Genomic DNA, 65,159 nt, shown 5'->3' with positions numbered 1-65,159 from the left:
CAGCGTAGCATGTCAGGTGGTCAACAGCGGTCACTATCCATCGTTTGCCAGCAGAAGTGACGGGGAGAGGCCCGTAAAGGTCAACACCTACAACCTCGAAAGGCATTGAAGGGCACGGAAGTGGCTGTAGAGGTCCAGCAGGTGCAGACATGGGGAGCTTACGACGCTGGCATGGGTAGCAGGAACCGACGTACCGAGCTACACTAGAAGAAAGGCCAGGCCAGTAATAACGACATCGAATGCGGTCAAGAGTTTTTTTAAAACCAAGATGTCCAGCAGTCAAGTCGTCGTGGAAGGCTTCGAGCACCTGAAGTCAAAGAGAGCGTGGCAGTAGAGGAACCCACCACTGACCGTCAGGGTGGTAGACGTGGCGGTAGAAAACCCCATTGTCCAGCTTAAAGTGCAGGAGTTGACGACGGAGTCGCGCGTTTGGTGGATGAGAAACTCCCGAAAGGTGGTCCATCATGCGTCTGCAGTATGAATCGGGCCGCTGGCAGGAGATAAATGTTGGCTCGTCGTCCGAAAAGGGTTGCGTTATTGATGCGAGCGTATGAACTTTGGTAGATGTGGCGGTTGAGTTCTCACCAACGCTCATATGTGTAGTTGGAAGCGGGCAACGAGATAAAGCATCGGCGTCTTGATGTTTTCTGGCTGACTTGTAAGTTATGTCAAAGTCGTACTCCAGCAAGCGTAGTATCCACCGACCCAAGCGTCCGGACAAGTTCTTCAGTGTAGAAAGCCAGCATAAGGCATGGTGGTCCGTAACAATTGTGAAGTGACAGCCGTGGAGATAGGGACGGAACTTCTGGACCGACCAAACCACAGCCAAACACTCTTGCTCAGTTATAGTGTAGTTCTTTTCAGCAGAGGTGAGTACGCGACTGGCATATCCAACAACTTTCTCTAGGGAACACTTGTCGCGTTGTAGAAGAACGGCTCCTATACCAAGGCCGCTAGCGTCGGTATGAAGGATAGTCGGTGCAGCTTCGTCAAAGCGGCAGAGCAGAGGTTCAGACGTGAGTGCCCGCTTCAACAGCTCTAATGCCGTTTGACATTCTTGAGACCACAGAAAGGGGACGTTCGAAGCGAGTAGTTGGTGTAATGGAGCAGCAATAGAAGCGAAGTTCTGGATAAACCGGCGAAAATAGGAGGCGAGGCCAAGGAAACTGCGAAGCTCCTTTGGTTTTTCGGGACGCGGAAAGTGAAGGACTGCAGAAATCTTGTCAGGGTCGGGCCGGATGCCATCTTTGCTAACGACATGTCCTAAGACCTTGATAGATTTGCTAGCAAAAGAGCACTTCTTAGTGTTTATTTGAAGCCCTGCGCCGGCAAGGCACGTCAGAACTTGATCCAGTCGTTCTAGGTGCTCAGGAAACGTTGACGAAAAGATAATGATGTCGTCCAGGTAGCAAAGGCAACTTTTCCATTTCGGGCCGCGCAGCACGGTATCTATCATGCGCTCAAAAGTCGCGGGTGCGTTGCAGAGCCCGAAAGGCATCACGTTGAATCCATATAGACCGTAGGGGGTTGCAAACGCCATTTTCTCCTTATCGTCTTCATGCATGGGGATCTACCAGTACCCATAACGCAAGTAGATGCTTGAAAAAAATTCCGCGCCTTGTAGGGAATTAAGGGCGTCGTCAATGCATGGCATAGGGTACACGCCCTTGCGTGTGATCTTATTGAGCGCCCGGTAGTCCACGCAAAAACGCACAGAGCCATCCTTTTTGCGGACCAAAACAAAAGGAGACGACCAAGGGCTAGATGAGGGACGGATGATTTCCCGTTTAAGTATGTCCGCAACGTTTTCTTCTATAATTTTTCTTTCAGCTAGAGACACGCGGTAGGGTCGGCGGTGTACTATAGATGTCCCAACAGTTTGAATTCGATGTGCTGTAGTATTAGTTCGGCCCAGCTTAGACGAGCAAAAATCGAAAGGATCTGCATGTTTCTGGAACAATGCGAGCAGCTGCTGCCTCTGTGAATATGTCAATTCGCTGTTGATAGCGGTGGTAAAGGCGGAGGAAGAAACATGCTCACCGAGGGAAGGTTCTTTGGATGCGATAGCCTGAAGTGGCGTGACAAATAAAGGCTCGAAGTCGGTCTGGGACATTCTGGCTGACAGTGGGCGCAATCGGCGGCCTGAACGAAGCTCCAGCGGATAGAGCGGGCTGCGGGAGGTAACAGGACCAAAAATCCACCTCCACCACGTATGAAGTCTTGGTAGTCTTGGCTGCGACAGCGTTTAATTGAGGAAAGACCTCGCAAAACGAACGGGCAGAGCCAGCACACAGACGATGACGATGATGATGACCCAGAGTGGCAATGAAGGCAAAGAGACAAGCAGATGGTGGTGATTGTGATTTTGCAGGGATGAGGACGATGTAAGTTACAAATGCCCACAATATATATATATATATATATATATATATATATATATATATATATATATATATATATATATATATATATATATATATATATATATATATATATATATATATATATATATCTCTTTTAATCCCTCCTTACCCCCATCCCTTGTGAGCTACTGTGGAGGTGTCGCACCAGATGCAGACAGTTACGGGACTCACTTTTCTCTTCTTTTCCCTTTTATAACCACATAAGCTTCTAAGCTTACCCCGCAGTTTGACCCACAGGACCAGGGAGAAGGTGAAAAACTGGTTTTTTGTACGATGAAGGCCTATTTAGGAGTCGCGCTAGTTAGTTCTCATTGAACTTAATTTGCCGCTTACAGCTCGAAATACAACTTTGACAGCAAATAAGCACACACGTGCAGCGCTGCTTAGTTCTCTCTCTCTCAACCAGGATGAGCTCACGGAGATGTACACGCGTACATACACTCTAAAAAGTTTTCGGGAGTAACTGCGCAGTTACCACGAAAATGGATTTTCGCTCTTCCAAAAGACGGAATATGCGCAAAAGATTTCACACGGCACCACAAGGAGGGGTCCTATTCTCCTTGTGGCGTAAAATATCCATTCTTTGGGGTAACTGCAGGAACGTTCGGGCCGTGTGCAAACGACTCATCGGTGCCTACACAAGCCTGTTTTATTAATCCCACCCGGCTACACAGCGTGGTGGGGTGTATAGTGGTTAGTGTACGCGCATGCTGACTGAATGGTCATGAGTTAATTGATTGATATGTGGGGTTTAACATCCCAAAATCACCACGTGATTATGAGAGACGCCGTAGTGGAAGGCTCCGAAAATTTTGACCACATGGGGTTCTTTAACGTGCACCCAAATATGAGCATACGGGCCTAAAGCATTTTCGCCCACAACAAAAATTCTGCCATCAAAAAGCTCCATCGAAAAGGTAAGTTGTTTGACCCCTCCCCCCCCCACCCAACTCGCGAAAGAGTTAGTACACGCCACTGTATGGTCACCATGGCCGCCATCTTAGAGCCCCAAGCCGGTTGACATGCTGAGTGAGCTCAAACAGTGACATCAGATTAGTGCAGGTGCCCCTCGCATCCCTTTATGTTTCTACTTGGCGCGGCTCACGAACAGAAGAAAATGGGGAGAGCCCAAAAGAACGTGAGGACCAAACGACTGTGTGTCCTCATCTGCACTGACACACTAAATAGATCGCCTGGTTAACCTCTTTGCCTCCCCTTTTCCCGTTTTCTATCTCTCGCTTATGAGATAATAAGCCTCGGTTTACACCATCTTAGATTGCGATAATAAGATAATATGTCATGGTTTACGCCATCTTTGGACACCCAGTGCTATGAACCTGTCTGTGACGTCGCGTGAAAACTGCGAGCGTAGTTGATTGACTTTATATAGAGTGAACTATAACCAATATGATAACTATAGTTCACTATAACCATAACTATAACTCCATCGCAACAGGAAAAACGGCTGCAGAGCGTCCGGCTACAGCCATGGCTGCAAGTCGTCCTCACCTGGGCAGGAATCTCTGTGGGCTGAAAGGGCCGTTCCTCGTGCGGGGCCTTCCTAGTTCTTGGTCTTCGGGCATTATTTGAGCTGATTGTAATAAAGTTCGCACGGCTACGATGTAGTAGTAGCGCTGGTAGTAGTACCGTAGATCTGTAGCACCAAACAAAAATGAAATTATAATACAACCTACCATAGATTTTTCTGCCATAACACCTCTGTGCAACCTACCATTGAATTTTAGTTTACTTTAGCAGCGGCAGGTAACGCGACAATCAGTATGTTAAAAAGTTTAGTTGAAATTTTTGTGAAATAAAGCGTATAATTTTATTCAAGGGTGTTTCAACACAAGCTAATAGCATCAAATATACTGAAGTTTATGAAATATTAGCCCTATTTACTACGACTAAACTTTTAAATGAAATTTTGCTGTTTAGCAGCGCCACACCTTGTCTAAGCATTTGGCTTTGGCTACAATTCGACTTCAGCGCTTAACGGTCTCTGGCTTAACGTAAGCCAAGCCAGGTGCTTAGCGTAGCTAGGGAAGCTGGTAGCGGTCCGTGTGGTGCCTGCTGTAATGTAAACATAAAACTCGTGCTTTCCCATGCCCTAGGCAATCGCAATGATTTGTCCACTTCGTGGATAGCGTATGTTACGAGGTGAAGGGCCGCACTCCTCCATGCTGAGTGGTTGTGAAAGTAGTTAGCCCTTCCCATGTTTTTCCAGCGCTCGGCTGAAAATTGTGGGCCAAGCTGAGGAAACGTGAGTGTTGGCACTTTTTAGTCAATTTTCACTTTTTTTTTGGCAAGATTTCAACGTGGTGTGAACTTCGTACATACAGACTTTCGTGACTAATCGGCCGCTTGCCTGTAACTGCAGCGCACTCCGCTGGCGATGTCCACCGCGGCTGCAGCTGGCGCGGCCGCGGCGCCTGGCCAGAATAACCAGCAAGGATCTTCCGGTGGCGAGCCCAACCGCCAGAACAACTTGCAGAGGATCGCGCAGAAAAAGGCGCAGGTCAAGAGTTGGCCGCTTAATAAAAAGCTTGAGAAGCTTGCTATCTATTCGTCGTGCAAGGTTCGTTGTTTCGGTTACCGTGTTGCTTGCTACAAGTGCACATCTGGAAATACTGTTTTGTTTATTGGCGCGCATCCCTGTCTTTTCGTCTTGCGCGCATGGTTTCCTGATAACAGTGAGAAGATTATGTGTTCACCTAGCTCATAGTTAGCTCTTGAACTGCCTGCATTCTAAGCCCCAGTTGGAGATATCCGCAAGAGTGCGTAGCTAGATGAAAAGACTACTCATAAGGTTGTACTAGCACACGTTGATAAGGTTGTGATATTCATAATTACAACGTTAAGTGTGGCTAGATATCCGTAAGAGTGCGTAGCTAGATGAAAAGACTACTCATAAGGTTGTACTAGCACACTTTGATAAGGTTGTGATATTCATAATTACAACGTTAAGTGTGGCTAGATTGCTAGGCAGAATAAGATCATGCAGGTGCATGACTTTGTAAATCATCAAGCTCCTCAGGTTGCAATTTATAGTATTATATAGCCGCTTAATGTGGTGTCATTTTATTTGATTAAAAGTGAAACAAATCGTATTGGGGCTTGCATGGTTAGTGTTGTTTCGATGTGATGCGGTGTAAGAACAGTCCTGTGTGTTTTAGCAAATGTGCTCTGCATCATGCTCTGTGCTACATGTTACTTGTCTGCAATTGAAAAAGCTTTTACCCCGAAGTACATTTATTATATCGCATACACATAACATGTATTCTCAACCGCGTCATCTACTTAGGCTTTACTGCATTTAATTACGGGCTGCCATGTATAGTGATTTTAATGTGAAATAACTTGCTGTATGGTGTATCAATCAGTGTTTGAGCTTTGAAGGTTTATGTTTGAATTTGATGTATTGAAACATATGGTTTGGTTGTGGTTGGAACTTATTAAAGTCAGACTTTTTTCTTCTTTTTATTCAACAGGCTGATGATTGCAAGTGCAATGGTTGGAAGAATCCCAACCCTCCACAGACACCACAGCGCCCAGAAGGACCACAGCCCCTGGCTAATCTAAATGACCCATGTCGTAGCTGCAGTCACATATTGGGTAAGTGGTCTGGTGTAGGGCCTGTGTAGTTGTGCTAAACTAAATTGGGAAGACTTTAGGGGCAATGCTTCTTTTGGCGTGCCTTGTGCGTATCTCGTTGAGTGCGTAACCATTGGCGGCACATACCCGAGAAAGCAATCCCTAGAGTGTCTGCTGGATGGTGCTACTTCTATATGATGAATACACGATGAAAAGATGTGAGACAGCAGTACTTGGAGTGTTCACTAGATAGACGGACGGACTGATGAGTGCACGGACGAATAGACAGACAAGGGGCGGACCTATGGACGGACAGACAGAGAGACGGCTGAACGAACAGATGCACGGACAGATGAACAGACAGGCAAACTGATGGACACACTGAAGGTCACATGGATAGACAGACGCATGGACGGAAGCAAGAACAAATGCATGGACGTACTGACAAATGCTTCGCCCCACCAATCATCATTCACTCAGTGGATATGTTGTGATGTTTTTTTTTCTGCTTTTACTACACATGAAATTGTTGCTGTAGAGTGATGACATAGAATGGCACTCAATATATGAGATGCGACACGGTTGAAGGGGCCACAAGCTTGCACTGTAGCACGGGCACACGTAACACTAATTTTGCAAATACACCTAGTTGAAGCAGTGCTTGCATCACTAATTGGCGTCACTTAGTTACCACTGCTTGGGCTGCGGGCAGCATGTTGCAATGCATATTGGGTGTGACGGTAGATTTGGCTCACCGCCCAGCTATAGCACACCCAGTTGCGAATTTGAGGCACTATTCAGAACTACAGCCTTTTTTATAATGTGCATTCTGCTGGATTCAGGTTTTCATTCTATTGGATTGAGATTTCGATGGTGACTTTCATGATGCAAGTTTTTCGTGTGCATTGCAGGCGATGCTGTATTACAATCAAGGTTTTGATCTAATGAACATCACCAGATTGTGCCAAGAACAGCAATGTTTTTAGCTTTGAAAGTCAGCATTTGAGATGCTACTTAAATGTGCCTTTTTCAATTCTTAGTCAAAGTAGAGACATTTGAACAGGAAGCATTATAAAAATGCGTGTTTAGAACATTATAATCTCGTGCTTTCGAGAGCTAGAAAACGAAACATGGAGGCGAAAGGTTTTGCAGAAACATTTGTTTGCACGTTGAGCATTCATGTGTTTCAGTTTGTAGTAATCCCGCACACATTAAGAAACTGAATTTGATCTCGTATATTGCTATGGTGCTTACTTGCTCACAGAGGCAGCTATGTAAAATACAACTGAAATGACTGAGAACACCATGCATTTTCAATCTAATAATGAACTTTGTTTGCAGGGGCGCATGTATCTCACCTTGAGAATGCTCCCGACGAAGAGCTCAACAGGCTTCTTGGGATAGTCGTTGATGTTGAAAACATGTTCATGTGTGTTCATAGAGAGGAGGATGCAGACACAAAACAAGTATACTACTATTTATTCAAGGTCAGTGCTTTCATTTGTTGAATAAGTTATAACTTCAGCTCCAAGTTTGATGTTCACTTACAAGCTTTAAGTTTACCTTGATACGATAATAGATAGCCAGTTATGGTATACGACACGTACATATATTGTCATGACCCCTGAATGCTTGTGTGTCCTACCAAGGGTCTATGGCACCTTGCAACATTGAATGACTTTTCAATCCAAAATAATGTTGTATTTCATGTAGGAGACTTGTATACTTGGGCTTTCAATGTTGTCGGGGGGGGGGGGGGGGTCATTCTGGGCTGCATGGCGTGGACTTGCATTGGGTCAAATTAATGAAGTACCATAAGTGAAGGTAGAGTAAACACACTGCAAGATAGCTTTCAGCACGCACCACAAACTGGAAGTTACGTGCCTTGCTTAATTTTGAACATATTTGGCATTATAATGATGTTACTTTGGTACAGCCTGCATGAACAACTATTTCTTGTGTTGCAGCTTTTGCGAAAAAGCATCCTTCTAATGACACGGCCCACTGTAGAAGGCCCCTTGGGAACCCCACCTTTTGAGAAACCGAGCATCGCTAAGGTGACTAAATTTCTTATGGTTGCAGATACATGTGCCGTACTTCTTTCGACTATTCTCATATCTAGCAAGCGTAAACCAACGGCTGTGACCTGACGTGCTGTAAAACATTTCTCAAACAGGCAGTGATTAACTTCGTGATGTACAAGTTTGGCCACCTGTCCCAGAAAGAGTGGCAGACGATGTACGACCTCGCCAAGATGTTTCTCCACTGCCTCAACCATTGGAAACTGGAGACGCCGTCAGCTAGGAAGCAGCAGCGGCAGCACTCGTCGAATGAAGATGCGGCTGCATACAAGATAAATTATACCAGGTTAGTTAATGCAGAGCTTTTTTTTCTTTTTGGTACTTTCATTAGCATCGTCAAACATTTTAATTCCTCGAGGACGAAATGTGCTGGCAACGGCCTACCATCACTGTCACGCTGGTAATCCTTGCAGTTTAACCATTTCGCTCATGCACTGTAAACATTGTGTCAAGTGTTGACTAAACTGGTGACACCTAAACTAGTCTAGAAGCTGAATCACTCGAGACTGCGCAATTTTAGGAAGTACTTCAGTAAACTTTCATCGCATTTGGTGCTTTGATATGCTTGATGCTAGGTGTTGATAATTTGCTTTGGTTTGGCGACACGCCAGGTTATCATGCGGTCCTCCTCACTTTGTGATGAGAAAATTATAAACAGGGGACGGGTGCTGGAGCCGACGTTCCAACAAGTGGATTTGCTTTTTTTTTTGAGGCTGCAACTGCTGCTTGAAAACAAAATACAGGTCCACTTGTTGAGACATCGGCTCCAGTACACAACCCAGCTTATGAATTTCTCCTTGCAAGCTTCCACCTTCCTCTTCTTGCCTTTCTTTTCGATTCTTGTACTCGGTGTTATTATAAACACTTTGCCGACTGCTATGTTGCTGTATTGAACCTGTTATCAGAAAGTCGCCAAAGACTGGTGCCAAGCTGATCCGTTAGTGTGGGATGACAGTGCTGCGTTATTCCTGTTCTAGGTGGTTGTGCTTCTGCCACGTGCCGGCATTCTGCGATAGCTTGCCCCATTCAGAGACAACCATCATCTTCGGTCGTACGCTACTGCGCTCTGTGTTCCAGACAATGCGGCGTCAATTGCTGGACAAGTTTCGAGCCGAAAAGGACAAAATGCCGCCAGAGAAGAGGACTCTTGTGCTCACTCATTTCCCACGGTAAGTGTGTTATTTGTGGTAAGTAGCTCTGGGAAACAGCTTACCTGATACGCTACCTGTAGCTTTCCCTAGTGTTATGTCGAGTTTTTGTTGAACCCAACGAGATGAACTGATAGATGGGCCGATGAGCAGCTTGTGGCCACTAGAGACATAATACACTCCTCTGTTGCTGTTTTCAGCCCTTATGATAAATGTGCTTCATGCTGAGAATCCATTCATAGCGGGAAATTCGTGACCCTAGCATAATTAAATTGTTATCATTTCATGCTTTCCCTATAGACCAACCTTGCAGTCATCCTTTACTTTCATTCATCTGTCCCCTCCTGTTCATAGAAGCAAAGACCTCAGGCAGGATAATTTTCTTCTCATTTACTTGTTGCATTTTTTACAATGTCTTTAGCCAACTCGATTTTAAGGTTGTAACACTAGACAAGCAAGTAAGTCTTTATATTACTCCTACCTCGTTCAAAAACTGTATTCTTAAACCTCGTGGTAAGTAGCCTAGAGTGGGAAGTAGCCTAATTTTCTTCCGATTTTTCATGCTGTCTAATGAAAGATGTACCAAACTCTTGTGTTTGTTGTTTGTACAATTGCTGATGAACCCATTTGTAAGAGACATGCACTTGGGGAAATTTTTGTTTTTTATATGAAGTGTATCTTATAAGCAGGGTATTATGTATGCATTTTCTTATCAACCCCAATTTTAATGTAGGCACACTGGTGTCTCAGATACTTAACTGTCTCATTGCTGCTTCAAAAAAAAAGAAGGGTTCAGCTGTGTACGATTTTCAGCACGTCACAGGTGTCTGTTCACCCAAATATACAAAGTAATTCAAAAGAAGCATTGTGTACATGAAGGCATTATTGCGGCACCTTATTAAAACTAAGGTTCCCTTTTTTCAACTGCTCTCAGGTTTCTGTCGGTGCTTGAAGAAGAAGTTTATGGAAACAATTCCCCCATATGGGATCCTGACTTCAAGCAAACCCCTCTGAACTCTTCTACTAACACGTCCGTTGACAGGGGTGAGTTTTCTGATGGTTGATGTTTACATAAGCATTAGCTCGACTGTAAAATGACAAAATGTGCTTGAGTGCAAAAGATCATTTAAATTTTGCATAATGATGAGCATAAGATTATGTGTGTGTACATAATTTGATCATTGCAAGCATACTGAATGACAGTTTTGTGAGAAAAAAAGAGCTCATGTGAATCATTACTTTTACTTTAACAAGAAGAGGGCATGAAATAAATTTTGACATCATTACTATCATATTTTTCGTAAGTCAGGCCTTTCTAAGGGTCATTAAACGATGTGGCATAAATGTCTGGAGGTGTATAGCATACAGTTTGCTAAAAGCACAGGCACTGATTACTTACCATATTTTTTAGCTACTCAGTGCCTGCATAGTTAGCGCACTCTCTTATGTTGATGTAAACATTATATGCTTGCTCAATTTGACCTCTGGTAATTTGAACTAGTAGTGTATATTCTGGTCGAAGTAATGGAAGCAAAGTACACCAACTGCTATTCTTCTGTGATGTGAACTGTGGACGTAGTTGCTGTGTGTACTTTCTTTAACGTGTTCTCACTGAATATCTGCAGCCATAACAAGCAATGGAACCACTCATGCCAGAACTGTCGAGAAGCTGTCAGCTGCAAATTCACCCAGCTCGGCTACCGAAAATGGCACCGCCTTCAGCATGAGCCCCGGTGCGCATGCTGCCAACCGTTCATCAAAGTCCATCAGCACTTCTGATTCTCAGGGTGAGATGTCTGTGTGACGTGTTTTGGTTTTTGTTATAATAGCTGGTATGGCTTCAGCTACCAGCACTGCCAGTATGCACACTTTTGCACCACACCTTTGGGGATAGTATTTCATTGGCTTCAACCAATGTGCTTCAGCTCAGATTGAGAGAGCTGATTGTAGTAATGTTGCAACTGTTCGCAGTGTGCATTAATTCAAATCAAGTTTGCCAGTTTCGTGTATAACAAACCGACGTGGGCTTTTTTTTTCACCGAGTTGCTTAAAGAATTTTCCCGTCGCTTGTCGCATTTCTTGGGCCTATTTTCATTTTTACATCAAAACCTTATGATAATCACGTTCACCAATATCATAGTCAAAGACCTTGAGTGTGAAATTAGCGAAGGGGCCACTGGATTTCGCCAGTTGATAGCCCATTTTTTCCAGCGTGTGTGTGTAATAATTGCACACACGCAATATAGTTATGAGCACCCGCACGATCACCACTGTCAAGAAGCGTCACCACAATAATTCTGAGCTCTCTATCAGCTTGTAAGAAGCAACATTTAACGACTGGTTTTTCTTCTTTTCTCTTTTTGTTGTTTCGCTGCGAAGCTCCCAATTTTTTAGGTTTGTCGAGGCCAATAGCTAAGAATAATATTGAAAAACAAGTTGTGTGGTTCACGTACGCAGAAACACATAATTGTTGAGGGCTGCAGTCAACGAGGCGGAGTTGGTGGTTATCAAAGGGTGTGTAGTGCATGATCATCATCATCATTTCTCAATGACCGCGCCGCGCCTCTCGTGCAGCTGATGCTAGCTCGAGCTGCGCGAGGATTAAAACAAGCTAGCGCACTTGGTGTGAGGGACGTGGAAGGCCACGCGGCTTCGCTTCAGGAGTAAAATAAAGTGGCGAGAGAACGACACGACCACGTTGGCCGCCGTCCCGTCTTCCTCTCACGCTACAAGTGCCAATGAGTGGGAAGACTGTGCAAAAACTAAAGATTAGCAAGCTCCTCAAATGTGCTCAAAATTAGTCTATGAGACGGACAAGGAGGCAGGGTACGAATCATACTGGACAGTCTAGCCAGCATGTATTCAAGTGAACCTTTTACATTTTCAGGTGAAAAGCGGCTGAATGAGGAAAACCGTGTTCCAGAGCCTAAAAGACGCAAGATTGAAGGTATGCGTGTGTATTGTCTGGTGACTCGGCTTTCGTTTGCAGTTATATCACTGTAGTGTATTTGGTACTGTCAGCCTTTCCTTGACCCTCCACCTTACCTCTTTTGTGAGCAGTGTCCATGTGAATAGTTTCTGTTTTTATTTAGGAGTTTAATTACCATAATCACCTTTCCTATATTGAGAAAGTAGTTTTAGATTGTTAGTGTGTGCCTAGTGCATATTACCTCCTGCACGAATTTATTTGTGTTATGTTCGTTGTTTGAAGAGCCTCTTTCTCTCTAATTTGTATGAATGCACTTATTTTTGTGGCTGATTTCTGGTTTATGCAAATAGCAGAGCATATTATAGTTAGTAATGCCAGTTTTTCGCTACGAGGTTTCATATTGTGAACGTTTTCACATGTAACCGCTCCACTATGCGCTTCGTTCATGTGCCCATATTTTTTGTCTTCATGTTTGTAGGAGACATTCCAGAAGAGGTGCTGACCCAGTTGATTGCTACTATCACTGATCCAAAAGAAATGGTTGGGCCAGAGGTAAGCCTCATTGTTAATACCTTGTTTCGATATCCACCCATGACGCATATTTTATGCTGTTTCTTATTGCCTATACACATTTCACAGGTAAAAGCACTCGTAATTTCTATACATTTGGGTTAAAGTCCTTGACGACTTCACATGTCGGTGGGAATCCACTTACGTTTGGGTTTCCTGGCCAGGTCAGAAAATGCTGCTGGTCAGTAGCCCGAGGATTCTGAGAAAATGCTAGCCAACATGACAATGAAGTACGAAGCCTGGAATTCACAGGAAATTTTCAAAGTCAGCTAGAGTCGCTCCTTTTTCTATACAATGAACGCCATAAGTTCAATTGACCTCACCATGAATTGAAAGTCCATGGCCATTGGCTGATTTGAACATTGTGAGCTGCTCATCATTGATCGTGTCTGCAGTGGGATGTCGCCACATGTTCGCGCTTCTGTTCTGCCTGGAAGGAAGCCTGCATTCGAAGAAAAAAAAATAAAAGGAAAGGAAGAAAGAAAGTGCTCAAAGTTATGATACATGCTGACAAATTGATGTAGTTATGTTCTTGCTCCCTTGTCATCCCCTTTCTCCACATGTAGCTTTCAGTGCTCTCTCTGGTACGAAAGGATTGAAACAGTCTGACAGATCTCTTTAACTCCACTTGTAATAGACGTATTCTGTAGTGAAGAGGAATGCCCACTACTGAAGCGACATCGACACGTTGGCGCGAGGCACAAGCCAAGACTGCCTGGTTGCTGCTGCGACGCTGCCCGTATACTCGGCCTGCTCTTGCTGCTTCTGTACTGACACCGCTACCGCTGATGACCTTGCATTTACATTATATTTTGGTGGAGAGTGCTGCGTAGCTGAAACTTGCCGTCCGTCATGCCTGACGACGCTGTATTCACACCCCCACCGGCTTCGCCACGCAGTGGCTGTCCCGGTGCCAAGCTCTTGCGAGAACCAGACATCTTCAGCGGCACCGATGAAAAAGACGTTGAGGATTGGCTGGAATCTTATGAACGAGCCAGTGCTACTAACAAATAGGACGATCCCACGAAGCTTGGTACCGTGATGTTTTATTTAACGGATGTTGCCAAGCTATGGTACAGAAACCATGAGGTGGATATCCCCACTTGGACGACCTTCAAGGCATGCGTTTTTGGACGCCCTGGTGTGCGGAAACTTCGCGCAGAACAACGTCTACGAAGCCGGTCCCAGCAAACTGGTAAAACATTCACTAGCTACATCGAGGACATCCTCGACCTCTGCCGGCGTGTCGACCCGACGATGGCGGAAACTGACAAGGTACGACACATCATGAAAGGCATTTCCGACGACGCCTTTCAAATGCTGCTCTCGAAGAACCCAGTCACTGTCTCTGAGCATAATGTAAATGCAAGGTCAACAGCGGTAGCGGCGTCGGTACAGAAGCAGCAAGAGCAGGTCGAGTATACGGGCAGCGTCGCAGCAGCAACCAGGCAGTCTTAGCTCGTGCCTCGCGCCAACGTGTCGTTGTCGCTGCAGTAGTGGGCATTCCTCTTCACTACAATTCTAAAGATTATTGTGTCAGTTTATTCGTGAAGCAACAAACTTCAATGAAGCCATTCTATGATTACCGTGAAACCTTGTTAATAGGTACCTGCTGGGAATGAGGCATAACTATGTGCTATATGGTAGTGTGCTTTAAGACCGAACCCCATGAACACGAAAATGCACGCGACAGCGACGAGCAATGCCATGAGCGACAAAACAGGGCGTTTGCGCGATGCGTGGTAGTTTTCACGCGATTGCTCGGTTTCCCAGATTTGGAAACCGTCGCCCATCACTTGGAGGTGCTGTGCTCAAGGTGCCGGAACAGGATATGACGTACTTGCCGGTTCTCTCCATGTACCACCTCCTTTCATGCTCCTCTCCGTATTAGTCACACGTGCACAACGAAGAAATAACGTACTGTTCATACACTTGCACATAAAAAAAAGGGCTGCAAGGCAATAATAAACACCTTCCGTTCCATTACGCAACAATATATTTTATTTTTACTTTGCATGCTGCTCACTATGCGGTTTTCTTGGTACGAGTAGGCGGCCTCATGCAAGTAACGGTGGAATTCGCTCGCCGAATCCGTCGCGTGAATGAGGTTTGCGTGCGCAAGCAACTGTTCACGCAAAGGCAATCTACGTCTCATCGCTGTCGCAAGCATTTTCACGGTTATGGGGTTTGGCTCTTAAGCAACATGTATAAATTTGCATCTGCTCACATGTGCCATCACCACCAAGAAAGAAGCAAATACAGTTCCACAAAAAATATTGCCTCAATATACACTTCAACACCTTTTCTTTCATGTTGTCAAGGTGCAGAAAAGATATTGGTTCTGTCATAACCATCTGATTGCATGCGATGGCATGCCAAGGAGCATTTCAAAGCTATTGTAGGGTCCGAGATGTGCAGCGACTGAAATAGCAACAGAAAGCACAGTATCGGCTTTCTGCATTGCATGTGTACATGTCTGTACTGTGATCTGCCACTAAGAAAAAAACTGACACAGTTTCACTGAAACACAGTACGGCCGCGTGGAGCTGATCGTTCCCAGCTAGTTTCGTGCAGAGCATCGCCTACTAAGCTCACACCGTCACTGCCGGGCTGCTTGCTGCACAGTACGTGCACGTTTGCTGTGTGAGTGTTCTCGTACTCACTCCTCTTAAGACTGTGCATAGCTGTGAGTTCTATTAGCTAGTTGGGTTATCGCAGCTGTGACGAGCTTCCTGCAAGCAATATGTATTTGGGATTTCTGTGATGCCGCAGCAGTCCTAGCAGCAGGTGGAGACGCGTCCTAGTGGCCGCCTATAAAAATGTGCAGCGTAGTTACAACAGTGGTACGTTTGCTGTACCTGTATGCACGCACTTGGAGTGACAGTGTTGATGCAGTGAGGTTTTTTGGCACCCATCACCCACGACTCTCAACTCGGCAAGTACGTCAAGGTGCCTTCGTTTTTGCAAACCAGCACACACTTGAACTTGGTCCTGCATGTTGAGGCTACAGTGAGGCTACAGGCGCAGCTCGCAGGCATGTTGAAGCTACAGGTGCAGCTCGGGGTGCTTAGGTTCTTGCAGCATATCAAAAGCGTGCAGTAGGCTTAAAGTATCGATGAGACACATGCATGAGATATCTGAAGGTTGATAAGCCATACCGGCACGTTCGTCAGCCACCACCATTTCGTCTCTGTTCTTTCCCAATGCTTATCTGCAAATGCGTCGCCAGAAGCACTTGGAATTCGAAGGAATCATTGATCACACAATCTCTGATATCCTAGAAAAGATAAAAGACCTTTTGCACACATTTTGGCGTCGGCAAGTTCAGCGGCGCATTTAGTTTAATGCACAAAAACTTACTGCAGTATGCAGGGTACACACTAACCAGTAGGCATAGGACGAACCACTCTAGCTTAGAGGGGTAGTGCCACCATATCTGTGGCCTTTGCATTCTTTGCTGCAAAGGTTTCTTACAGCTCCAGAAAGCACGATACATGCTCCAAGGTTAATTTATTCTCGCTGAATAAGTTAATATCGTCTTTTCTATGTGAACGATTTTCGGTTTTGGTTTCTAAGTGCCGAATCGGGCTGTGATATATCAGTGTAGGAGGCTTTGTCCCGTGACGATATAAATATGCGACGCACGTCGTGCTGATTATGGTCTGCTCTCGCACAGGCAAACACAGCCCCACTCTTTGACATAAGAGGCAGGAAGCGTTGCGACTAAGGGGGGGAAGCACAAAGTCAGCCCCGTACATCATTGACATAATAGGGAGGGGCGGTACCCTGCGATGTACTTTTGTCCCCACTGAAGGAGAAACTTGTGCACGCCTTCGCTCACCTCAGATCTGGCATAACGTCACAACATTCGTTGCCCTTCCTACAGAGCTCACAACAGCTTTGGACGCCCTTGCGGTGGGCTTCGATCAGGAGAACGAGCATTTAGGTACACTTTGGAGGTGAATTAAAATATGTTCTAAAAGTTTGCTGTGTCTGACCATTCATGTGGTGTGTCCTAGCATATAGAGGAAACCCACACTAGGCTTGTTTTAGCCTTGGAATTTGATGGCACCACCCCTTTAAGTGGTCGGTGAATGCATTAGGCTCTATGCAGCTTAGCTGGGAATTCGTTGCAATTATGTTTCAACTCTTAGCATGTTTAAAATGGGTAAATAATAATGAGGATTGTCTGTCCTTAGACGAGTATTGCAGGACACATTGCAAGTGCCATTATGAAGCTGTGTCGCTTTTACTATGCAGCAATGACAGCTAAAGCACTTGAATGATCTTCTTAGCTTTTATATCACTGCGATTTCAACTCTTTCAGGTTGCTTCATGGCGCAAAGCCTTTGCCTTTATGTCTGTGCTCTTTTGTAGAACAATGCATTCTCAGAGCTAGCGGCGCGGGATGAGGCAGCGCGGGCTGAGGAGCGACGCGGGGTGATAGAGTTCCACCTGGTGGCCAACTCGTTAAGCCGACGGGTGGACCAGCAGTCCCTGGTATGGCTGGTGGGGCTGCAAAATGTCTTCTCTCACCAGCTGCCAAGGATGCCCAAGGAGTACATCACCAGGCTCGTCTTTGACCCGTGAGAACTCGTTTCAGCACTGTTGCTCTTCTTTTGAGCCTATAATGTTAGTGTTTAGCCAATCATTTAAAGACTAATAGTAGATGAAATAGCTCATGTATTCTGCTATTAGATATAACCTTAGCCCTGTAAGGCCATAATCATGTTATGTGAAAAAAAAAAAATTGTGAGAAAACACACACCATCTTTGCTCTTCTTGTAGAATTCACTTTAGGAAAAAAAAAAGTGAAATCTTATTTCAAGTATAACTTAATCAGTTCTAATTAAATATTTATTTACAATGATTAATATGTGTAACTCAATTAAACTTCATCACAACATGTTAAATATGTGGCGACTGCTTTTCATGAAGCTTTTAAATGCTTATTACTTTATTTTTTGAGTCAATAAATTCAATATATAAACTATGATGCAATGGGGATTATACAGGGCAATTAAAACCAGCTGACAGGAAAGCAGAAGAAGGTATAGGAAACATTATTTGAACTTTTTTAATGTTTTGTAGCATGTACAATACAAGTGTGAAGGAATTGGAGCGTGCGAAATGTCAACATGCTGGTGGTGTGGACCGAACCTAAAGCATTTAGATAACGCATCCAATGCTCTATCAAAGCTCTAGTGGCAGTCGTCCTCTTATCCACTTTATAAGGTATTTTTGTGCATGTAAACCTGCAAGGAGGAGTGTGCAAATACTCAAACTTTTGTGTATTTTTCTAATAATGATTGCTATTTGATTCAATTCACACCACAACTTTACTATTATAACTTCCAGAAGGTAAATATGCAGTCAGCGTCCAAGTTTTTAAACTGCCTAGAAACTGGGAAATCGTACCAAAAAAAAAAATGGAAAAATTGGGCTGTCCAAAAACCAAGTTCGTGCGTTTTTCTTACGCCCAGGTATTCAAATCGCCAAAGCCACATCTGAAATAGCTTTAATGCACCTCCCAGTAGACTTCTCAGGAATTTTGGTGCACACTCAGGCTCTCGTGAATACGTTCAGTATCTATGGTGGACCCTTATTTACTGCGTGTATTTGTGTCTCTGGATGAACGCTACTGGGAATGCATTACGGCTCTCTTGCATGGGGGGTATGGAAACGGTGGTGCAGAACACAGACTGGTGTGGAAAAGCGGACAGCTCGTCCTCAGCTTTTGCTGATGTGAGAGTGCACGTGAACGGTCGGCGAATGCTGTGTGAACCGGATTGTTCGAAATTGTGCGCAGCACAGCGCCAGCTAAGCTGACATAGTCATTGCTGGCGCACTTACTGTATGGTGCACACACATTGGTTATGAAAGTGTTCTTGATGCTCATTTCATTGCTATAACAATACGGTGTTATATGAATGGTTTCCCCAGCCACCGCAGATTATACGAATTTGTGCTTGAATGCCGCACGCAAGCTGCCCAACGGGGCTTGTCTGTGGGAGGAAGGCTCGTCCACACTTCGCCTCAAAGAGAGAGAATGCGGCAAAACTCACTGGAATTCCGCTCACTTTTGCCCCTAAGTGTCCAGAAAACCGACACATAATCAGTTTGCTTGATAGTAGATTCACTATCTTCACTATCTTCAATTCTTCACTATCTCTGAAGGCTTCACTATCTCTGAAATTATGTGATGTAAATAACCAGTTGCAAATTCAACGTGGTGGCAAAGCCCTCAGCGCTGGATCGCATCGGCGCTATAGCGAACTACCCGTGCAGCACACCAAGGCTCACGGCCTTGACAAGGACGCATTCATTGAGAGCCTGGTTTGGGTTACAATCGCTGAGAACACCGGAAGTAGAAGAAGGTGCAGCAGCAGCGAGTCAGAATGCCCTAACGCATCTCGCTTTTGCTCTGCCGGCTGAATCAGTAACCGCCTCTGCCGGTGCGTCCGCTCGTGTCGTTTCTGCTGGCGTATCTCCCGAAACAGCGTTTTTTATGGTGTAAACTGTTTCTTTTTGGCACTTTGCGTGCATAACTAGAACTCGGTACAAATTTTAATGCTCACCAAATTTGCAAAATGGAATGAATTATCAAGCACTAATGGCGATGGTGGCATGCACGAGAGGCAGAGTGGATGTGAGCATTTTTGACGCCCGCGGACGTGGTTTTTCGGTTTGCTTGTATTATGCAGTGTGAATTTTCCAGGACTGATTTTTTTTTTTTTGTGTCGTCTTCGCAGCGCCATTTTCCGACTACTTAAGCGGCAAAGCGAGTGAACTTCAAATGAGTTTTGCCGCTTTCGCTCCCTTTGATGTCAAGTGTGAACGCGCCGAAGTGCCAGCAGTATGAGTGAGGAAACCGTCGCACTTTATTGAAAGACGGTGGAGGCAGGAGAGCTCAAAAGAACATCATGGATTTTTTTCAGCAGGAAGTAGTTGACCCCAATAAAGTTCTTGTTCATCTTCATGATCAGCTTTAACTTGTTCTTGGTTCATACGAATTTGAGATGATGCGAATATTTCGCGTGCTCCTTTTGAATTCATATCATCGTGATTATATTGTAGATGGCTTGCTAGTGACTTAGCCGCACTGGTGTACTTTTTGCTTGCCGTCATCCTGCCTCCGTGCATTTTCAGTGCTTTTCAGTAATGACATTGCCACTCTGTGCTGTGACAGTGGCCTCTTCAGATTTTTTATTTACATCACCCCATCACAATCTGACATTGTGGCAAAGCTGCCTTTTGGACTCTTGCTATGGTCACATACGGATCAACTCATGAAAGGGCTGATTTCCACTTATGAGATGACAGATGGGGCAGAAGTAGGGGCTTTATTTAATACTGTTTCGGACCTGAAATGTGGGCAGAAAGTCCAATAGATCAGACGCTGAGGATTTTCGGCATCTGAAATTTCAATTGTTTTTATACATTGTTGACTATGAGGCAGATTAAGAACTCTGGACTATGAGTTGGACTTCTGCGCAAGTTGAAGGAGGAGGAGAGGTATAAGAAATAGAATTTTTCGCTTGCACGTGTAAAGTGTAGTCGACACCGCATTGGTAGCTCCAGATTCTGTAAATTAGTACAAAATGGGCTCTGTTTCACCTCTTTCTTGATAAGGCAACTAAGGAACACCACCCCTCCAGCACTTCAGAAACCTAGCCAAAAAAACATTTTCATGTTGCTACTTTTGCATAAGAACATGCTTAAGGACCCTCTGCAACTTTTTTCTGTAATTGTGCTTCGATGTATATGAAAAATATTTGCATTTGCTTTGCACCCCAAATTTTGCTATTCACACAGCTCTATCTGTATGTGTTAACCAGTGCCACTCGTAACTAAAATAGCAAGTTCAAAACGTTCGTGTCTGCTGGCATCACGTAACACACGTTATCTGGAAGTCGTAGGTTCAGTCTATACCAGTGGGAAGGTACTTTAAGGTCTTTATTTCAAGTTTCTCGCACTTACATCGTGTGTATCACAACACCATTAAAAAACAACAATAATGTCCACTGTACCTTCCTTGGCTTCAATGGCTGGTTTTCGTTAATATTGTATCTAACAAGAAAAAAAAAAGATGCCTTGGTCAATTCCTCTTCTTTCGATCGCTTTTGCTGGGAACACAGCTCATGTAAGGTATCTTATGGTGGGAGTGTAGAATCACTCGTATTTTTCATAGCCTGAGTGCAGTACTGGTGTTTGTGCAGTAACTTGTTCCATTTAGGCACACTTAACCAAAGATAACCTCTGATGATAAAAACATGTACGTAACATCTGCAATGTTTTTCATGCAAAGAAAAGCCACTCTGCACTCCCTCATTATAATTGTTCCTTCTGGGGAACTCACTAGAGCCATAATTATTTTCACTGCTGTGTCAATGTTTTTTCTTGCTTCAAAATTGTGTCAAATTCCCATGTTATTTAGCTTAACCTTTGGCCAGAACCAAATTGCTTGCACATTTAATTTGCAAATGCTTTAGTGTCAGGTCACAAGGGTACTTTTCATGCTCTGGATAATAAATAAAGGCAGTTAAGCCAGCCTCTTAAAGGTGGAATTAATTAAAGCTGGCTCTCGTAAGGTTTGTGTTTTCTCGTAAGTTTTGTGGTTTTCGTTAGATGCCGCGCTTAGGATAGTACATAAATTCAAGCGAGTATGGGCTTATACCTTTAATAGATCAGTTTCTCTCTCTTTTTTAATATGTTGCCTTATGATTCCTGAATGTTGAATATATTAGCTACCTTCAACATGAAGTTTGGCCACCCATTTTCCAACAAATCTGTCATTTTCACTTTTCCTAGGAAGCATCGCACGCTTGCCTTGGTGAAGGAAGGCAGAGTCATTGGAGGTATTTGTTTTCGGATGTTTCCGGGGCAAGGCTTCACAGAAATCGTCTTCTGTGCTGTCACTTCCAACGAACAAGTCAAGGTATTCTTTCTGCTTTCACTTACATACACATTGCATTGACGTATTGCATTCGAAGAGGACCAGCATAGTTGGTCCGTGTTTCAGAAATAGCAGTGCCTTGGAAACAGCTTAATATTTGAAGCTCTATAGAATGCAATGCAGGAGGTAACGTTTAGATAATGCTATAATCACTGCAGGTTATACTAAAAATATCTGCCACTGTTTTCGTGCGACGGTGCACATTATTAGACACTCTGCACCTGGTTACTGGAGTTATATCTGCACACTGTGTGTTGTCATGGCTATCTTTAGAATCCGCCCTATGTGGCATTGTTCTTTTACAACCATCTTCTTGAGTTAATCCTGTTGACATAGCAGACAAACTAAAGGCCCATGGCTATCAATCGTATCGCATACAACACTGATTCATCAACAGCTCATGCTGTCATCATATTTTAGTTGTTTTTCTCGCTGCTCAATTTTCTGGTACCCTGTTGTATGCCATTGGCTAGAAAAGCTGCAATCACTTACTGTAGCGCGCAGCTACCTGCAGTACATGTCTTATACGCTCTCGGTTGTACAGTGTGGGGCAAGTTGTCATAATGAAAAAATTTGTCATGTGCATTTGTGTGTTTATTCACTGCTTCTAAACAAGCACTTTGCTTCTAAACAACTGGCTTTGGTCTCCATCTCTGAGATTATCTCTGAGGGGGGGACGACAGGTGCTTGCACACACAGATAGGAAGAAAACCAATAGGGCACCCAGCAATGGGCGAAGGGGGGAGGGAGTGAGCCAAGGTGGTTGAGGGGAGTTGGCAAAGTAATCAAAAACTGAAGATATCGAATGGGTGAGGAAGCACCAGTTGTGGGTTAGAGGGACTGCAGAGGAGGAATGTAGGGGGTGTGTTTATTGCAAGGGGAAAAAAATCCACACTATGATGACTGAAGTTGGGGGGGGGGGGGCGTTTTTATGCGAGTGTGTTCATTACGCGAGTAAATATGGTAGTATACAACTACAGAATTGAAGAGGTGTTTGTATCTTGTTTCACTTGTTTTGCTGCATGCATTTCAGTCAATCACTCGGTCAGTCTGTTTTTGTTATATGGTGGGTTATTTACAACATTTAAATATACAAATGAGAGTACAATGTACAAGACTGAAATGGGACTCTAAATTTTTTTATGCAATGCTAAAAAGAGAATGTGTGCAAATTTTCTGTGCTTCAGCCATAGCACATAGTAACAAAAAAAAAAAAACTCGACATATTTTCTGCAAGCCTAGTGAATCAACTTCTTATAACTGAAAGACACAATGCATGAACTGTGTAATGCGATTTTTCGGAAATCCTTTCATCACGTTTCGTACGGATTAGGCGCTGCTTTTTTATGTGAAGCAGTGAACAGCGACTTCAATTCTAGCTTTTTGTGAATGGTGGATGTTCATATGATTGTGTGCTGTCCTTTCTTCTGTGTATAGGGTTATGGCACGCATTTGATGAACCACCTCAAGGATTACCACGTCAAGCAGAACATCCTCCACTTCTTGACGTTTGCAGATGAATTTGCAATCGGCTATTTCAAGAAGCAGGTTAGTATCCAAGCCATTGGTGATAGAAATATACTGGAAAAAAAGGGTGATTTGTAATATACACTGTTAGCTTAATCCCCTGACAGTTTTTTTTTTTGCCAAGTGTGTTCCCAAAAGTATGTAATTTTTTTTATTGCTGAATGAAATTTTTCAGATGAATTAATTAAAAAAATATTGTCTAAAATGTTTTTTGGTGACCATAAAGTGACAAAAAATTATTTGTGTTGTTACATACAAATGCTTTATTCATGAGTAACAGCAAGCAAAACCCCAGAACTAAAGCAAGAACTAAAAAAAGTGCTTGCGTGATTTTTAAAAAAGTAAAAGTGTGCATTGTAATAAACATAGCTCAGCAGACAAACAAAAATAAGTACACCAAAGTACTTTTTGGGTAAAAAATGTTTTTGCTATAAAATTTCAAAAGATTTTCAGCATGTGATAGTCTTTGAAGCATGGCTCCACACAAAGTGGTTTGTTGCACTCAACATACGTTGAGCATTTCTTTGCTGTCGCCGAGCGGCGGTGGCACAGGCATTGTCTCTGGATCCTTCTTGCCTTACCATCGGTGGGTGCCAGCTTCTCTATGAAGGGTCTGTTGCGCACTTCTATAGCGTAAGCGAACTGCGGAGCTCACAGAAGAAAACTGTATGGTTCTGCATCCGTCTGAAAAAGAAAATGAGTGAGAAAGCTGTAATCCTTCATCTTGTCTCCAACGGGAGGGGGTCAGTTTTTTCATGTTCCCATAACTGGAAATTTAGTGTCGCATCGAAACAGATGTAGTCGCATTCTGGGTAGCAACAAATGAGAGAGGAAAAAACAGTTGCCATTTGAGACATTACAAACCAGACAGCCATCAGCTTTGTGGGCGTGAAAAGTGATAATTGCCCGAAGGACCAAACCGAAACCATCCTCGCCGTGTGCTCGCGTGCTTGGATGCGCAAGTGAAAGCTTGCGCGCCGCTGTAGAAAGAAAAACAAAAACAAAAAGAAATTTAGACGCCTCAGCGCATGAAAAAAATTCACGTTTTTCTGAAGTGAGGCAGCACATTCCAAAAAAGAGAAATGACAAAAAAGGTGCATGTTCTTGACATACATGCAATCATGAACATGTACGTCTGTGACTGTCAAAGGGTTAATGTTGAATTATAGATTGTGTGCTACTTTAGATATTTGTCATTCATTATGTACACATTTTGACCATTGCCCCAATCATGTATTGATTTTTTTTTTCTTATAAATCTCAAGGAGGTATAACATTAGCAGTGAGTTCTTGCACAAAGTAGCATAGTGGTCTGTGATGTGTGGTGCGCGTTCAAAGTGCGCGCCTTCGAAAAGTGCGCGTCACGGAAAAAAAAAAAAAAACAAAAGGAGAAATACCAGAGTGCACGTGCGGGGCTGCTTAAACAAGAATGACGACGTTAAAGAGCGTCGAGCACGAGGATGCGTGGCAGGACGTGAAGTAAACAAAAGGTAAAACATCCAATGGGCAGCGAACACGGAGATTTCAAGGCCCAATGGCTTGACACCACGAGACAGCAGTATCTCCAATGAGAACGAGACAAGTGGGCCAGAGCTGAAGCAGGAGCCTGAGCAGACCAGAGCAAGGGGAGTTCGAAGAAGACGGGGCAAGCGGAAGGTCGTCACCGGACCGGGCGCTGAAGATGGGCCGTCGGGCGTAGGACCCGAGCCTGCAGGTCTTCAACCGGCCGGGGCCTCCTGCCGTCGTGTTCCCGCTCCAAAGGACCGTGGCCATCCGGTCCTGAACTCCTTTCCAGGGCCTGCGGACTTTGGTTCCGGCAGGCGAGCTACAGCCGTCGGGCTCCGGGCCCGAGCTGTGCGCCCAGCTGCTTGACTAGGTCGACCCTGGTTCTCTGACGCGTCACCACCAGCCTGCGTTCTCTCGTCACAGACGGGTCCACACTCCTAAAGCCAGAGCCACCACGTTCCGGCCTGGTCTCTCGACGTGTCGTCAGCAGCCAGCGTTCCTTCATCCCCGTCCTGCCCGCGTCCTGAAGCCGGAATCACCGCGTTCCGGTTTGCTCATCGTCGGCGGAATTCAGCGTGTGGGTGAGACCGAACAGATATCTTGCGCTACTCCCATCACTCAGCCCCTTTCGAACGTTAGGTTTAGTTACTGACTTTGAACGTTCTTGTTGGGTGTTTACAGATGTGTTTCGTCATGTCCAGTCAACTGTTTATTAAGTGTTTTGTTTTGTGAGGAATCTTTGCCTTTTTTCTTTTCAATTAAACCTTTTGTGTGTTTCTTGGAAACCGAACGGCTTTGTCCTTATTAACAAAACTCTCTGAGGCTCAGCCCGGGAGAAAAACAAATCAGCAACAAGAACCCCGCATCACAAATTGGCGTCCGCGACAGGACAAAGTCGTTTGTTTTTCATGTAGATTTTTCGACGCGATGAAAGCCATGAAAAGCACTTCGGAATTATTAGATCTGGCGGAGAGTATAAGTCTCAAGGGAGCGGAGTTCAAGGAGTGGTACGACAAGCAAATAGCGCAAGCGCAAGAGGAACGGGCTGCGATATGTGACGCTAAAAAGCAGCAGATTGCATTGCAAACACACGCTAAGAGAGAGGAGTTCGAGCGAGAAACACGGGCTAGGAGAGAGAAGCTCGAGCGAGAGACACGCGCTAAGAAGGAGCAGCTTGAGCTAGAAATGCGTGAAAAGAAAAGGCTGCTCGAGATAGAGATGCGCGAAAAGAAGAGACTGTTGGAACTAGAATATGAGGATTTGCAGCAGTGGCTTGAGAGGGAAAACGCTGAATATACGTGGTCTGAGAGCCAGAGTAGTCAACCAGTGGATGAGGTGTGCTCTGAAAGCAGTTACATCGGGAGCGATTTGAATTTACGTGAGACTGACCCTGTACCTCGTCATGACCTTTCGCTAGAGAAAGAAACTCTGAAAGAGTATGACAGGGAGGTAAACAGTCAAAAGACTAGGAGACTCGATAAGCTTATTGAAGCGCAGGAATGCTTCGTGAGCATGGAACAAGAACGTTCCATTCAGAGTAAAGGGTATTTTGAAACCTGTGAGAGGTCAAGCGCACTTTATTCAGAGGTAGGATTGCCTCTGAATAGCTCCGCTGAAGGAGCAATAAAAGGTCTCCTAGGTAATGCCGGCGAATGCCATAATGAAAGCTCTGATGTAGCAGCTACCTATTGTTTTGGGCCACTGGAGATAGCAACAGACGCTACGGACATGGTTTTTCACCATGATTATAACTTGCCCATACAGAGAGATGGCTTGTGTTCTCGGGAAATTGTAGATGATGCTTTTAGAAGAATATTGGAGCAAAATGCAAAAGCACTTGTTGAAGAACAGAGAGTAGAGTTGCAATGTAGGTCAGCTATATGTGACAATGAGGGTAATCACGATGACCCAGGCAGAAGGGTTGAAAGTATTGATGAACAAGCAATACAGAAAGCTGAAGGGATGGAAAGTGAACCAGAAGGCAGTAATGGTCCAGCAGGTTATTGTACGAGGAAGGACGCCGACTGGTGCTCTTTGGCATCTTCGGTTGAAGAGGTCGCTTCTGTTAAGATGTCTCAACGATTAGCGGCTTACGAGCTCAAGCAAGGCGTTCGTGGGAAGGATGAAATGATTCAGGCGTGGTTGTACTGGTGCGCCTGGAGGCAACGCCTCCGACTGGCATACAGACATTCCAGCGTGTATGCTTGTGATTTCGAGGTTGGGAACCTGGTGATACACAGCTTTAGGTTCATACGAGCTTACGGTCGAGAATTCTTCCACTGGCTTCCGATTCCTTACTCTTGTCAAATGGTTAGAGCAGTTAAACGTCTTGTACGGGACGCTATAACTTAAGCGTCAAATTCGATTTCCCGCTGGTTTCTTTTGGATCTTGCTTGCGGACCATGGAAGGGTGTTGCTTGTAAATATTTGAAGAAGTTACATGCAATGTAACATTAACATGATGTATAGTTTTTGAGATGATAGGGTATATATGATAAAAAAAAAAAAAAAGGGGTGGTGTACTACTAATTTGGGGATTTTCACAATCCGCTAGATGTGTCCATACTTTTTCTCACTTCTTGCGTATTTTGAGGTTAGTGAATGTGGACCTTTGGGCAATGCAGTGAACTGTGTGGCGGACATATGTGGGTAAATTGTGGTGCAGTGCGAAACGTGCACTCAACGGCAGTTTTTTTTTTCTTCTCGAAAAAAAAAAAAAAACTTTTCTTATTGTTGTTGGTTGAATGTTACGTTCTGTGGACTCGGTGTTTCGACGTGAGACATGTCAACGAAGAAGCAGTGTGGTGCCATCGGTGTGATGTGTTGAACTGCGTGGTGCAAATATGTGGTGTAATTGTGACGTAGTGCAGAACGCGCACTCATCGGCAGTTTTTTTTTTCTAAAAAAAAAAAACTTGAATGAAAGGGGGGCGTATGTGATGTGTGGTGCGCGTTCAAAGTGCGCGCCTTCGAAAAGTGCGCGTCACGGAAAAAAAAAAAAAAACAAAAGGAGAAATACCAGAGTGCACGTGCGGGGCTGCTTAAACAAGAATGACGACGTTAAAGAGCGTCGAGCACGAGGATGCGTGGCAGGACGTGAAGTAAACAAAAGGTAAAACATCCAATGGGCAGCGAACACGGAGATTTCAAGGCCCAATGGCTTGACACCACGAGACAGCAGTATCTCCAATGAGAACGAGACAAGTGGGCCAGAGCTGAAGCAGGAGCCTGAGCAGACCAGAGCAAGGGGAGTTCGAAGAAGACGGGGCAAGCGGAAGGTCGTCACCGGACCGGGCGCTGAAGATGGGCCGTCGGGCGTAGGACCCGAGCCTGCAGGTCTTCAACCGGCCGGGGCCTCCTGCCGTCGTGTTCCCGCTCCAAAGGACCGTGGCCATCCGGTCCTGAACTCCTTTCCAGGGCCTGCGGACTTTGGTTCCGGCAGGCGAGCTACAGCCGTCGGGCTCCGGGCCCGAGCTGTGCGCCCAGCTGCTTGACTAGGTCGACCCTGGTTCTCTGACGCGTCACCACCAGCCTGCGTTCTCTCGTCACAGACGGGTCCACACTCCTAAAGCCAGAGCCACCACGTTCCGGCCTGGTCTCTCGACGTGTCGTCAGCAGCCAGCGTTCCTTCATCCCCGTCCTGCCCGCGTCCTGAAGCCGGAATCACCGCGTTCCGGTTTGCTCATCGTCGGCGGAATTCAGCGTGTGGGTGAGACCGAACAGATATCTTGCGCTACTCCCATCACTCAGCCCCTTTCGAACGTTAGGTTTAGTTACTGACTTTGAACGTTCTTGTTGGGTGTTTACAGATGTGTTTCGTCATGTCCAGTCAACTGTTTATTAAGTGTTTTGTTTTGTGAGGAATCTTTGCCTTTTTTCTTTTCAATTAAACCTTTTGTGTGTTTCTTGGAAACCGAACGGCTTTGTCCTTATTAACAAAACTCTCTGAGGCTCAGCCCGGGAGAAAAACAAATCAGCAACAAGAACCATTGCATCACATGGTCACAGCCATTAATGTGAAGTTACATTTGATAAACCATGCGTGGAGCTTGATGGGCAGGTAGTAGTGGCGGTGTTGTGCGAAATACTGTTCTAGAATTCTGCTTCTCTGCGAAAAAAAAAAAAAGGAAGCAGAAAATAGATGAGGATGAGAAACTTGTAGTGCCACGACTAGTGCAATGAATTACGTATCTCTGGTAATTTGCAACAATGTTTTGCATGTAGAATGGCTTATGGGTAATGTAGTTGCTTACATTTACAGCAGGGCACTGCACATTCAGTGGACCCTTCTAGTATTTCTTAAACAAAATTCTTGTTAGTTTCTGTGTCTGTTCCTGTACGCCAATGAGGCGCTGTGTGCTTTGTAGGTAAGCAACGCTAGCTGTAGAGTTAGCTTTGTAATTCATTGGCATGTGTCCTTGCTTCCCTTGCTCTCAGGGTTTCTCCAAAGACATCAAGCTGCCCAAATCTGTGTACACGGGGTACATCAAGGACTACGAGGGGGCCACACTTATGGGTTGCGAGTTGGATGAGCGCATATCCTACACAGCCTTCAGCCACGTTATTCGCAAGCAGAAGGAGGTAGGACACTTTAATGTTTGACCGGTGCTGCCTTTGAAATGCTTTCAACATTTTTATCCATTAGATCATGCCATCGCTTTCATAATAACTTTACCCATTTTGAAGTCTTTAAAAGGTGCCATTGTACGTTACAAGTGAGTTTTAAAGGGAGATGCTACTCGAAGACATCTTTTTTTTTTAATATTCACTCTACAGCAATCAAACTTGAGCTGTTTATGGAAGTTAGTATGCTGATTTCAAATACATAATTAGTTTTCTTGCAAGTTGCATTACTTTCAGCTCTGCAACATGACAAAGTGAAAACCTTAGCTCTTTTGCCCCCCTCTTTTCTACTTCCATAATTTTTTACTATTCATAGTTCATAATGTTTCAAATAAAGTGTGGAATGCAAATAACTAATTAGGGAGCACATACAAAATATGTAATAGGCATGAAAAATAATAGACATAAAAATATTATATAATAAAATATTGAAATTTAAACTAAATAATTGTATTTATCATACTTAGGAAAAAATTTCGGCAGAATTTCATGCAGATCCGAGCACTAGAAATACCGGAAAAAGAAGGGGCACATTGAAAAAACGGGAAATTTTTTATTTTGTGAAATCGAGTTTTAAAGTTAAAATTGAGTTTTTATTTATAAAAGATGTCATTAACTACAATGAAATTTGCACACCAAAAAGAACAAACCTTCTTATAATGGTCACTGGCACTAAAATCCCCCAGCACCATGAGTTTGTCCCTCTCGGCTTTTTCGAGCCGACTCCTCACAGACATTTTGCTCACAGACAGGATCATGAAATGCTTGCCAAACTTGTTCTGCTCTATCTGGCAGAGCCTTGTGCCGACTGCAAGCTAAGAAGATGTTCGATAGGACTGCAAAATCTAAACTAAGTCCAGTGTCGAGGGGATCAACAGTGCCGATGCCATTTTGCAGCCACGTTTGCGCCAAACACCGTTGTACATAATGGCAATGTCGTCCCCTCTAAGTTCGTTCGACCTCACAAGATTGGCGCTGATGTCATCTGTTGCCGCATCACGAACTTTCTGGCTGATGGCTGTGAATGACTTTTGATGCATTGGCTTTTGCAAGCCAACAAATGCCACAAATCAGGCCAGCTGCTCGTAGCCTACTCCTACAGAGCGCGCCGCCACGATGGCTTTCACGCACGAGCAATGGCTTTTTTCATTCATAACGAAGATAAATACGTGAGAAAAGCATTACTCAGCTGCGCTGCTCGTCAAGACAATGGCAAACGGCGGCGCATTATCGGGGGCAAGGTGCTCGAAGAGTGCACACTTTCGGCCTTTTAACAGGCACCTTGTGCTCTTCAGATGCAATTTTAAAGCATTTCCAGTTAAGTAGAGGTACTAACAGTAGAGGTACTAATCTTATGAAAACATGCAAAAATAAAAAAAATGGGTAATTTGGAAGAAAACTCGCGTTTGCGACCCGCATCTTCCCTTAATTTAAAGTCATGTATGTTGGTCCAATTTTGAATTCCTAGCAGAAGCTATATGAATGCCAGTCAAATGATAACATGCAGATGTTGTTCATCAGTTTTAACTTCACTTATCAGTTTGTTTCGATGATTTGAATTTACATATACTGTAAAATCTTGAGCAAGCACCCCTACCGAGGAAGTGCCCCCTTTCATTTTTTTGGGGCAGATTTGAAATATGCGCCCATGATTGAGCAAGCACTATAAATCCCCTTCCGCAATTTTTTTCAACCTGTTCTCTGCTACAGAATCCTGCAGCAGCGGTTTCTAGGAACCCAAGTTCTGAGAGTCTTTATCTTTGTGCACGACTACTTGGTGCTCTCACGTCGGCATACCTTGGGGTCACATTCTGGGTTGTCACAAATTGTCGGAACATATAAAGAATGTCTTTCTCCCCCTTGTTAAGTTTCCAGAAATTTCACATGAGGACCTATTCCAGTTCAGCAAAAACAGTATTAATGCATGCATACTCAATAAAGCATTTGTTTAGAAGCGCATGTATGTATTTTTTTTGTCTGTGATCGAGCAAGTCTCCCCGCCCCCCCCCCCTACTCTGTGCCCCGCTTTTTAAATATTGTTGGATTATCTTTCACCGTGGGGAGGAGGGAAAGCACTTGCTTAAAATTTTATGGTATGTCTAGCCCTCAAGTTCTCTTATCCGTAGAGTGCAGTCATGGTCACGTTACCAGCAAAAGGTATTTAGTTACCGAAGCCAAAAAAGTAAACCTCAATGTTACTGTGTAGAGGTAACACTGTTACCTTTCCATTACTGATAAAATACATAATTGATTATATTCCAAATGACACAGTTTATTCAATGAAAACATACTATAGGAACAAAATGTGCATAACAAATGAAGACGACATTCATGGAGTCTATTCCCTTTGTTTTTCAAGGTGTATCATTCTCTCTTCAGAGAGCTTTGCATCTGGTGGTTATATAAACGGTTTTAAGCCCTGCTATACCTTTGGACACGTGTGCATGAAACCTAAAGACTGCACACCTGCGAGCGATCAGTGCGGCATCATTTATAAGTACGATGCAAGGATCGTGAAGAAAAATAATTACATCGGCGAAACAAGCTGGCCAGGAAGGGTCTGGAAAGAGAAGGGGGCAAACGTCAATCATGCATCGCATTCTTAGACGGAGCTTATTAAACATTGCTGGACAGGGCATTGCTTTGATCTAAATAATGCGGTGACTCTGGCTGATAAATGAAAGTGAAATGGGAGGGGGGAGGGAGGACATTTAGAAACGTGGTTTGTTTGCAATGATGCACTGGCTTGCAAGGGCAGCAGTGGCTCACCGCCTTATGTTTGTAGGGACATGTGTGACTGATAGACTGATTGATGTCTGCTAATTTTTTTCTCTTATTTTTTTGCTGCAAGTGTATACTAAAGATGCAACCTGCATAAGAGGCTTAACGTTGTCATGTTCATAATTGCATCAAATCAGAGTAGACCTTTGACACTAAGTTATGAAGAAGTTTTAAAGCACACCAGTCGCAACAGTGCTGGCTTTCAGTAATTTTGTGCTGCTGTTTTCTAGCCACCTGTCAAATGCGTTCAGCTTGGTGCTTCGGATGAAGGAATGTTCCACCAGCACAGCATAAACAGAGCTTGATGCCCAAGTGAGAAAAAGGGTATATATATATGCAACACTATCTAGACTAGCTAAGGCCTCTCCACATTTCCTTCTCACAGCACCTACATCACCACACCATGATGGAGTTTCTTTCCCAGCGCTTTGTGGAAATTATAGAAAGCATGAATGAATGGATTAGCATTGTGCCGTAAGTACACAAACAAAAGCAATGATGGGCATTTCTAAAAAGGTGTCCTTCACGCCCGTGGTATTGTGATGACATTGCCAAAGGAGTTGAGAGGCCTCAGCTGGTCTAGAGGGCGTTGATATATGCCTGCCTCAAAAAAGGGGCCGTGAACTTAGCATATTGTTCAGTAGTAACGTGATTGATTTACGACATGTAGTTTACAAGTAAATTTTGAACACATTCTTCTGCAGGTAAGATATTTCTCTTAGTGGCTTCTTTTCCAAAACTGTGAGGGGAGCCCTATTCTGTACAGTTGGAAGGTGGGGAGGGTATAAAGAAGAAAGCTAGAAAAAGTGAACAGCATTGGCTTTTAATGAGTGTTGCTTTTCGATAATTTTTTTATACAAACTGAAGTAACTGTAGCAGTATTTTCTGTTGCATTTATGTTGTAAAAAAGTAAGTCACAATCACAAGTTTCTCTCATTTAAGAGTAACTAATTAGAGTTACAAGTTGCAGACAAAAGTAGTTATTGCTACCAGTAATGTTACTATAGTAACCCCTTACTGCCCAAGACCGGTAGAGTGACGAACTCTAGTGTTTGAGGCTACTAGTCGTAGCGAATTAAGTGCAACATGATGGGCTACCTTTCAGTCTTGCCCTATTTCATTATAGTACTACTTAAACAGTGCCACAGGGTAAGACGAAAACATGAGAAAGGAACACAAAACACCTATTTCATTAATAGTGCTTTATCCTTTTGTCCTTCTCTCTTTGTATGGTGCAGATAGTGAAGAAGTTCATCGAGAAGCAGCAGGAACACATGCAGAAAGTGTACCCTGGTGTGCCCTGCTTCAAGGAGGGCGTCAGGGAGATCCCTCTCGAGAGTATTCCAGGCCTCCGTAAGCACTTTTTTTATTACTATTTCATCCTCTTTTTTTTTTTTACTCTTGTAGTACTGCTTTCCTTTCTTAAGGTATCCAAAGGGTACATTAGCATGTGGAGATCTTATTTATTTACATTGGTCCTCGTCACTGATACACATATAGCTGTTTCCTTATCAGTACATCAATTTTGATTGCATATCGTCAATGCTAGGGCACCTGTGCCAAATTTTAGTGAAACCTGTGTCTTGTGCCCTAATGGAACGAAAAATGTTAGGGGTGACCTTAAAAGACAGCAAGACAGCAGAGTGGGTCAGTGGATAAACTGGGGTTGTCAGTAACTTACTAGATACTAAAAGAAAAAACAAATGGACTTGGACAGTCAACTTCATGAGGACAGATAACAGGTGGTCAGTTAGAGCATTGCAATGGATTTGAAGAGATGAAAAGTGGGGCTGTGTACAGCAAATGGTTAGGTGGAACGGTGAAATTTGCAGGCACAAAATAGAATCGGCATATGTGTACGCCTTTCCATGCCTGTAAGCCAACGGCGCGCACTATACCATCGCAAAGGCTTGTCGCTGTTCGGGTTTCATGTGACGCCGATAGTACAAGCATTGCATACAGTTCAAGCCTTTGAAATCGGCTTTGCTGCAACAAGGAAATGCAGTGATGCATATTTGCCATGCAGTGAAGGGGCCATCATATTGCGCACTACGATATGGTGCGTAACTCTACACACTGCACTCCACGTGCTGTGCGTCATCATTCGATGTGATATTCTGTCCTCGCAGTGTGACAAATGATGAGCATGTGTAGCTGTTGAAGTTGTGTGAATAAATATACGGACCTCTTGTTTATTTAATTAACAGGTGGTGATTATTGTGCGCAAAACATATGTGGCCACATTTCAGTTGTATCACTGCACCTAGGGTCACTTGAATGCAAGGCATACTTTCTATGTGGAACTAATTTTAGGTAGAAAAGACGCTTGCTGTCAATGGCATGATGTTGGACATGACCTTCTCGAGCACTGATTGTGACCTTAAATTTATTTTTGTGTTATATTTTTTCTCTGTCTGGGTCCAGACAACTTATTACTTGAAAAAGGCTAAAAGTTTCTATTAAATAGGACTGCAGAAAGAGGAAGACTGATGCTTGCAACTCCTAAATTGATCGGTGAATAAGCAATGGGTATTTATGTTCCGGGTTTATTGTTAAATGTTACATAGACAACTGAGTGTCTAATTTTAGTTATTGTTAGGTGCAGGTTGACACACTTTTCAGCACACTGGTGCTAATCAATTTCTTTTTGTTTGTAGGAGAAGCAGGCTGGAAACCGGACAAGAAATAGTAAGTAAACTGATCACGTTGTACGTACTTGTAATTTGATTATAGACTTTTTATGCTGCCCACTAGGCCCTAGTGATGATTGTGGGCAAGAAAAATGATTGTTCTCTTTGTAGTACAGTCACACTAATGACAGAAAACTCCACATTGGGCACAAAAGCTATTCCCTAGTACTTGCATCTGAGCAATTATTAGTTATGTACTACATGCAGCTGGGAACTTGTGCAGGTGTAAACACCATCTTGTGTATGAAACAAACAGGCCTTTCAAGCTTAAGAGGAGATGCTACTCGGAAAATGATTTTCTTTTAACAAGAGTCTGAATTGAACACAAATTGGCATGCTAAAAGAGTTTTTTCTCCTCTTTTTAAATATGTCATTTATTTTCATGTAGCTTGTTTGGTTTTATTTCTGCAGCTCTGATACTGCGAAATTATGGCCATTGTTATGCGATAATTCTGACCTATAAAACTTTGAGATAAAGCATGCAGATATAGCTCACTATGATCCTTTGGAACTGTGGAGTGCAGAAAACTACACAAGTTGCATGTGTAAAAAGGTAAAATACAAAAATAAAATGGAAAATCCACCGTGGCTCTAGTTGCCAAGGGCTTTCCATGCTATGTAATATTTTGAAAAACACAACTAAGCAGCATTGGAAATAAAAATAGATACTTGCACTCTACAGGCCTTCATCATGCTATGTGCAAAATTTCGTAGAGTTCTTACAATTCTAAGTATACTAGCTAGCGTGCATAAGCAGCACAGATCACACAATACTGCAAAAGGAGAAAAATGCATTTGAAAGTTTGAAACATTTTCTTTTATCATAGAGTTGTCAGAAATGCATAATCTTTCGCCATAATGTTCAAGAGAACTTTGAGAAGCACTGCAAGTCATTAGAGCTGTCCTGCAGCATAGGTTGTGCCTTCACGGTCCTTGCGAGCACACTCTTCGAGCCGTGCCCTTTTTACTCCACGACGACGGTGCACCCTTGCTTTTGCTGTCAAACGCCCGGACATCCTCTTGATGCGCTTCGCATTGCAGGAATCGCTGAAAGCATCTAGATCTCTAGATGGGAGTATGTTCAGCTCTTTTAGGGTGTGCTCGAAACTAGCATGACCCTTAATGAACCACAGGATTGCGATAGCTGCGGCAGTCTCGACAATTGTTCAGGAGACAAGCTTGGTCTTGGGGCAAAGTAGCCATGTCTCGCTGTTCAGGGATTCCGACGCATTTTGGTTTTTCCCTTGAATGCATCGAGCAAGGAGCTTCTCATCTGTCAGTCGCTTATCAATCGGCAGAACGGCCAATCCCTGGGCTTTCGTCAGAAGAGGTGTGTGGCGTGGTGCAGGTTTGCCAAGTGCTTCAGCCCGTTTATGTTTGCACCACTAGTCTGTTCCTGCAGGGCAAAAGTTGTGACTGCCAGCATTGTCTGTAGAGCATGAGTGAAAGTATGAAGCTCATACTGCAGTGTACATATCTCGTAGACTCTCTGTTGCTTGCTTGTTATGGCAATCTGGTAATGCGTTTGAAGCTTCCGAGTGACCGGCTCTTTCATTTTCTGCCCTCGTGGTAATGGCACATGAAGCTTTCGTAGCACAGTGCCAAGTCTTTTGGCCACATGCTTAGTGCAGTCTTCTTTTTTTGTATTGAAAGCCCCCATAGACTTTTGACTTTGCAACTGCGCTACAGTCAACTGCCGATTTTTCGGACCCTCTAGGAAGCGAAAAACCGTCCGAAATTTCTAGCAGTCCGAAAAAATGAATGCAGGCAAAAAAGAAAACGCATTATTTTACTGATAATTTTCAATGCAAGCAAAAAAAAATAGCATCATTTTGCTAATATTCTCAATGCGAGCAAAAAACGCATCATTTTATTGATATTTCTCAGGTCAAGAGGGTCAAGGTCGAAGTACCAGACTTCCGGCACTATGTCAAAGCATCAGTGGGGTGGCTCTGAAAAGAGCCGTTAGAAAAAAATGCATGCGGCCGACAGCCGGTGCCGTCAGAGCAGCCGGTGTTAGAGCTGCAGTGGCTTGAAAAACTTGCTGATTCTTCTTTGAACGGCGTTTCGCTTGCATGTGATCACATTCGCCTCGATCTGAGCAAGGGTCATGTCATCACTGTACACCGATGACAGCGTCATCAATGCTCGCATCAATTCGGTGGTCATAGGTGGCGCAGGCGTTGGTTCCTCTTTTTCGACATCGGAGTCGTCTGAATCCGCCATAACCTGACTGACTATTTCGTCGTCGGTTAGCTCTGCGCAGAATTCGAGCTCGTTGTCAGCGTTGACGGTACTGTTTTTCGCGCTTCGATGCCATCGGCGAGGACGACGAAGGCGGAGTGGGTGCCATCGCAGGCAAGCGAAGTCTTCACGATGTGAACAGAGGAGTTTGCTGACGAGCGTTGAAGCACCTAGGCTTAGTGTTGCAGAGCACACTTCACACGATCGCACAACCACGCACTAGGCTAGCCAAACACCATGTGGGCTGCGTAAACAAAACGGCGCGACGGCAGGCGACGGTGCCTCGGGAACACCGGAGGTGGCGCTGGTAAACATTCAAGATAGCCAGCGTGGCCACACCAAATCGGTGTGTGGCGGTTACGTAGTTCTAGTTTGAAGGGGTGAAACGCTTCGCGAAAGCGCTGCGTGGGAAGCCAGAGTGGCACGCACGAGCACAAGCGCTAAAGCAAAAGGAACTTTGTTGGCGCCAAAAAACTTCCGGGTGGATAGTTTCGATTGTCAGCGAAGCACCCTTGCACGAAAAACACGGCCAGTGTTAGGAATCTCGGAGGCCGTGTGGGTTTCTCCGCTAACGATCAACGAGTTCAAGCAACAGATGCCGCCACAGTAGACCGGCGCGCTCATTTATGCGATTGTAATCGCATGCGACGCAGTTGTGGTGGTTTCTACTGGAGGTCAGTGGTGGTTTCCGACCTTCCGTCACGTCAAAAACTCCGGAAAAATTGGACTCCGGGGGGTACGAGCGTCCGAAATTTCAGACTTCCTTATACATTGACTCTATGGGGCTCGTGGCGGTGCCGCGAAGATGTCCGAATTATCGGGCATGTCCGAAAATTCGGGTGTCCGAAAAATCGGCAGTTGACTGTATATGCTTTGCTGTCACCATCACTCAAGAACTTTATGAAACAATGGAGTTTCGTAACTCAACGTTCTCTGCCAAATGTGCATTGCAGCCTCTGTTTCCATGGCATGGGAGGAACAGTCTGCATTTTTTTCAGAGACTGGTTCATGGAATGCCTGCCAAACTTTCTCGTCAGGGCCCATATCCTTGTGTCTACTACTGCATGTCAGGCATAAATTTGAAATGACCTCAAAGTTTAAGCAGAGGCCAGTGTCTAAGGAGATAGCTGTGCCAATACAGTTGTGGCTTTTGTGGCCCCTCTTCTGCCAAGTCCCATCGAACATGACAGCCACACTAGTATCACCTCCCACTTCTTTTGTCAGTTGTCTCGATTGGAGCAAGTTTTCACTCACAGCTTCCATGGCAGCAATTTGCTCTTTCTTGGCTATTGAAAAAAATCCTCAGTGGTGCATTGGCTTTGCAAGTCCAATGATTGAGCAACACTGTCGTTGCACAAACCTCACTGCACGGTCTTTTGTCTTTATCGAAGAAGCCGATTTTTTTTTCGAGGCACTGACGAAAAAAAGCGCAGCGTCGATCCTTTCATCGCAGCCACTGCCGCTCGCGCACTCGTCGATGCTGCCGCTAGGCCTAGCACACGTAGGCTGATTCTCTTTCATCGTTGTTGTTCGATGCTCTTTGCGCTGCTCTCCCTGAACTTGTGCTTCGTTCGGAACTTCTGCGTTCTCTCGTTGCACTTTTTCGGGCTTGTCATTGTGAAAATATGCGTAGACGCGCAGATAAGCAGACAGACCAAATGTTGATGGCCGTCGCCGCATCGCCGACACTGACTCGGTAGCCAATGGCGATGCGGCTGACAGTGCCGCGCTTTTCAAACCGCTCAAACCATGAGGTAAAAAGCTTTGTTTTTTATATTTTCTTGCTCAAGTACGAAACTGGGGGTCATCGGAGCTGTAAAAAGAATGCCGAACGCAACTTTTCTAACTGGTTGCTACGCCGGGCGGCGCTGCAACGGGGTGCAGCACGCATTCAAATGTGGCCAATATTAGCGAAAATTCGCGAAATTTTGAGCTACCGCAATGCCTTTATACACATTATTTTGCATTTTTCTGTTTGACTTTTGTTTCGAAAGTTTCACAGATGATAGATGATTGAAATTCAGTAAAAACTAGAAATACGAGAAATTTTGCTAAAAATGGGATTTTTCAACTCGCATTTCCCTTTAAGAAGTAGAGTCACAATCTCGGATTGATTGATTGATTGATATGTGGGGTTTAATGTCTTAAAACCACCATATGATTATGAGAGACCCCGTAGTGGAGGGCTCTGGAAATTTCGACCACCTGGGGTTCTTTAACGTGCACCCAAATCTGAGCACACGGGCCTACAACATTTCTGCCTCCATCGGAAATGCAGCCGCCGCAGCCGGGATCCGAACCCGTGACCTGCGGGTCAGAGGCCGTGTACCTTAGCCACTAGACCACCGCGGCGGGGCCACAATCTCGGATTCCGTTGAACTTTGCCAGTAGTGAATGGCAACAGTGTGCGTGAGCCACATGTGTGTGCAGTGTACCAAATTGTTACACACACGCATATTCTACTGAATTTCAATCCATGACATGTATCATCCCTGAGATTCAGTACACTGTTTGACAGAATCTACCAGAACAGTGCCTTTTCTAATCCTTCAGCACATATGACAAACTGGCTTATGTGTAAGGCCACCTTTGCTTCATCTAGAAGTGTGTTGATGAGTGTGCCTGTTTTCTGTAGAATTATTCGATGATACTACATGTACTACCCAAATATCTTCACTGTAATCAAAATATGTCACCAAGTGCTATTAACGAAGCCTTATGGAATTGTTCCTCTATTCACTTACATTGATAATCACTGCTGATAGCCAATTATGCCATTTGCTTGTGTTATTACATGTGTGCTTTGATTGTGCAGCTTCTTTGTGAAACTCGTATTTTCTTACTTTTCTTAGTGTCAAGCAAGAGCAGATGGATCCCGATCAGGCATATCAAGCGATGAAGTCTGTGTTGATACAAGTTAAGGTAAATAAAAATTGGTTTTTATTTCAGCAGGGATGCAACAGCTGTGCCAATTGCATTAGTTCAATACAATTCCGCATTGTTGTACCGAGCTGCGCCAAAACCATCAAATTTACTGAAATTGCGCCATGCTGCGCCGAAGTACGCGACTGGCCTCAAAATTATCTCGTGTGCGGTAACTTCAGCAAGAAATAGAGGCTACATTAGTCACCTGCGATTTGTGTCATCAATCAAACTAAGCATGCAGATTCTAACCCTAAATCACTGTGTAAGTGATGCACTCGTTGGGTGAGGACACTCGCGAAATGGAATCGACCAGGTAAAGTATAAGATAGAAGTAACAATGCCCCGCGCCTATCGGTTCGCTGACCACATTGGATGCCGAACTTAAAGCAAAAAAAAAAGTGTTGTCATAGCTAGCTACCAACGCTACAGGGGAAATATGAGTTTCCTATAGTAATGAAATGCGGGTATGGCATGTTAGGAACATATCGAGCGTTTTCTGCATGCAAAAAGGTTGACGTGCTGCAAACGCCGTCATTGCCAGCCACCATGTTAGTTGTCATAGCAGTGGTACATAAAACATTTTTCTGGCTTGAAATTACATTGTCTTGGTGATAGATACCCGGCGCTGTCTCTGGGTCGACGGGCGCTCACTGTTGTTACTTAATCTGGTTGAACGCGCCATGCAAGCGAGCCGAGTAGTTGTGCGCTAAACCTAACCCCACCATGAAATAAAACAAAGTGGGGGCGCGGTTGGAGGTGGGGGGAGGGGGGAGGTAGCAGTTCTAACATTGCTTGGCCTTGGTCTAACCTGCTTAAATGCTTTAGCAGCGCTGTTTAAGTGAGCTTCGCCACAGTACACCAGTGTCCCGCGGAATAGTGTATTATAATTTGAAAGGGGCTGATGGCGCTAATCGCGCTACGTAGCACATTTTGTTCTGTTACTCATATCCGTGTATGCACTGCATAATTGTGAGTACTAGCATGATCGCTGTCATCTTAATAGGTCACTGGCAGTCATTTGGAGTAGCGAATAACATTTCTGCTGCCCTTAAAGAAAAAAAAAAAAATAAATGGGGGAGAGAACGTGTGTGCCAGTTTTTCTATTTATCGCCACCCCTCTTCCCTGATTTCACGAATCTCCCGAATTTGAAGGTCTCCAGCTTGGCAGAGCCACATCTGAATTCACAGACTCTGTCAAAGAATTGGACAGGCGTGGCAAATGCTAAAGTTGACTTCATTATTTGCTCAGTGGGGTAAATCAGAATAGTACTACTTTTATTGAAAAAGCAGTGCTCACATTCACTCTGTATGATTTAACTGGGTGGAATGTTTTCTACATATATATTTTTTTCTGAATGTAAGCTTTCTTGTTAATACTGCTCCAAAGGTGGTCATGAAAAAAATTTTTTCCCCCGTGACCTGCCCCAAATTTAATTAGTGCTCAAAAAGTAGCATTTTGCTGCTTCACAAACTGCTCCAAATTATATTTTGACTGTTGCACTGCTGTTTCAGGCCTCGGAATAAAGTTTGTTTTAGAAGTTTCAGTTACTGTATGAGTTTCTTGTGTTTATTAACTTACGGATTTTTTCATACATTCAGAATCACAGTAGTGCATGGCCCTTTCTGAAGCCAGTGGAAAAATCCGAGGCACCTGACTACTATGATCACATCAAGTATCCGATGGGTGAGTGATGTCAAAGGAATAGATAATTATGCTATCAATCTTTGAATAAACAGTATGAAGTAGTTTAATAGTTAGCACTTATTTTTTACTGCAATTTATAAAAGAAGATAGCTGACATGAGATAAACACCAAGTTGGCCAGTTTTTGCACACTGGTAACACAGTTGAAATCCTTCATCAGAGACATTGAAGTAAAAGGCACCAGTGTGCCTACTGTGAAACTGTTAAACGAAAACGTGGTAAGCTGTTCATAAGAGACCCCTCATAGTATGAACAAGAACTGCACCCAGTGCATGTATTTTATAACTGGGCTCGAATGTAGGATTCCAATAAATATGACAGGCTCTCAGCCAATACTGTTACTTGCTTTCTCTGTAGAATGAACCAACAATGCACCTGTAACTAGTAAACTGAAGTCTGCTTCCGCAGTGTATACAGAAATGCGCGCCAAGTTCTGTAATGGCAGTTGACAGAAGCATTTTTCCTATTTGCAGACTTAAAGACGATGGCAGAAAGACTGAAAAACCACTACTACGTGCACAAGCGGCTGTTCATCGCGGACATGCAGCGGATTTTCAGCAACTGTCGTGCCTACAATAGCCCCGACACAGAGTACTTCAAGTGCGCCAACATTTTGGACCGCTTCTTCCAAATCAAAATGAAGGAGGCGGGTCTTTGGGACAAGTGACAGCACGGCACGCTGCTTGATTGACACTATGAGCTTTAGTTGCGTGCAGTGTCCAAAACAAGGCTTTACTCGCACTCGTTAGTAACTGACAGGGTACGGAAGCATAGCCTTGTGCAAACTGTGTATAACTACAAAATGTTTTATATTGCTTCCTTTTGGTTAATTTCAATGTGTTGGTAAGATTTCGTAGCCCCATGTGGCAAAGGTTCCAGCACCTCATGTTAAGAAACCTATATCGCAGATTCATTGCTTGCTTATTGGTCTCCACCGCTTGACTTTTTGTTTAGTTTGATCCTACTACAACCACCAAGTCATATCTGCAATCCATTTGTGTGTACGACTTTCAGGGGCTGTGTGCTCATGCATTTTAACACTGCTGTGCTTTGTGTACAGCTTTGCAGAGTGATTTTATTTTCCATTAGATGTATATGCTGCTGTTCATATTGCCGACAGCATTCGTGGCTGATGGCGTGAAGTTTGTTAACAGGAGTATCATTATCCAGTGAACGTCTTTGTGTCGTGATGATACGTTATTGTAATTATTATTGAACACATTATTCCTGTATTAAGGTTTACTTGTATTATGTAGTGATTGCCATTTTTTTTGTATATTATCTGTTCACCATCTCACTTCATTTGTATTTTTTTTTTCATTGTATAAAAACATGTCTGAGTGAACTTTCTTTCTTATGTCTTCATATAAATAAGTAGGTATTCTTATACATTCATGCATTAGTTAGTATGTCTATGCATTTCTTTTATACTGTGCCGATATTCCTCATGTTACTACTGAGAGAAAAGAAAACATCTTATTTCCTTGATCTTTCCTGATTTTATGAAATTTCCTGAGCTCACTTAACTCTCACTATTTAATTTGCTCATGATGTTATGGCACCTCAAAGTGGTTAATCCTTTGGCTAATAAATGTCCACTAAGTTGAATAACTGTTTTGTTTTTCTAATGGCATTCAGCTGCATTATTTCAATTGTAGGCTACGCTTAGCGAGGAGAACACAATGAAGTGGGAGCCCGTAATGCTGCAATTGGAACTACATATAGTTAACTGAAATTTCCAATGCCTAATTATAAAGATATTTAGGTAAACTGGGCTATGAGCACTGCAGGTGCTTGTTGTTAAAATGAAGCTTTCGTGAGGTGCCTTTGTGCCCCAAATCTTGTCAATATGTCGCTTTCCAGCATGCAGCAGCCAAGACTGCAGTGTTTGTGAAGTTTCCTAGTGCCGGATTGTGCACGAAACATTTAATCCCATTTTGACCTCAGCTTTACTGCTGAATATCTGTTCATGTGACATCTAGGCAGCCTCGAGCATTGTATTCATGATTTAATGCTCATCATGTCGCAAACGATACATTGGCGAAACAGGACAGTCTGCTAATGTTGGATTAAATAGGCATCTCATGGATGTGGTGAAGAAATTAAAGCAAGGGTGCAGCAATTCAATGTAGCACTTCTCAACATCGACGATCTCAAATCTTGCACCTGGGAAACTTTCAGTCCCCTAGAGACAGAAAATACAGCCACGCGTATTATTTTGCTGTATTTAAATTTCACCCGCTAAGATTGTCTGCAACCCTCGGCGCTGACTTTGCCACAATGTTTCAGAAGCTTTGAGATTGTTTTAAATACTAATTCCGTTAAGATTGTGCGCAGAACGTAAATAGTCCAGAGTATTCGAAAATTTACGCGACCAATAGCTAATACGCTAGAATTTTGTGACAGCACGTTTGTTAGATTATCAACGGCCGACGCTTTGTTCGCTGCTATCAGTTTGCAGCGTGTATTGTTGTAGTTTAGTTCTTCATTTCCCAGGTGCAGGTTTGCCCAAATAATGATTTTTCCTTTCCCGGGCACAGGTTCGCCTAAATAAAGAGTTTCGTCTAGAAACGCCAACTGCTGCCTCCATCAACCTCATGACCTTGTAACATCTGATGGAGGGGCTACTTTGTCTATGTTCCTGACATCCACGCAAAGCTGTGGTCCAAGTGCACGTCATGAACAAGATGTGAAAGAGATTCCGGATCATTGAGCTGGCCGCAAGCAGCTAGGACTGAAACCGCAGTTCGCACTCCTATCTGACAATACAAGATCCAAAACGATGATGCAAGCTGCCACAGTGACAGCACCTGTGCAACTAACATCAATCCTGCTTCAGCAGCCAAGGGAGCCGCTGAAATTGCGGTGGTCATCATGCGAGGATCTGGAAAGCTGGCTGAAGGTAAAGTCCATAGAAATAATTTTTTTAGAGACTTGAGCTGAAAGCATATGACCAGGACGCTGTCATCAACCAGTGGAGCCTCGAAGACAAGCTGCGTGATGTTTACTACACCTTAGAAGACGCCGCAAGGACCTGGTTCGAGAACCGAGAGTCCCCTTTAACATCACAGGACATTATCTAAAACAAGTTCACAACTATACCTTCACTAGCCTCGTCCGCAAAGAGAGGGCCGAAGCTCAACTTGAAACCAGTGTTCAGCTGCTCCCCAAGTATAAGGTCACCTTCACGGAGGGAAGGGCCTGCATTTTCCGGCACGCAGGCCCTATAGCATGTCCGAGGAGAAGTAAGTGCGCTTTCTCATGCGAGGGGTTACACACGAGCTTTTTGCGGGGCTGATGCGAAACCCGCCCGAAGACCATTCAGGAAGTTCCTCTCGGAAGCAACGAAGATTGAAAGAATGCTGGAAATGTGCACATGGCCATTCGGCACGCTATGCAGAAGCCCAACAGCTCTGCTCCGACGATCTGCGGGAGACAATAGGGGCTGTACACTCTTAATCAGTTTCCTGGTTATAGTCAGTACTTAGCCAGGAGCTGATTGAGGGTGTAGTGCGGGAAGAACGTCGTTGAATGCTTGTTGAATCGTTGAAGCCAGCCACAAGTTGCCTCGATTGTAGACATCGTTCGAGAGGAAATCCAGCAGTCGCTTGGTGTTCCCGAGTCAGCGCTGCAAACTGCTTTCCCGTCCTCCCGCCGCGACAGTGTCAAGACACCGGTTGTTCTGTCGCCAGACACCTCTGCCGCCGCCATCCGTGTTCCATCTTTACCAGGGGTCCCAAACTCTGCTCTTGCAGTCACGCAGTTTAGTCCCGTAAGTGCCGGGACAGGGAAGAAGGGGAACATAAAAGCTGGGGGGCTGGGTGGTAGTTGGTAGAAATTGTTAGCTAACGTTATGAAAAAAAAAAAACCTTCATACCTTATAGACGGGTCATTTCTGATAGAGATTTGGCGCGCAACATTCCAACATGAGGATACCTGTCAATAAAGTGTCTACCTGGACGCCGATTCTGACGTAGTTTTCGTTTCACGTACGGTTATGGTTCAACCATGATCACCACATGAGGTGCTCCACAAAAACAGTGCTCTAGACCAGTCATGCCTTTGTAGCTGAAAACATACTTACGAAAAAAAATAAAAACAATGTTGGACGAAGACAGTCATGCGGGCCGCGTGTTTGAGACCCTTGCAGCCACTATGCCGTCCGCGTGCTTCCCAATCATAGCCTTTGCGATGTACAAACAAAAAAATGCAGCGCCACTATTTGCTGAAGGTGGTCACGTGATCTAAACGCACTTCTGGTTTTCATCCCGTCGTATTGTTGGCCAGCGCTACGCGCAACACGACAGCCGGCTACACTTACCGCCAGACAGGCCTTCGCGGTTTCGCCGTTTACGCACCACAGCCACAGCGTGGTGAGCTGTCACGAGACATCGCCGACTGAATGTGCGTCGCATTTACTGTCACCTAGACGCTACCGGTCCCAATGGCGGCAACAGCAGTACAGCGGACTTAACCAAGGCCATTCGGCGAGTCCATATCCGGAAAACTAAGGGCAGCAACCTATAGAGATGTAATTGCTGTACGACGAACTACCGAAGATGCGCTGCCACCGACGACGGCTGCGACCAAACTTCGAGAACACAACTCGAACAAGACGGAGCCCTGACAACAAAATTGCGTGACTGAAGAATATCTGACGACGCACCATGGAAGCAGCGCCCCGCCGCGGTGATCTAGTGGCTAAGGTACTCGGCTGCTGACCCGCAGGTCGCGGGTTCGTATGCCGGCTGCGGCGGCTGCATTTCCGATGGAGGCGGAAATGTTGTAGGCCCGTGTGCTCAGATTTGGGCGCACGTTAAAGAACCCCAGGTTGTCGAAATTTCCGGAGCCCTCCACTACGGCGTCTCTCATAATCATATGGTGGTTTTGGGACGTTAAACCCCACATATCAATCAATCAAAATCAATCAATCAATTATCGTTATCAATGGCCACAGCGTCAAGGCTCTTGTCGATACTGGAGCCGGCTATTCTGTCGTCAGTGGGCAGCTCGCCGGTGAAGTTGAAGACAGCTACGACTGCTCAGGAAGCACAAGGTAAGAGATTCGGCCTTGTTGATAAGACATTAGGTTAAAAAAAATTGGCCCCGTATCTGCATGTTACACTGGAAATGGTGTCGGAAGACGACAGTCTTGCGTCTGGAGAGAGTGAACAAAACGTTTATTTGATGTTCTGCGCAAAACAATCGGTGAATGGTATTCTGGAGGAGGCGCTGCGTTATGCCTAGTTCACACTGAAACATCCGCTTTCTACAGCGACCGAAATTCCCCTGCCGCCGAAACACAGCGTCGTTCGCACTGGACGCGCCCCGCGCCGCCGAATATGCCATCTACTACGGGGCGAACGCGGGATGGATGCACTGTCACCCGGTTGTTGTCGCGGCTCGCAAACGCTACTACGCTATCCAGTGGTGCATTCTTCGACGATTCTCGTACGCAAGAAGCAAGAAAAGACAGTACTGCTTACTTTGCTGGCAAGTGGCTGTCTTGTAATGCACGAAGAGCAGAAAAACCACCGACGCCAGCAGCGTTGGTGAGTTCGTTTTGCTTTGCAAGACCGCAACAAGCTCGGTCACGACAACAGCAAGTTCGGTCATCTCTTCCACGAAATACGGAGGCGAAGTAGGCACAGAGTAGGTTAAACTCCCGTTGGTTTCAACATTCAGTTACGTGCACTGCAGCATAACAAGTGAGTAGGGCTTGGCCGCCATTTTTCAAAATTCCTTGACTAGCGCTCCTATTGGTCCGCGGAGACCGATTCGGCGGCAGACGCCGCAAAAATCGGTCCGAGAGCGATCGGCGCGGAAGGGGCCCTTTCGGCGGATCTCGCTGCCGCCGAACCGGATTCGGAGCACTTTCGGCGGCCGGAATTCTCAATGTGAACGCGGATTAGAGTGCCTCGAGCGCACAGCGGAGGCGAACGAGCGCATCAAGTCACGTCACACGTGAGACATGAGTGCTATGTGGCAGTTATCTTAGAAAACGAAGCGCCCGGCTCTTAGACGGGCGTGCGCGCCCGTGTCAGAGGTGAAAAGGTGTAGAACGCAAGGCGACGAGTAGGTACCACCATGCACCGTATCGTCTTATCAAAGTGATGGAAACATTTGCCTTTTCGTGCAAGCGTTGCATGGTCAGCGCACCGGGTTAAACGCTACGGTCTTTAGAATTACTTATGTATGTCTTTTGTAGTAAAAGAAACACATACAGAATATTAAAAAAAAGAAATACATACAGAATACATACATACAGAATGAAGTCTCAGATATCCGCAGTAATGGCTTTTTAATTGACAATCGTACAAGTATGAACGCTGAATCTTGAGCAATATTTGGTGGGCGCTGCGGATGGGGTCGGCCGTTTGGTGTATCGTCTGGTGCCAATTAGGGTACCATTAAGGGCGGACAAACAGACAAATATACAAACAGACAGACCAAGATTCTTGCGTCGTAGGTCCCCAAGAAAGTCTTTAAAAAACATATATTTTGGTTCAATGTAACATAAGGACGAGAAGGGAGGACGCAACACATGCGCTAACTTTCAACGAAATGGTTTATTGCAACCAGAGCACAAAGACGCTGCAGCGAGATGTCATGCGCACACGGGTTTATTTTTTTTTCATATACTTTTTATTTGTACAAGATATGCGCAAATCTGAATTTTTCTAATCACGAGCTTTCTTTTTTTTTCTATTACAAGATAAGTGAAAAAACTCGCAGACTAAATGCACGTTCAAAAATTTCAAAACAAACCGCAAACCTAATGCACGCTGATAAAATCCGACAGGGACAGGGATGGCGTGCTTACACAATCGATACTCTACTTTGCGATTTTAGCGGCCCAGATGACCTTAGCGCGGCTGGCGATTGCCTCCGCGACTAAATAAATAGTCCCGCCACGGATCACCTGTCCCCGCAGAATCCCCTACCAGTATCCTGCTCAAGCACGCTGCACGCGGCTATGGTCTTCGAAGGTGGAGCCACCACGCGTCTGGTTTATGACGTCATCTCTGGATGCGTGCCGATTGTTGCAGGCTTGTAGCACCCACCGTTGCGGAAATGCTGCAGACTGCTATCGTTTAACCGAGTATAGCAACAGTTCACTGGCTTTGCTCAACTTAAAGAGAGAAAGAGAGAAAGAAAAAGCTATTGTACATTACGCTTAAAAGGCACAATTCTTCCCTCGAGAAATCCCAAGGGTTGCTTAGCAAAAAAAAAAAAAAAATGCAGGTGACGACTTGAGCTTGAAGTTTTCGCACAAGCTTGCCGCGACGTCACAGATATTGATGGCTTGTTTCGGGCTATCATTAAAGGGACTCTGTAACAATTTTTGAGCATGGTCAGAAAACGCTGCCGCTCGGTAGTAGAAGCTCGCGACAACACGTGAGCCAAACATTATAGCGCAGCACGTGGCCTGGAATTCACAATAAGTTATCAAAGTCAGCTAAAAATTGCTTTCTCTCCTCTCGACAAATCATGGAATAAGCCCAAAAATCACTCGTGGTAAATCCATCCATCAGCCATTAACTGATTTGAACATGGTGCGTTCGTTCGTTACAGAGATAGCCGCGAGAGGCCGCTTTTTGTCCATGCAGTGCGTGTGGAGAGGAAGAAAGAAACTGCCGAACATTTGATAATGTTCTGTAAAGGGCTTCACCCTATTGTTCAGGATGATGGCGCAGAGTTTTTCAAAGCACTGGGGTGTAGGGACAGGGTGGGCAAAATAGACGTTAAGCGGGTAGAATTAACTAGAAGGAGGTTATCTGATTGGTGGCTAATGTCAAGGCACGAGTGAAATTTAAACCCTTCACTGCAAAGTACGAATCCCCAACCTCACTATTTAAAGGAAAAAAAAATAAATATAGTTTTTTGGGTCATTAAGTATTACGGCTTATTGGCGCTATCCACTGCCCGATCTTAAGGGTACAGCCATATCCATCCGTCCGTTCGTCCGTCCGTCCATCCATCCATCCATCCATCCATATCCATCCATCCATCCATCCATATACATCCATATCCATCCATCCATATCCATCCATCCATCCATATCCATCCATCCATCCATCCATCCATATCCATCCATCCATCCATCCATCCATCCATCCATCCATCCATCCATCCATCCATCCATCCATCCATCCACGCGCGATTATATTTTTTAAAAAGGCCGCGCATTCGAAGAAAAAGTGCTGAAGATTATATTTTTTAAAAAGGCCGCGCATTCGAAGAAAAAGTACTGAAGGTTACGAGACACGCGTGACGTTTCTCTGTGGCCGTGTCATTACTCCCTGCTTAGCTTCCAGCGCTTTCGTCGGGACGAGAGAAGAGATAATGCGATTGCAGCATGCGACAAACCTTTGGAACTCCACTCGCACTGGACGGATTCTTAAAATTTGTGCGGCATTGAATTCGTAAGGAAACAAGCTGTCACAGTGAATTCATTCCATGGTTACTTGAAAAGGTGTGTCAGGGCTACTTTAAGCGGCAAAAGTGAACAATATTGTCTTCTGAAGAAGCCAAGGACTTGAAAACTACCTAGTTTCAGGAAGCACTCTTGAGCCAATGTTGCTGAAATATGAGGAGACACTAAAATTCGTTCTGTCACTCTTTCGGCGAGTTTTACTGCTTTCGCCATCTTTGAAACCAAGTGTGAATACGCTGCACGTAATTTCAAGGTAAAGTTCTGACTTTCATCTTATCTTGTGTCAGCGAACCAATGAAGATATTAGCAACTGTAGAGATTTACCAAAAATGTTTTTCAGAATAGTTACCACTCGCAAAGGCTGCCAAAAGTCCTTACATATATCTCTGTTTAGTGAAGCAATGCGTTATCACTATCAATTTTGAAACAGCTAAGTTAGATCTCTGAGCGGTGAGACAACAGAATGAGAGTGCACAGCAAAGGGTCACCAAAATCGCTACCGAATAATCGTTACTGCAGGCACTACCAAGTAGCAGTATCCGAAAACGAAAACAGGCGCATTTCTTCACCACGTGATGTCTGTTTCCATTTTTCACCGCAAGAGGCGCCCTGCTGTTCTTTTTCGGATCATGTTGCAGGGCACGCACTCGAGAGATCCGGTGCCCAAATTTAGAACACGACGCGTGCCTTCGTTGCCAGCGCCGATGGAAACAGAGTCAAAACAAAACCAAAGTCTAGCGGCCGCACAGGGGCTGTCAGATTCCATGCGGGCTCGGTTTTGCTTGGTTTTTCACTTTTCGCTGGCTTAGTGTGCTGGCCCGCTTCCCACATGCACAACGGGCTTGCACTAGTGGACCTGCGCTGAACAGGCCGCCGAACTACAGGTCGCCTGCTTTGGCTGAGGAACGTTATTAACCTACGTTTGCTTAACAGGTACGTAGGCCGATTTCTACTGTACAGATTCTGTCTATAAGTCGCAGCGAAATGGTTGACCGTTACGAGTCGAATGGTTTTACTATACATGATCGCAAAACACGATTTGATGTTTTGAACCTGTTTTCGCTGAACGCACTGATGGGCGTCGCGAACTCTCACCAAACTTTCGCATACATTTGACGTATTGGCAAAATGAAGGGTGTTCATTTTGAGGCTGTCTTCGGATTTTTCCTTTGAAAATTGCGGGCTCCAAATTCCCAATTACAATTATTGTCATCTTTCCTCTACTTCTGAAAATTTAATTATTACACATTGTATTCTGAAATTACTGTGACGCAGGATGACCTATTGTACAGACGTTGAAAAATGAGCAGATGCAAGTAGAACGAACTGTCATTGCAAGAGAATTGCAAGAGATGTCCTATCGATACAAAATGACACTGGGCACAGAGGAAAATAAGTTGAATTCTCCCTTATCCCGAGAACATGACCTCTAATTGACAGTTTGAACCTTAGGTAGTATTGCGATAACCAGAGGGGTGAAACATCAGCCTAACAAATATATTTTTTCTATAGATCCCGCGTTCCCAGGGGTACATACGTTGTGAGGGAGACACTATATAGCTGGAAATCGAATCAGGACCTTTTGTTTTGATGACAATGACTAGTGAAACAAACATGTCAAAATATCATAATGGTGATTGAAAAAAAGAAAGGTGTTAAAATAAGTGATACAAATAAAAATAAAATAAACAAAGCTGTCATTGAAAGCAGTAGTTTAACGTCAACGAACGGAACCATCGCGGAAGCTCGGTATTGTCCCGCCACTTCAAGTGCATCTTCGCTTCCTCACTTGACGCAGGCAGCGCCCGCTATCGGCACACCCCGCCACCCACCACCCAGACTGCGATGTCCAGTGTGCACCACATTGAACGACATGAAAGCACACCCTCTCTCTCTCTCTCTCTCTCTCTCTTTATTGCGACATAGACATTGTGTCAGCAAAGCCAGACAAGTCTATGTCATTCTACCGGCTGTATCAGACGCATCTGGTTGAGATTAATACAATGAAGGTGGCGCTTCCTGGGGACTTGCCTGATAATCAAGCCCGCCACGCTGGTGGAGCGCAGAAGACCACGCATTTTCACGCTTCAAGAGCAATTGCATAAAGGTTGTCGAGGCGCACATAAAAAGTAAGCAAAGGATAAGTGCTAAATTTTGCGTTTGCGCTATAGAAGACTGCGTCGTGATTGCGCTTTGGAAGACGCGTCTGCGATTGCAGCGCATTCGTATCCGACCTGCCGCATGCGGTAGTGTTTCGCTATGAGCGCTAAATTGCACGAGCCCTGATTTGTGTCAGCTAGTCACTTGAACTTCGACGTACTGTGTAAACAGGAGACGATCGACAATGTGAGAATTCGAGTGCCGTGCAAGTCAACTGCATTCTGTGCGGCTTGCTTTATATTCGAAGCTCTCGTCTTGCTACAGGGTGCAGCGATAATCTTCTGTAAAGCCTAAGGAACTTACTAGGTTTTTCTTTCTTTCTTTCTTTCTTTCTTTCTTTCTTTCTTTCTTTCTTTCTTTCTTTCTTTCTTTCTTTCTTTCTTTCTTTCTTTCTTTCTTTCTTTCTTTCTTTCTTTCTTATAGAGCTCTGCGACGCCCCCCGTTTTCGCTCACGCCGTTCGTGTCGGCGCCGAAGTTCCGAGACGAACCATGCCGCCGCCGTGCAATAATTGCGGCGCACCACCGTTTGTCTCATTTTAACCCTAGAGAGGAATTCGGGCATAAATTACATCACTCCGCCTTCTTTGATACAGCCCTAAAATTTTTGAGAGCGGCGTTGACGGTGCTTTGACTGCTCTCTTTTGTACGTGTTTGCATGTCCTGTCTGTACATAAGGGCCCCAAAACAGCTTCTGAAGATACACAATCGAACGTGTAATTCTCTCACGGCGTTTTTCGTTCTTTTGGCGCTTCTCGTGACGGCAGAACAGTGATTCACGTGACATGATCAGGCCACATGCTCTCGAGTAATGCATATGTGAGAAGTATCTGTCGTGAAGTTTTTTTTTATCCTGCTTTGCTATTTGCTACGTACCCCCCCCCCCCCCCCCGGTTTTTCGTCGCGTATTACATGTTATCATGTTCGATTAACTTGTTTTTCACTGCATTTTGCGAGTTTACGATTGCGTAAGTGGAAGAAACAATAGTGTAAGCCACAAGCTCGAAGTCCACATAGGCTCAACGCTTAGCGCTCACATTGCAGACGTGCTTTACGAAGACATAAATGTGGAAGAGATACAGCCTGTAAGAATTGTAGTGAAAAGGGTGAAGTGGGGTGTAATGGAAAACAAAGCCAAAGGTAGAAGCTCCGGATTATTTAATTCATGCCCCGCCGCGGTGGTCTAGTGGCTAGAGAGAGAGAGATTGACTTTATTTAAACATATCCTGAGGAGGCTGAGAAAGGGCCATTCCGACCCTTAATTCAGCCTGGAGGCTCCGCCCAGGATGGCGCTGGCAGCCGAAGGCTTGTAGCGATGTCCCGGGCCCTCTGGACCGCCTGTAGTTGCAGCTTGTATTGATTGCTCTTGAGGGCTTCCTGCCAAGCCTCTTGGGTATTAAGTTGTGCTGCGCTATGGGTAGGGCACAGCCAGAGCGTGTGTTCAAAATTGCAATAGGGATGGTTGCAAAGGGAGCATGTGGGCGGTGTGTCGGGGTCGACTCTGTGTAAGGTGGATGGTGTTATGTACGTACGTGTTTGCAATCTTCTGAGAGTTAGAGCTTGTGCTTTGTTAAGTTTGGGGTGTGGTGCTGGGAAGGCACGTCTTTGTCCCCGGTAATGTGAAGTGATCTCGTGGTATGTGACTGCTTTGTCCTGGCTGCAGAGATTCTCGTACCGCTCACTCATCGAGGGGTCGTTGTCCGCGGCGCGGCGTGTGAGCTCACGCGCCAGGCGGTTGACCTCTTCGTTGGGATTGCAGTGGTCGAGTCCCGGTAACTGTCCCATGTGGGCTGGGAACCAGGATACGTAGATTTGAGCTTTCTCTTCCTTAACAAGGGTTTCTTTGCTCTCGTACTCTCTTATTGCGTTGACGGTGAGTTTTCCTGTGCTTCTAGCTACTAGGCCAGCCGCGAACGTTCGTGCCGCCGTCTTAGAGTCTGTGTATATTGTGGAGTAGGCTTGGCAGCTTTGCAAGGCTAGCGCGATCGCCATTTCCTCTGCTTCGTGGACATGGCTTGTTTGAACCGTTGCCGCGTTTATGAGGTTTCCGTCTATATCAACGACCGCTATGGCAAACGCCTCCCTGCCATAGTAGCGGGCGGCATCTACGAATAACGCGTGCGTGTTGTGTTTTTTAGATGCGGAGCATCTTATACTCGCGCCTTGTAGTGCGCCGTCCGCGCCGTCCGCACCGCTTCTCGAACATTCGACAGCTGACGCGCGCGCATGCGCCGTCGCGCCGTCGCCCACTCTTCCACCATCTGTGCATCCCTTCCTCCTCTACACACCGCGCGTGCTTCACTCCTCCACCATCTGTGCACCCTTCCTCCTCTACACACCGCGCTCGACATCTACAATTCTCCTGATTCTCCAGTGGACGCGCATGTGGCGTCGCGCTTCGAGAACATTCAACAGCTGACAGTGCATGCGCCGTCGAGCTGTATATATACTCAACGTCGGCGCTCGCTCGCTCAGTTGCCGCTCGTCGGTTGGTTTGTACGGCGCGTCGACGTCCAAGGTCGCGGTGAAATGAATTCCAACGAATCCACAAACACAATGATCGACGTCCCTTCGACCAGCGCCGCCCTTTCGCATACGTGTGTACGTGTTCACTCATTTAACACCCCCTCCTACAACCACGTTAACCAATTTAGCCATCGACCCAAGTAAGTCGCAATTTAACACCCCATTTCACAACCACGTTAACCAATTTAGCCATCGACCCAAGTAAGTCGCACTTTAACACCCCGTTAACCAATTATATGCTCCGCATCCTCCTCAGTGTTCCCCCGAGGTAAGCTGCGGGCAATTTTTTTGCCTTGTTTATGAGCGCCCGCGCTCTGTCCTTCCTTCGCCCTTTGTTGAACGTAGGGTGAACGTTGCGGGGGATTGGCTCAACCCTAATGTGTTTCCTCACGTCATTACCAAGTTGTGTTCTTTTCTCTGGTTGAAAAATTGGGCAAATGCCTGCGTCTCGTAGGATGAGATGGCCTGCCTGCGCCAACGACAGGCGTGTGATCTGTGCCACTCTCTGAGCCTCGAAAATTTCTTCGGCTGTGTTGTGCAGACCAAGTTGCTCGAGTTTCTCGTTGCTCGTGCTATTGGGCAAGCCGAGTGCCGTTTTCGGTCCCTTGCGGAGCATGGAGTCGACCTTTTTGATTTCAGCCTTCGTAAGTTTCAGAAACGGGAACGCGTATGCTACGTGACTTACAAGAAAGGCGTGATACGCCTTCATGATGTTGTCTTCTAGGAGGCCTGCTCTCTTGTTGGCGATTCTAGCAATGCCTCTTGAAAAATTGTTCGTGCTTTTTTCAAGGCGCTTGAGTGCTTCTTTGTTGTGGCCCTCCTTGGCGCTTAACGTTAGCCCTAGTACTTTGACCGTATATACTTGCGGTATCGTTTGGTTATTCTCAGCTTTGAGCACTACTTGCGGCTCGTCTTCGCCCGAATTCCGTCGAGGGTGAAAGAGCGTTAGAGTAGATTTAGTGGGGGACAGTGCGAGTCCAGTTGGCTTAAGAAATTCTTCAGTTGTAGTCAGTGCTTGTTGAAGGATTCCTTCCAAGGCACCTTATGAGTGGGCACATGGGACCCATATGGTAATATCGTCCGCGTATATGGCATGGTGCACGGATGGGATTTGAGCGAGCTTCTCCGACAACTTGTGCATCGCCACATTAAAGTTCAATGGCGAGAGCACTGACCCTTGTGGGGTGCCGATATTTCCGAGTCGTTCGGGTTCGCCGCATTGCTCTCCTATGCGTATGGTGGCGGTTCGGTTCGCCAGAAAGCCTTTAATGTAGTTGTAGAATTTCTCGCCTAGGTTCATGTGTGATATTTCACCCAGTATATGTTCATGTTTCACGGTGTCAAAGGCCTTGGCGAGGTCCAGGGCTAATATAGCTTTGGGCGTGTGGAGGAGGCCGTAACATATGTGTTCTCTTAACATCAACATGGCGTCCTGTGTGGATAGTGCCCTGCGGAAGCCAATAATGTTGTGTCGAAAGAGCCCATTGCTCTCAATGTGGTCTGTGATACGGTTGAGTATGGCATGCTCAGCTACTTTTCCAACGCAAGATGTGAGTGATATGGGCCTTAAGTTATCGATGCTCAGTGGTTTTCCAGGTTTTGGGATGAGCGAAACCTTGGCACTACGCCATTCTTTAGGCACGGTACCCGTTTCCCATGCCTCATTTATCTTCTTAGTAATGATTACGATTGCTTTATCGTCTAAATTCCGTAGCAGTTTATTGTCGATTCCATCTGGCCCTGGCGCCGATCTGCCATTGATTTGTTGTAGAGCGTACCGTATTTCAGCTTCGCTGAATGGTTCGTCTAGCTTTTCTTGCGGTCGACCTCCATATGAGGGATTTTTGTTTTCCCAGGCTACTGATTTGCTTTCCAGTGGGAGATATTTTTGGCCTAGCGTTTTGAGGAGAGCTTGGGATCCACCACTATCCTGGGCGTGCTTGTGCACCAATCGTTCAATTTGCAGCTGGGTGCCACCTCTGGTGGGTTTGTCGCTGTCCGCCATAAGGTGTTTGAGCAGCCCCCATTTGCTTCCCTTCCTCATTTTGCCATCTGCTTCGTCACATGTGTTGTTCCACTGCTGGGCGCAGATTGTTTTGGCGTGATATTCGATTTCGCGGCCAAGGTCCGCGATTTTTGTGCGTAAGTGTCTGTTGAGCTTGTTTTTACGCCACGCTTCTTTTATGTCATGCCTTTTCTGCAGCAAACTGGCCAGGTGAGAGTCCATTGCCTGGATGGATTCATCAGTCTCGACTTCTTTGGTGGCCTCATTCGCTGCTATTTTTAATTCATTTAAGAGAGCTTCATATGATAGTTCTGTATTGCCCTTCTGCTCCCGTATTTTACGGAACTGGTCCCAGTCTGTGATTTTGAATTTTCTTGGCGCTTTCGCCTCGTTCTCAACGGTAATTTCTAGGATGCAGTGGTCGCTACCTAGGTCTTCGGCGAGGTTATCCCAGGTAGCTCTGACGTTCTTGGTGAAGGTTAAGTCTGGCATTGTGTCGCGCTGTACCGAATTACCTCTTCTCGAAGGGAGGGCAAGGTTGTTTATCAGCTGCAGGTCCAGCGCATTCGCGCTTTCTGCTAGCTTGGTGCCTTTGCCTTCGCTTTTTAAGTATCCCCATTCGGTACTCCTGGCGTTAAAATCGCCCGCTACTATGAGCGGATTGTCACCCGCCATTTTTACCGCCGAGGTAAGCAGTCTGTTGAAATCTCTTTTCTTATCTGATGGAGAGCTGTAAACATTGAGCACGAAGATGCTTCTTTTAACAGCCCTGTTTGGTAAGATTTTCACCAGGACCGTTTCCAGGCTTTTTTTGTATACGGGGGCGTCCCTTTCGGCGAAAATTATGTCCTTCCGGATGAAGGTAGCCACTCCTCGCGTCTTGTTCTGCTCGGGGTGCAGGGTCGGCCTGGCTACCCTGTACCCCTGTATGCCAATGCTTTTAGCAGTTTTGCTTTCTCCACATTCCTGTAGCAATATTATATGCGGCTTTTTTTTACAGGCTAGTAATAGTTGTGTTAGTGCTGCTTTGCGTTTCTGAAGTGAGTTACAGTTCCACTGCCAGATCTTAATCTCGTTACGGTCAGCAGCCATTTTGGCTTGGTAGCTTGTGTGCGTCGCGGCTCGTTATTTCCGCGAGATTGCGTGCATTGACTGGTCGGACTTTAGCTCTAGAAGGTATGCTCGGCACGCTTGCCGTAACCGCTGGTTTGTCCGCGCTTAGGCTCTGAGGAGCACCTGCCCCAGCTGGGTTGGTTGCCATCTTCTCCAGGCTCACGAACCTCTGGTCAGCTTTGTCAGTGTAAGTCTTAAAGGTTTCCATAAACTTGGCAAGCGTGTTCGCCAACGTATCAATTTTGTCGTTGAGCTTAGTTGTCACGGACTCGACATTTTTCAGTAGGGCTTCTTTTTCTATCGAGACCATCTCGATCTCCTCCGTCGTGTCGCTGTCGCTGTCTACGGCTTTGCGTTTGTGTGTGTTGTGGATCGTTTGTTGTGAGCGTGTTGTCGTTGGTGCCGGTGAGCTCGACAGATTAATTCCGTGACAGCTCTCTATTCTAGCTATTGAGGTCCGGAGCTGTTCAAGCTCCTTCTTGAGGGCCCTGTTTTCTTGTTCAAGCGCTACAATACGAGAATCGGGAGCATGCTCTGGCTGTGCCTTACCTTTGGGCTGGCTACTTGTGCTTCGTGCTTCACCTGCAACCCTGCTGGCCCAGGAGCCATTGTTCGGCTGCTGCTGCTGCTGCGTGGCTGTTGGCCTCGTTCTCGATCGGGATCTGGAGCACTCCCGAGGTGACAGGCGGTTGTCGGATCCCGACAGGGTCGAGGGGCGCCCTTCAGAACGAGAACGGCCTCTGGATCGAAAACGCCTTCTGGATCGGGAACGCCCTCTGGATCGGGAACGCCCTCTGGATCGGGATCTCCCCCTGGATGGAGAACGGTGATGGACGCTCGAGGCGTTCTCCCGTCCCGGTACCTGGTTGTGGTAGGGTTCCTTAAACGTGACAGACGTTGGTGCGTCTTGACGTTGTTGTGCTTGCCACTCTTGCTTTCTGCGTCTTCTTCTCCTTCTCACTAAGTATGGAATGTGGAAGCGTCTTTTGCATTCGCGATCTCCGGTGGGGTGATTGCCATCGCAAAGCTTGCATTTCGGCTCGCAGTGATGCACGCCGTCTTCTTGTAGCGTTTCACCGCAGTTGTGACATTTCTTGCTCGTGGCGTTGGTGTGCCGGCAAACATCGGCGCGATGGCTGACTCCTCCGCACGTTCTGCAAACATCGACTTGTCGCTTGTAGAGCGAGCAGGGAACCATGGCGGTTCCGCATATCACTATGCTCGGAACGCGCAACCCGTCAAAGAGGATTGCGACGACTTTGGTCTTTTAATGCGTCTTGCCTCGATGGCAGTGGGATTTCGGTCGTGCACAATCAGGCGTTTGAGCGTTGCGTCGTCAAGGGAGAGGTCGACGTTCTTGATGACGCCCTTGCATGTATTATCGGGTGCGGCCACGTATGCGGCAACTTCAAACGAGCCTTGGTTTGTGTGCAGTTTCTGCACGTTTACGTATGATGTGGCATTATTTTGGTGCGGCGTAGAAATAACAATGATGTTTTGCATATTGTTGGGGCAGATCGTGTCCTCCCGTGCTTGTTCGTCGGTGATCTGGGCGGCCATGATGACGGCTCTCGCCAGCAGAACGAGGTCGACTCGGGCTACGTCCAATCCACCTCTGGTTTTCATAATTACCTTGATCTGGTCTTTGGGTAGGTGGGGTAGCCTGGAAGCGGATACCACACGGTGTAGTGCCGATTGACTTTTTTTAAAGCCCCTGGGGTGCTTCGGCTGGTTGCTGTGCTCGACCGTCCCAGCGGCCAGCTCCTCGTTCGGCGGAGTCGTCTGTCTTCGGCGTCCCATGGCGGTGGCCCATCCTGGTCCGTCGAAGATCTCCGCGCTTACTTCCATTCCCTCCACGGTTACGGTGGAAGGCATTTTCAGTGCTTGGTTGTCGGCTGCGACGTACGGAGGTTGATCCAGTAGCTGCCGCGTCTGGCCGAGCCCTTGGCTACGTGTAACGGCCGTACTCCTCGTTAACCCTAGGTGTGGTTAGGGCTAGTGGGGACGCTCGCCGCGTCTCTACTTTAAAGTCCAAAAATATGTCTAAGAATTCACTCACCGCCAAAAATGGCGTCTCCACCAAAACCGCAGAGCTTGCTTGTTCGAATAAGCACAAAGCCAAGTGATCTTGAAGCATAGAAACGACCGAAAACATTTAGAAAAGCGGAAGCCGACGTTTTCACGTCCGCGCTCCTCGACGCCACCTAGCGATCCCCCGTGGTCTAGTGGCTAAGGTACTCGGCTGCTGACCCACAGGTCGTGGGTTCAAATCCCGGCTGCGGTGGCTGCATTTCCGATGGAGGCGGAAATGTTGTAGGCCCGTGTGCTCAGATTTGGGCGCACGTTAAAGAACCCCAGGTGGTCAAAATTTCCGGAGCCCTCCACTACGGCGTCTCCCATAATCATATGGTGGTTTTGGGACGTTAAACCCCACAAATCAATCAAATCATTATTTAATTCGCCCAACGGACGAATTCTTTAAAACGAAGACGATGCATTCTCTCCATGAAAAAAAAAATGCCAGCCCACGTCGACGGTTTCTGCATATTTTTGATTGCGAGAAGAATTATACAGGCACTGTCTACAGCCCTGTCTGTCCTTTTGCTGGGCGAAAGAGCATGACAGAGATACTCAGTTAGGAGGCTGTGTGGGTCGATTCGCAACTGCGAACTTTGATTATGAAGAAATGGTCTCGAGTGTTAGCGGACGCGCTATATCACTGTACGCAGCAACGAACGGCTCGTGTTCCCTTCTACGTGCTATGATATATCACTGCACAAACACGGCTCGTTTCCTGGGAGCGGCCATATTTTCATACACCAGCGTTTTAACGCTACAGCGTTAAAGAGCTCGTTTCGCAGAAATTCTGGCGTCTGTGTCGTCGTCGCTTGTTGAGAGCGAGAAATGATCATCTTTGCGTGACCGAGAAATCGAGAAAGATGAAAACGAAAGAAATTCTAGGTTCGACCAGGGATCGAACCCGGGTCGCTCGTTGTGCGAGCGAGTTTCCTACCACACCAAGCCATGCCCCTGCTTGTGAATAAAGTGAAAATAACCTCTTCTGCTTGGAAATGCAGTATACGCATACTGGTATTGTTGACTACTTAATATGTCTCTGAGTTGTCTTGTTTATGATATTATGTGCACTTTAGTGATTTGCTTGCGTTGGTGCACTTTTTGACACTATTGCGATTATAGATTTTATTTTCGTTTGGCACGAATCTCGCATGCTAAAATATGCTTGTAGTAGTACTGTACAACACCCTGTGTTTCTGAGTGTTAGTTTCTTTTTTTATGTAACAGTAAGCCTGCATCACTGTATACATTTTCTTTTTAGACCCAGGACTAGCCTTTGGCTACGGGTCCAAGCAGTATGATGATCTTTTGTGTTGTATGATTCAACAAATAAAAAAATAAAAAGATAAAGTTACACACATGCTTTAGAAACACACCCGTCCTGTATATATGCTTCACAATACAACGTGAAATATTCCCGTAATGTATGCGTGGTACACACATACGTAGCCATCAGGCGTCAAAATATGGGATTATCACAATGACTTCATAGTTTAAGGCCAGTCACCCGCTAGAAAAGGCACACGGGCCAGTGCACCCTCAAGGCCACGTAGTGGGTATACATAACAAGTTCGAAACAATTTCATACATTAAGTGTTTGATGTATACACTAGGAACAGTATATCCCTATCACGTTCAACTCTTAAGGGCGAAGAAGGGCCCCCCAATTTTCCGCAGTTGGGCGAGATCCGATTAAAAACAGTTAGCTGCAGCCCAAAAAAAAGCAATACTACTTATATTTCGTCGATTGACCAGCGTTTCTCGCCTGCTACACGTGCGCATGTTCTGTTTCTGCAGCCTCATTCGAATGTCGGCCGACTGATAGTGTCATCATTCTGCATTAATAAAATAGTTAACACTGGTTCGAGTGTTCTAGCACCATTATCCTTCGTTGCATCTTTTGCACACCGCCCCCGGTGATTTAATCCTCTAAATATTGTGCCCGTTAGATCAATCGAAAATTGCTTTCGTTTTCTTTTGTCTGTTTGTTTTTGCTTTTCTGTAGAACTTGCACTTTTGGAATGAACTTGAAGGATATTTGTGCAGACTCGATGCTGATCAACTGAAAAAAAAAATTGCATCAACATGTATTTTGTTAAATTGCACCTATAAACTGGATTCGTTCAAGGTGCTGAAAAGTTTGTATTGCCGCCTCCTACGTATCGAAATACTGAGACAGCATTATTTACAAATAAATAACAGTAAGACATGCTCTAGCACTTAACTACTTTGCCCTTTTATGGAAGTATTTTTTCAAATCTCGAAAAAAAAGTTTTTATCCCAACAACTCTTCAATGTTGATCCCACCCTACGCGCCGCCACCGGTGGTAGTTCTGGTACCGGCGCACAGGTCTATTTTATTTATTTATTTATTTATTTACATTTATTTATTTATCATAGTACCTCCAGCGCCCAAGGGCATTACAGGCGGGGGGGGGGGGAGAATACAAAATTTCAACACTGAATACAGATTCTCACACTTCTACATCACAATAATAACGCAATTCATTGTCAACTATACGTAGCGACACGTGGGAGTAGACAATACAAAGCAGCTTCACAGTACCGTTTCGTCCCTACACATCCTCACAAGTACACTACTCTAGACCCTGAAGTAATCTTGAAAATACTTCATGTGAAGTAACCTCTGCTACTTCAGAAAACAAGCTATTCCACCGCGCTATCGTCCTGGGAAAAAAAAATGACATTTTAAATTCGTCAGTGCGGCAGCTTATTTTTCTTATCTTATTGGCAGGATCTAGTCGCGGTGAAACGTAGTCCGGTTCGCAAAAGTATCTTGAGGGATCCAGACCTGTACGGCTATGAAATATTTCTACGTCAACGACCGTCAGCGAGGGGTAACGGTGGCAGCCAGACACGGCAGCTGAAGCGAGATTAGACTTGCAAATGCCCGTGCCGCTTTTGTAACCGCGTGAGCGTCCCGAGGGAGAAGAGCTGGACAAGAGTCGCACACTCCAAATGAGATTATCCCCGCCTACATTCATTCGGTTTGATCCGCTAGAAGTGTGCATCGACTTGCGGCATATACGCCGGCCGTCTTTTCATGTCTGATGGAACTTGCCTTGGCTGGAATCGCGTGGTAGCGTTGGGTCGTGAAAACAGTGGCTCGGAGTGAGAGTGAAGGCCCTCTTCTTCGCCTTCTTTTTCAATTTACTTGCGTTTGTGGTGAATCCTCACGACTTCTAGACAGTGACACGCTTTTGACAAGGCCAGCGTCATATGAATGCATCTAATGCGTCGTATGAATGCACGCGCGCGCGCGCGCGCGTGTGCGTGCGTGCGTGCGTGTGCGTGTGTGTGTGTTGTGTTTGCTCTCACTTTCTGCTTATTGTCATTTCTCCGGCAAATTACCAACGTAAACAACAACGGAACTTGCGTGCGAACTTAAAGGGAGATTTACGAGGACTTCGGCTTACATATGTCACGGTCCCTCATGTTTATATTCATGTGGTCGCAGCCAGCTGACGCCCCTCCGATGGTCAAAAAGCGTCCGATTTCGGCTTGCTGTGACAGCTGGTTGGAAAATTTGGAGACGTGATTCACTTACGCGCCTTCCTTTTCCAGCAAACAACGCAACAAAATAATAGTAGCCTCACGGGAAAAATTTGCGCGCCCAAAAAAAATTTCGGGGTGGTTACATGCCCAAACTACAGCTCTGCTCTTGCCACTGGTGGTGAGGGAGATTACACCGTGGCCATGATGTATGTTAATTAGAGATAAAGAATACTAAATCAACCACTTGCGCATCCACATCGTGAAGGAGCGTTTTAGCAAGCGCTGGCGGGTGCATGGCTCCGCATTTGGGGAGCAAAGTTTCATGATGACAAGGCCCCCGTTCATTTCTCCTCCAATTCTGTTGGTAGAATTCAAAAGAGAACATATTTCACAATAAATGGAAGAAAACATCAAAGAGAAGCGATGATATCGGCTATCGTCCTGTCATAGGTCCCTGGCTTACTGGGAGTAAACAGGTCTTGGAATGCGCAACATCATGGGCCTTCCGCCTCCATTATCGTCAGAAACGCGTGTTGCCTTAACCTTTAACAATGCCGAGACCTACTGAGTAAAAAATTGCCCGCAGCTTCCCTCGGGGGAACACTGAGGAGGATGCGGACCATATAATTGGTTAACGGGGTGTTAAAGTGCGACTTACTTGGGTCGATGGCTAAATTGGTTAACGTGGTTGTGAAATGGGGTGTTAAATTGCGACTTACTTGGGTCGATGGCTAAATTGGTTAACGTGGTTGTAGGAGGGGGTGTTAAATGAGTGAACACGTACACACGTATGCGAAAGGGCGGCGCTGGTCGAAGGGACGTCGATCATTGTGTTTGTGGATTCGTTGGAATTCATTTCACCGCGACCTTGGACGTCGACGCGCCGTACAAACCAACCGACGAGCGGCAACTGAGCGAGCGAGCGCCGACCTTGAGTATATATACAGCACGACGGCGCATGCACTGTCAGCTGTTGAATGTTCTCGAAGCGCGACGCCACATGCGCGTCCACTGGAGAATGAGGAGAATTGTAGATGTCGAACGCGGTGTGTAGAGGAGGAAGGGTGCACAGATGGTGGAGGAGTGAAGCGCGCGCGGTGTGTAGAGGAGGAAGGGATGCACAGATGGTGGAAGAGTGGGCGACGGCGCATGCGCGCGCGTCAGCTGTCGAATGTTCGAGAAGCGGTGCGGACGGCGCGGACGGCGCACTACAAGGCGCGAGTATAAGATGCTCCGCATCTAATAAAACACAGGAACAGACCTTGCGCACCCAAGCTGATTTTGTGAAAGGGCGTTGGGAGGGCGCCTCTCCCGTGTGCGCGTTTACATTTGTGAACTTATGGCGAGCACAGTAGACCTCTGTTTATATAAGTACCGGACAATAAGCTCGCCTCATCGGCACGTTATTCAACCATGGCCGAACTTGAATGCTAGAGGTTTGCTCTATCTATCATGTGGGACCGTGATTCAACCGATGGTAATCACCGCTGGCTATTGTGATGCGGCGAAGTCCGCGGCGCAACCGAATGGCGGTCAGCACTCGAACAAAGACGCGGCCCTGTGCGAACGCAATCGACGGGCCAAAGGGCCTTGGAGCGATATTAAGCGCGCTTTTGTCCAGAGACGCAG

At 45.5% G+C, this 65,159-nt stretch overlaps 2 protein-coding genes across 3 annotated transcripts in view; both read left to right on the top strand.

The window, feature by feature from the left end:
• The first annotated feature begins 4,425 nt into the window (after positions 1-4,425).
• LOC119188164 (histone acetyltransferase KAT2A-like) lies at positions 4,426-42,835 on the top strand. 2 transcript variants are annotated; one of them, XM_075894547.1, is made up of 20 exons: positions 4,426-4,686; positions 4,804-5,001; positions 5,915-6,038; positions 7,359-7,504; positions 7,985-8,074; positions 8,194-8,384; positions 9,076-9,267; positions 10,181-10,290; positions 10,872-11,033; positions 12,134-12,193; positions 12,654-12,727; positions 17,123-17,331; positions 21,557-21,683; positions 23,139-23,249; positions 29,171-29,314; positions 33,376-33,490; positions 34,795-34,825; positions 39,924-39,993; positions 41,596-41,680; positions 42,174-42,835. In XM_075894547.1, the coding sequence occupies exons 2-20, from the start codon at positions 4,819-4,821 to the stop codon at positions 42,365-42,367; spliced, it is 2,418 nt and encodes an 805-aa protein (XP_075750662.1). In that variant the 5' UTR covers positions 4,426-4,686; positions 4,804-4,818; the 3' UTR covers positions 42,368-42,835. The 2 variants fall into 2 exon arrangements, with proteins under 2 accessions (XP_075750662.1, XP_075750666.1); XM_075894551.1 differs by lacking the exon at positions 4,426-4,686 and having other exon boundaries at positions 4,785-5,001.
• An 8,087-nt stretch (positions 42,836-50,922) lies between these two features.
• The window catches only part of LOC119188163 (uncharacterized), a 173,790-nt gene continuing 159,553 nt past the window's right edge, over positions 50,923-65,159 (top strand). The window contains exon 1 of the mRNA XM_075894518.1: positions 50,923-51,070. The gene's annotated coding sequence lies outside the window, so the exon portion shown is untranslated. The remainder of the gene's footprint in view (positions 51,071-65,159) is intronic.

This window comes from Rhipicephalus microplus, chromosome 1 (assembly GCF_043290135.1).
Source record: "Rhipicephalus microplus isolate Deutch F79 chromosome 1, USDA_Rmic, whole genome shotgun sequence".
NCBI classification, from domain to species: domain Eukaryota; kingdom Metazoa; phylum Arthropoda; class Arachnida; order Ixodida; family Ixodidae; genus Rhipicephalus; species Rhipicephalus microplus.
Note: the sequence above shows the minus strand (reverse complement) of the source record. Positions and strands in the feature narration are given on the sequence as shown.

What these genes read in the sequence shown, in the direction of transcription:
- LOC119188164 (XM_075894547.1), top strand. Translation starts at nt 4,819, where the DNA reads ATGTCCACCGCGGCTGCAGCTGGCGCGGCCGCGGCGCCTGGCCAGAAT. An exon ending in TAGCTGCAGTCACATATTGG is followed by an intron (nt 6,039 to 7,358) that starts GTAAGTGGTCTG and finishes CTTTGTTTGCAG; the next exon opens with GGGCGCATGTATCTCACCTT. An exon ending in AAGAAATGGTTGGGCCAGAG is followed by an intron (nt 12,728 to 17,122) that starts GTAAGCCTCATT and finishes GCTCTTTTGTAG; the next exon opens with AACAATGCATTCTCAGAGCT.